This window comes from Cryptomeria japonica, chromosome 6 (genome assembly GCF_030272615.1).
Source record: "Cryptomeria japonica chromosome 6, Sugi_1.0, whole genome shotgun sequence".
NCBI classification, from domain to species: Eukaryota; Viridiplantae; Streptophyta; class Pinopsida; order Cupressales; family Cupressaceae; genus Cryptomeria; species Cryptomeria japonica.
Window position 1 is genome coordinate 554,456,971 of NC_081410.1, and position 72,089 is coordinate 554,529,059.

At 36.1% G+C, this 72,089-nt stretch overlaps 1 protein-coding gene and 1 non-coding gene across 3 annotated transcripts; one reads left to right on the forward strand and one right to left on the reverse strand.

The window, feature by feature from the left end:
* Nucleotides 1-3,225: 3,225 nt before the first annotated feature.
* Nucleotides 3,226-3,299, forward strand: TRNAE-UUC (transfer RNA glutamic acid (anticodon UUC)). Its single transcript has one exon. It is a non-coding gene; the product is annotated as a tRNA-Glu (tRNA).
* Nucleotides 3,300-14,998: 11,699 nt separating this feature from the next.
* LOC131067296 (probable inactive leucine-rich repeat receptor-like protein kinase At3g03770) lies at nucleotides 14,999-36,786 on the reverse strand. 2 transcript variants are annotated; one of them, XM_058002256.2, is made up of 7 exons: nucleotides 34,681-36,778; nucleotides 34,039-34,172; nucleotides 23,786-24,026; nucleotides 23,490-23,701; nucleotides 23,270-23,322; nucleotides 16,267-16,381; nucleotides 14,999-15,933 (listed from the first exon to the last, which is right to left on the reverse strand). In XM_058002256.2, the coding sequence occupies exons 1-7, from the start codon at nucleotides 36,086-36,088 to the stop codon at nucleotides 15,667-15,669; spliced, it is 2,430 nt and encodes an 809-aa protein (XP_057858239.2). In that variant the 5' UTR covers nucleotides 36,089-36,778; the 3' UTR covers nucleotides 14,999-15,666. The 2 variants fall into 2 exon arrangements, with proteins under 2 accessions (XP_057858239.2, XP_059063467.1); XM_059207484.1 differs by lacking the exons at nucleotides 14,999-15,933; nucleotides 16,267-16,381 and having other exon boundaries at nucleotides 23,287-23,382; nucleotides 34,681-36,786.
* Between the last annotated feature and the right edge of the window lie 35,303 nt (nucleotides 36,787-72,089).

The window sequence follows — 72,089 nt, forward strand, 5'->3', positions numbered from 1 at the left end:
AATTAGTAATTAAGTAGATTTAGAGAACCACATGAAACAACATTGCCACTTGAATTAAAAATATGTTAGGCACTTAACTGCATAAATTAAGAGAACCACATGAAATAACATTGCCATTGGAATTAAAAGTATGTTAGGTATTTAGGTACTCAACTCCTCAAAACTTGAAGAATTAATTGGTTAATGCTCAGTTGAGTGGATTTAATACAAGAAGATTAAGAGAACTACATGAACAACATTGCCGCTTGAAGAATTAATGCTAATTGGTTAATGTTCACTTTGAGTGGATTTAGTACTAGTACAAGTAGATTAAGAGAACCACAACTTGAATTAAAGTTATGTTAGGTATTTCTAGTTGATACATTAATAAATTGTAAATTTAAATTCAGATTTGAAAATAGTAAATTTTTTAATAAAAAAATAAAAAAGAGTAGAGTAAATATTTTGATTGCAAAAATTTGTTAAATTAATAAATTGTAAATCTAATTTCAATTTTGAAAATAGCAATTTTTTAAATGAAAAAATAAAATTTAGTGAATAAAAACTTGAACGAACTTAGCGATAAAATTTGATTGTAAGAACTTGTTAAATTAATAAATTGTAAATATAATTTCAATTTTGAGAATAGTAATTCTTCAAATGAAAAATAAAATTTAGTGAGTAAAAACTTGAACTTATTTTGCGATAAAATTTTGATGGCAAGAACTTGAAGGTGTGGCAATTTATGGCCATGAGATACCATCAATAGTGAGCATCCTTTTTATAGTTGTCATGCAGAGTGTGACAATTTATGGTCATGAGATACCACCAATAGTGAGCATCTGAAGAGTGGAAAGATTGCAAAATCGACAAACTCATTTGTAAGCATCTTCCATATCAAAATCATATAAGATTTATGTAAGTGTTTTCCTAAACCTTTTGTTGACTTTTCTATCACTCTACGGTGGCCCTCTTGATGATACAAAGATCTCTTTGTTGTATCTAGCTAGTAGGGTACGAGATGTATTAGTTGTCTTAGCAATGCCCCTCGGTAGTGTTGAACCTACCTTTCACTATCCACAACTTGAAAAAACATACCCCTTCAAGGCACTACAAATCCATAAAAAATGATAGAAATGTCTATATATTTCCTTGAGACCTTAATGAGAGCCAACAAAGTTTTTATATGTTTGACTTGCTTTGACAATAAGGTGGTATGCACCTTTTTATAATTTGGGACCATAAACCCATTTGGAGCTTCATTTATTTATTTTTATCATGTTTTTCAATAGAGTGATCAAACAACATTGAAGGACAAACCATTTGCATATAAGCATCTTGCAATGGTTTGAACAACAATCTCTTCAACATTATTGTTATATGTCATCTCCAATGGTACTTTTTCTCTTTTCACATTATTGGATGTATCTTCATTCCTATCCAAAAATGGTGGCTTCCTACTACAATATCAGGGATGATAAGTAATCTATGCAAGTGGGTGGATTCACAATACTAGTTCCCACTTTTTGACCAACTTTGACACTTATATGAATATTTTGACAAAAACCTTCACTTTCCGACACCTATAACTTTTAAACTGTTAAGAATTTGAAGATGATATAAACTAGTGATTTTTAACATCTTGTTTGTAGATTCTAAATATATTTTTTTCAAATTTGTTTGAATAAAATTTTATTGATTTTTCCATCTCCCTCAAAAAGTAGTTTTTTACAGCAAACAACATTTTTTAAGAGTGATGTGTATCCCGAAATGCATAATTTTTTTTATATAAATGATAAAAACTTAATTCTTTTGAATTTTGGTTTGTAATATCAATAGTCAGGGCATGCAGTTGGTTTGATAGTGATATGTTGAATATTTTTCATTTTATTAAGTTTTGAAGTTTGACTAATTATAATTTAGATATAGGCGTACGTTTGAACACATAAGTTGTTCTATATATATCAAAATTAAATTTTATTTTTTTTGTTAGAAAGAAAACATCAATACCTAGTGCATAGATATTTTTTAGATTTTTTTTTAATTAGTTTACTATTTTTCCCAATGCATTGAACAAATAAGTTCATAATCGGTGAAAAACCTACATTCATAAGAAATAAAATAAAAATATATTAATGAAATTAAATATATTAAAAGTTATACTATTTGGAAATCTTATAATAAGGACTAAATACTTGAAAAAAAAAAACTTTTAAATGAATTAATTTGACCCTCCAAAAGCTAATGTAAAATTGGTTTTTTATCAACATTTGATAGATGCAAAGGAGACTCTATTGCAAGTGTGATTTAGAAGTAGAGAGGTTCTATCCAAGAAATTTTAATCTAAGAGCCTTTGATTTAACTCTCTTAAATTAATTACTTAAAATGGGACCTCTTAAAGCTTAAATCATTATATTTTTTTAAAAATGTATGATTTCAGCAAAAATCAGGACGTATCAAAAAGTGGGAACAAGCTTTGTGAGTTCACCCAAGTCCCTTCCTCTACTCAATGGATTCCTCGCTCTCTTGACAAATTTTTCTTATGCTTCCTCTTGCTCTTTGATACATTTTGCTATTTTATAAACTAATACAGGTGTATCAAGCACTAGATTTTCTTGAACAAATTTTAAATATCACTTCAAGAGTGACACACAAATGGAATTTCACTCGATTGTAGGAACTTACATAACATTTGACCATATTGTTGCATATCTAAACATATGTCCTATCACTTGGAATATTTTGTACCATTTCTACATGTTTCCACAAAGGTGAATTCAATTCAATTTTGAAGGAGGGTGAGGTTTGTCAATAGAACTAAAAATGTAATGATAATGTCTAGACTTACAAAGAGAAATTTGACAAACAAATGAAACTCAAAACACTTTATAAAAATCTAGAATTTATGATTCATTCAAAATTACTAATACATTATATTATGCACTATTGAATAATTATTAATTTAAATTTTATATAAATATTAAAATATTTCACATTATTTATATTAACATATTAATTGATTAATAATATTTAATAATATAATATAGGAGACATATACTATTTAATCATACAAATAAAGACTATTAGAAAAGATATATGCTGTGAAGTAGTCTCCTAGACATAAATCGAATCGCTATTATTAGTATTGCATTGTGCCAAGGCAGCAAATACTCGCGTCTCTATTTGCCTTGTTCATTTCGTCGCTTTGCAGGTATCTAATTTGAAAATTATCTGACTAAATTTAAATCCGTTGTCGTCTAGTCCGGTTAGGATATCTGGCTTTCACCCAGACGACCCGGGTTCAAATCCCGGCAACGGAATGTCTTTAATTTTTGGTGTCTTTTTGGTACTTCGATCTGCAAAATTAATCTTGTTTTTGGCCCTGCTTCCAATGGGGTTTCGCTATATGAGGAAGCTTCACTCCTTGGTGTTTGGGTGGGTAACGCCTCAGTGAATTCGAGATAGTGTTGCTCTAGTAGAGAGTTCTACCAAACCACACTCTTATGTGTTGTCTGAGGTTCCTTCTATAGAACCTACAAGTGGTGGTTATTTTAATGTTGGTTGAGGCGCCTTTGTTGGGTGATGTTGTGTCTACTTTTGTTTTAATTGGTTCTTGCATGTTGATGAGGATTCTTGATGTTTTTTTGGTGTTATTTGTTGGGTCGTTAAAAAGATGGTGTGTTGGTTAGTTTCAAAGAGCTACAATATCGAAGGGTTTCTTCTTATTTTCTTTAGAATCTTTTTTGGAGAGTAACTGTATTTACAAGGAGGGTCTTATTTCTTTGGCAAATCTATCTTCTATTTGAAAGGATGGGATCTTCTGGATTTGATGTTTCCAAGGAAAAATCTAACTCGGTTCCTATTTAGTTGAGGGTACTAACACCTACTTTGAAATATTAGGATGAAGACATCTTGAGAGGTATTGCCAATGCTCTTGGTTCTTTTCTAGCTATTGACAAGGTCACGAAACACATGAAGCACTTGATTTTTGCTAGATTTGTGTTTGTGTGGCTACTAGTAAGTTGCTATAAAAATACTATTAAGCTTCACTCCATGCTGGGTGTTTGGGAGAAGATAATCCATTGTGAGTCTTCCTCGTTGGTTTGCTATCATTGTCATAGTGTTGGGCATTTTTCCCACTCATGCTAGGATTTCAAAGATAAGCTCCATACTCAATCCAAAACTAAGAACTTCGAGAATAGTGATGAAGGAAATTATTTGGGCTTCTCTAGTCTAAGCCTCACATATTAATCTAAAGGGTCTTTCCTAATGGAAAAGCAAGTTGTTGTGAGTTTTTTGGGTCATGGTTCTTCTTTGATTTTAGGTAAAGGTTTGGACCTTGCTATTGTGGATTTTGTTGGGGACCTAAGGGGACCCTCCCTTAAGGATAAAATTAAGCTTGAAGCTTCACCTTTGACTGAGATTAGTTCTTCAAAGAAATTTAAGATGACCCTTTTGGGTCAAACTTCACTCGAGAGCTCTTTGGTTAAGTTTGGCTTCAAACCTCCTTGACTATTTGGTTGTTTTTGTGATGTTGTTCAGTTGTTTGATTTGTTGGGGTCTTTCTAATCTTAAGACTAGTTCTTTAGTGTTCTTAATTTCATATTGTTGTAACCTTTTTCAATTATTCAAGATTTTATTTTCCTTTCAAAACCATCTCCAATATAAAAAAAGGTTCCTTAATGCCAATGAGATAAAATATTAAAATTCCATGAGATATGGTCATAAACTACAGAACTGTCAAAATTGAATAGCATGCTAAAATCGTAACCAACCCACGTCTGTGTGTCTTTCTAAAACTAAACAATACCAAAGGAGCAATTCAATAACCATCATTTCAGTCGAAGTCTCCCAAAAGAAATATAATCACAACTATGTGTCAAAAAGCAACAAATAAGTATACAAACAATATGAGAGTCAAAACAGTCGATTCAAAAACATATTTACTATTTTTGACTTTTCCTTTTCTTCAAGTTTGTCAATAAAAACTTTTGCCTTCTTTAAGTGACTAAAACCTATAATCTGCACATTCCCAAAGTCATGAGTTTTGGATAGCATTTGAAAAGAACTTAGGATAAGTAGACTAAAATATCACACCAATCAATTTGGTGACTATGTACGCAAGATTACCAAGCAAGCAAGAAATAGTTCCAATTAAGCATTAGATAAGGACATTCGTAAAAGGATGCACATCAAATTCAATACCACCATAGACTAGACAAGATTTAGGCATAGAAATAAAACTAACTATGAGCCTATTAAACAACAACCATATTTAAAAAGTTCTTAACACTCCAATAGCAAATCCTCTTGAGGTTTACTTATTGGACCAATTAATGTTAGAAGGTTAGCAAGGCATACATATATTTAGGAGTAATTTGAAAGCTTGTGCCTCCGACCCATTTAATGTTATTTCATAAGTACATTCCATTGCATAACATCTGGATTGTCACTGAAACTTGCACTATTTGGTCTTTTTTTTTTGACTTTTTTTTTAAACTAGCCTTCTTGTGCATTAAAACATCATTATGAAACAAATACTTGATTGAATTGATATCCTAAATATTCCACCAAGTAATAAAACACCCTTGTAGTATTACCAAGAAGAGAAGATTTGCTATTTGGAAGCAACCAAATAGACATAAAACCACTTTGTTATTAATAAAAATCTCACGTCCTCTAATAAATATTTAAACCAATTATCAAGCTTTTCAAATGAAGTAAGATATATTAGAACCAAAAGATTTGAAATCAAAATAACAAAACAAAATTGGTCAATATAAACTAGACCAACCATGTCTCCCTTAAAGAAAGTCATTAGACAAATTTAGCCTAAAAAGTTATTTCTAAAGTTCACTGCTCTATAGCTTTGTATAATCCATTTGAAGTTAGAGCTACACCATGTAAGAACATGTCCCTCAACGCCATCCCCTAGCTTTTTTGCTTAATACACTCTCGCTAAGAAATAATATGCCTCAAGTTATTTCCTTTAGCATCCAACTACAAGAAACCCTTAATTAATTTGACTGAAATGACATTAATTAATATTAAAAGAAATATAAAAATAAAGAAGAATTTTTTTTTTGACAAGTCTAAGATCTTCTATTCTAAATAGAAAATTATTATTCATTTTAACAAATTTTTATTAACTTTATCCATCATCTAACTCCATGAATCTTTTAAATGAGATGTTGATCAGAATGATACTAACATGAAATATATATAAAACATAAGAATAAAAAACCATTTAATAAACCTAAAAAATTTCAACCAAGATAACAAATTATTATTGAGATATATATATTGTCAACTTCTCAAGTTTAGGATGGTTTCTGAATTGTTTTCAGGTTATATATACAAACAATATGTTTACAATTCAGTCAACATGAAAGAACCCCATAATTTGGTTTTACTTTATTTCATGAATGCATTGGTCGTTGGACATAAATTCTAAGGGAGAAATCTAAAGCCTTTGAAAAGTTCAAGATCTGTAAAGCTATGGTTGAGACAGAGACGAGATTGAAGATCAAATGCTTAAGATCCGATTAGGGTGGTGAATTCACTTATGGTGAATTTAACAATTATTGTGAGAAACATGGGATAAGGAGACAATTGTCTGCACCCCAGACACCTCCTAATTTTTTTACAATTTAGTTATTAACATTATCCATCATGGAACTCCATGATTCTTTCAAAAAGAGACATAGAAAAAATTGAACACCTAAAAGTACTTAATAACCTCATTACATCCTAAATATCCCACCACTATTTAACAACCAACTTTTAAAACATTTTTTTGAAAAGCTTACTATTTACAAGAACAAATTCTAGACCCATGTAATATGATCTAAATCGGTAGAATGCACATTGACATTTTGAGGGAACGATAAGAAATCCTTTATTGTGATTTTTCCAAGTTGTATGCTAAATTTGTTTGATGGATTGGTTCAATTTGTGAACAAGCATTCTTTTAAAGCACAATTCAATGGCAAGAGGTCTAATTGAATTGATGATAACTTATTTATTTATTTATTTTGATTGATATATAAGAAGTTTAAGTTTGGTTTGAGTCAAGTGGGGCCACAAATGGGGGACCTCTTCATTGACCTGAATGCACAACATTAATGTGAATACTCTAAATTTACTAGCTTGATAGCCCAATATGGACACGAAGCCTGCAAGTACATTAGTGTGATCAACATCAATGCAAAGGTTCAAACCCATGAGCATAATGAATTAGTGAGGGTACAATAATCACAATTACAATGGCCTACCAGGGTTTTGAACATTGGCGGCTACAACAATAATGCTACAAATTAACCATTACACCCATGAACAACTATTGATGGTAACATATTTGCTAATTTACTACATATATGAAAAAAATTATATGTGTGATTTGAACAATATTTTAAAGGTGTGTTAAATGTTGAAACAATGTGGCATGATCAATGGAGGAATTTGAACAAAATATTCTACATGGAATGTTTAACTTCGTTATAAATAAGTCTATTTGATTATGAAAGAGGTAAAAATTTTGACACAAATAAGAGAGGAATTTAAACAAAATATTGTATATTGAACCTCATTATCAAATTAACAAATCTATTTAATCATGAAAGAAACAATAATTTTGACAAAGTCAAAAGAAGAATTTGAACAAAATATTGTACATTGAAAGCTATCGGATTAAAAAATCTACCTAATAAAAAAAGAAACAACAATTTTGAGATAGGAAAAAGAGAAATTTGAACAAAATCTTATACATTAAAAGTTTAACCTCAATTTTAAATTCTATGAAAGAAACAACAATTTTGACACAATCAAAAGAAGAATTTGAACAAAAATATTATACATTGAAAACTTTATCTTATTATCGAATTAACAAATCTAAAAAAAACAATTTTGATAAAAAATAAAATAAAAATTGAACAAAATCCAAGAAAATTTTTAATACAAACAAAAAAAAAATTGAACTATATATAAACATTTTTGTTTAAGATCTCACCTCCTTAGCCTAAGATGTACTCCTTGAGGATGTAGCCTTCTAAGAGAACTATTGGTTTTAACTCTAATTTGACCCCAATTATCTTTTGTGATACAAGTGAAATTTTTTTAAAAATAGTTACAATCAATTCAACACCATGTTCATATTAAGATTATCAGCCCTTCATCCCACCAAGAAGCACAATGGTTGCTATCTAAGGATGTTAAGTCCACCAAAGGTCAAATTTTCAAAGAATGAAATGGAAAATAAACTTGAGTTACTCATGGGAAAGGTCTTAATAAACAAATTCACAAATCTTTTTTATAACTCAACTGGATAATTTTGGCCGTAAGGAAACTTAAAACTCTAGTGTTAGTAGATTCTTTCATAATGAAAGAATGATGCTTTCTGGCCATTTTCTCTATTTTATAAAAAAAAATAGTTTGTTATGATAAATTGCTATTTTGTCTTAAATCACATTGAAAGATCTTTACAACAATTCCTCATGAATTTTGGTAATAATCTATGCTCACAAGAATTGAGGGAGCAATATGTGAATTCAATATTGTTTGAAATTTGTTGTTTTAAATACGTTTAATATTTTTGTGTGCTAAAGTTATTATTTAATTATGTTGAAAAGTGTAATAGTTATATTGATAATAATAAATAGATTGTAATTATATGAGAGTATATAATTATATTTATTTCAAGTGTTATTTTATATTTTTTTAAGTATTGTTTTTTTTTTTGATAGGTAATAGATCGAAGCCGCAATATTTTGAATTATTATTATTATTATATTTGATTAGATTGACCCTAGACCTTCCCCATTTTTATGGAAGGCCAAGAGTCACAACTTAGAATTCATTTTAGATGTCCTTATTGGGAATTGAACTTGGGTCTCCACAGTGACAACCCAGTGTTTTAACCAATTAAGCTCAACCCCGTGGACTTTTTAAGTATTATTTTTAATATCTATTAAAATTATTAAATAAATGTATATGAATAAGTAAGACAAACTATAAGTTTAGTGTGACTTTTTAGTGTTTTTAGGACTCTAGTAAGGTTCTTTCTGTTTTGAATTCTCTACTTGTTTTGTCGGTTTTTTTTGTTCAAGTTCAAATTCTTCTCATGGGTGTTAACTGCCTTTCGCCTAGTCATCTTGCATCTACCTCTTCGATTATTGTTGGACCTCTAAAGGGGGGGGGGGGTGTCTCTTCTCCTCCTACCTTGTAGTGGGAGCTTGGATGATATTATTGATTGGACTATTGTCTAGAGAAGGAGGAAATGTCCTTCTACCTCTTCCCACACTCTTCCTTGTGAAGTGTATGAGAATTCATTGTTATATGGTCGAGACCCTTGTTTCCCGTTGGCTTTTGCTTCGGTCAAAAGCATAACTAGTCTTTGTTTAGTTTCCCAATCTCACTACTAGTGTGACTCATCCTTCTTACCTCTTTTGGTTGTTTTCTTTCTTGCCTATATGGTTGTTATTTTAATGAGATTGAGCCCTTCCCAAGTTTATCTAATCAAAACAATTTTAAATGATGAAGTAATATGTATATTATAAACTAGCTTATATATTTTAAATATGTCTATTTAAAAATATGTTGAGAGATATTATTGAGGTGTCTTATCATATGTAGCATATTTACTCAAGAAAAATATCTTCCCATAATTTGTGAGAGGATCACATCTAACAATAATTTGATATTCCGAACACTTACAAGATATAAAAACTATCAAAAAGGTTGAAAATCAAAATTTTAAGATAACCCCAACTTTAATGAGTTGAGTTTCATAAAGAACATTTTCTGTTAGATGCAAAATTTTGGAGATTGATAAAATTTCAAAGGGCAACATTAATGAACATTGGAAACGACTTAAAATTCATGAAAATATAAAAAAATGAAATATATATAAAAAATAAACCACCAAAAGACCCATCAAATTCAATAAAGATCTCATGTGGGGCGAAAGAAAGAAGTACTTTATTAAAAAATGAAAGCTAATACCTGAAGTAAAAAAAAAAAGATCCCTCTTAGAGAAGTAGTGAAATTTTAGGGAAGGTAAACCAACTAAAAATAACCATGGAAAAAGAGGAAGGCTTGAATAGATCCTTAGGAAGTGCTTTTCTTTTTTTTTTTTTGATAACTTTGAAATAGTCATTTTAAATGTTTTTGATTAAAAAAGTAGCGTTAACTAGGGCACTGACCCTTTACATAGCCAAAAGACTATCAAAAATTTAAAAACAGCCCAAAGGTGGCAACACACCAAGCAAGTCAAACCTGCAACAACCCACCCCAACTTAAGAGTGGGGAGAAACACCCAAAACTTGACAAAGAGGGGGTTGGGAAAGGGAGGCAGATTTTCCCTTCCGCCTACGACAAACAACCGTCCAGACAACGATGTCAAATACTACCAGATTGTTGCTACAGAACAACAACAGACTGTTGTTGCGGAACAACAACAAGAGCAGCATCACCAAGAGAAGAATGAGGCATAGGAGCAAGAGCAACATAAGATGGAGCCAAAGGAGCATAAGAGTCCACAACATCAGCAAAGGCTTCATCAGCAGTAAGGGGAACCTCATCTCGGGAGGAGACAACATCCTCGAGGGAGGAGTCAACAGAAGTAGACTCAGAAGCATAAACCGTCAAATGATCTTCAGTGGAATCCTTCCACCAAGTTGCAACACCTCTACGACGTGAAAGGGAACAATCTGAAGCTAAGTGACCCATTGAGAAGCATCTTCGGCAGCAAAAGGGGAGGCCCTCATAATCCACTGATTGAGTCCAAGGTCTATCTCCAACCATCAGAACCACATCCCCAGGGAGGGGCAGAGATATGTCAATATCTATTAACAGATGAACAAAGGTTGAATGACCCATGAAGGATGCGACATCATCAACTTTCAAGAAGCTACCAACAGAGTTATCAATGGCCTCAAAACAAGAATGCTCCTAGAAATGGAGGGGAAGATTAGGGAGGCAAACCCAAACCAAACGTACAGTAAGAGGTTCGGTAAGGGGGTTGAAGGAAGTTGTCCAAGGCTTAATAGAAAGATAGTGATCTCCCCAAGCCCACAACTTCCCCAAAACCAAATCTCAGTCAAGAGTAGAATTAAAAGAAGCAATGAAAAAACCTTTAGCATAAGGAAAAAGCTCAAAGTCATGAGCAGCTAAAGGTTTCATGAGTCACTCACCCAATAATGAAGGTCCGGAAGAGAAGGCCAGAACCTAGAGAATCTGAAAACCAAAGCACTGTGTTGATAAAACTCAACATTTTTCGCAACCTCTTGGTCACAGACCACAACAAGGGAAGTCTTGGCACAGGGAAGAGGACGAAATGGCTTGTGGGGATGAACAACAGCTCTGGCAACACGGCCAAAGCTATGACCAGGAGAAAATGGAGGAGGTTTGGGATGAACAAGATCACCAACAATAGGGATCTTGGCACCAGCAGCACCAGCCCTGACAACAGAAGGGTCATCCACAGCGGTAGAGGATTTTCGAGCCAAACCCTCGGCAGCAACAGTTCCCCCCAAAACCAGTCACAGGGGCAACAATAGCCTCAACAACAATAGGGATCTTGGACAACATAAGGGTTATCCACAGTAGGAGAGGATTTTCCAGCCAAACCCATGGCAGCAACAGTTCCCCCAAAACCAGTCGCAGGGGCAGCGATAGCCTCAACAGAGGCACCACCAGCCAAACCGCAAGTCATTTTAAATGTTATGGAAGGATAATATTAACAAATGCAATGTTAAGGAGAATACATTTCATGGGCCAATAGTTAAATATATTATAAATTTCAGACAAATTTAGATTGTTGTCTGAGTTTAATGAACGAAATTGCACTCTTTTTAGATTTCAGCCTCAAAAATGAAAAAGATATTAATACTATTAAAAACACAAAAAAAACTTGTCTTATTTTATTATGAATCAATGTTGAATTAAAGAAATAACATATACCAACTCAACCAAATACTTCACATCAATAATTAATGCTTCAAAAATAATAATTATATATTTCAATTTTAAAAGAAAGCAAAAAGATTGACCTGAAATTTGAAGTCCTAATTTTTTTCGACCAAACACCTTGTTACAAAATAAAATTTAACACATTCCTTTAGGAAAAGACTAGAACCAAACACCTTGTTACAAAATAAAATTTAACACAAAGTCCTTTAGGAAAGGACTAGAAAATTCAGAAAGGCTAAACCACATACAAATATGGATGTAGAAAAATAAATTTTGGTTAATAAGTGCCTCTATCAATTATTTTAAAATGATCACTTTTAATATTAAACTAAATAATATACTTAATGAACTGATATTTAAAATTTAATAATTTATAAATTAAATAATTTCTCCCATTTTAATGACTTTTATTTTTAACACCTTAAATTTTGATTTTTTTTTAAACATTCACTAGATTAATTTCTAGATCTTATAAAAACTATACACAAATGAACTACTAGCTGAAATAATTTGATCCAAACAGGTGTTACAAAAAGCCTAATACATGCATATACATTAAGTTCAAAATTTTTTTAAAAATAAACTTAAAACTACTGCCTCTCTGTATCGTTCGAATATAGTATCATTGTCTTATTGGACTATGGCTCTAAATAATTTCCTCGTTTTTACTTAATGGATCATTCTCGAATAGAGTGTGAATCATTAACACCCAACGTAGACAAAAGCTTCCATTAGCTTTGTAAGGAATAATGGGCGTCAATCCCATCAACATCACATTAGAACGGATGTTTTCATCTTTTTATAATTTTATTGAGAATTTAAACCGCTACATTTTGCATATTACTTACTAGTCAACCCTTCACAACCACACTATTAACATTAATCAACTACCAATTTCACCCGTTCAACTTTTGAAGGTCAAGCAATGCTAGTCCTTGAACGGTTGATAAATGACTTCAAATATCGGTGAGGCTGAGCAGCAATACCCTGCACCTACATATAAGAATTCTAGTCTACAATGGTCACCACATCGATCAGGAAATTCTTCCTTACACAGTTTTTCACTAAATGGGTGTAAAAGAAAGCATAATTATAATTTGAATCGTCATTATATTTTTTGTTTTCTTTTCTTTAATCTGATAATGGATCAATGAATTTGATTCAAAATGTCAAGAAAATAATTTCGTACAGTTGATTTCATATACAATAATATTATAAACGGATCAATGAACTTGATTCAAAATGTCAAGAAAATAATTTCATACAGTTGATTCCATATACAATAATATTATAAACTGTGAAAATCATATATCTACAATTCTAATCCAGTTCCTCAAGGAGCAGAGTCATTTGCACATCCCTCTTATGATTATAATTTATATTAGAAATGATGATCTCCATTGTTAGTATGGAAATTTTACAATCGAAGCTTCTATCACTAACCACATATTTTAGTTAGCATCGAAGTGCATGGCATGCCATATTAGCAATTATTTTTTCTACTATAAATCTCTTCCTCTGCAACTCCAGTTACACACACATCTATAGTTGCATGAGACATAATTATGCAATGCAAAGCAAATTAACAGAGGTATCAGTTTTCTAATTCTGGCAGTGGTCGTTAAAAAGCGTAGCTTGCAGGCATGTTTAGGGATTATATATACCTTAGGTAACATGACTGTTTTTAAACCTTTGCCCTATGTTATATTACATGAATTTTATTACATCCATGCATGCTAATTTATCTTCCAACATCCTTGTCTTAATAATTTTCTCTGAATACACATTACATACAACACATAGTTCATATTTCTTGTGTTTTTGTTGTCATAGTGCACTCTATTTTGGTTGTTTCCTAATTTGGTAGCTGCGTCTTCAATTTCTGCTTAAATTAAGCTGTTGTTTATGTACAATTTCTACTTAAATTTAAGCATATAGAGTGTTCCCATCTAAATTTTTAATTAAAAGAAAAGGATAAATTGAAATCTTTCTTATTTTAGAGGAGCAGCCACTAAAAATAAACAGCAACTGTTTAAAGAGAAAAATGACACATGGCTTGACAATTTTTGTTCTAGTCTTTATATTTGCCTTCAATTTTTCTTCCAAATTTTATTTGCAAGAAACATTATTAAGAATTTCATCTTAAAATACCATTTAAGAGAACTGCTTGAAAATAAGCACCAAATTTTATTATCCATGGGACCAACAGCTCTACAAATTACTACTAAAAATTTGAACAGCAGCTGCTAACCAAAACAAGCTAAACAGCCGAGACGTACTTGTTACATTTCAATTACAATCAGTTGTTAGTTTCAACCAACCATAATATATGAATTATGCAAGTAATTTCTTATGGGGACATTTCTCCCGGAAAACACAAATTGACTGTATTAAAGCGATTTAGGTGTTCGTTGGCATTAGCCATTGCCAATAACAAGAGTTTATGGTCTTTGAAGCAAGAATAAACATTTTGCTTAAGCGAGGCTTAACCTGATTGACAAAATCAGGTGTAAACTAAGCCCCACGCAAAAGAAGAGACACTTACCCACGGGGAAGTTAGTAATCTTTAAGAATACATGTTTTGGTGTGATTGAGTTTGAGCATTACAGATAAACTCATTCAGAGAGAAATGAAGAAACTTCAGCAAGAACTGTGCCAAGGGAAAATGTTGGTCAGACTGCAAGAAGAATGTCCAACCATGATGAAAAGATGTTATAAGAATGCTTAAGTTACATTTTTTTATCCCTGGTATCTACACTAGCTATCTGATTTTGCACCAATATCAGATAACATATCCATACAATATAGAAAGACACAGAATATATTTGACATCATAACCAGAATTTTCTTTTAATTCAAATCTTTAACATACCCATTCCATTATTTTCTACAATAAATTAGAGTTAAACATAAAGTGATAGTGGGAAAATCTCTTCTATACTGGAACTATTAGTGCCAAGTAAATTTAGAACAAACTGATTCATGAAAACAAGTCATTTGAAACTGAACAGAAAATGTCTTCTCTTTCAAAAAAAAGGCAAGTAGAAGTAAATTGCAGCCAATCATCTTCTATATATGAACAGTATTTACAGAACTTAGAGTTCATCGTTGGGAAAAAATAAACAAATATAACATTAGGGGCATCAGGGGTTAATTTTTTTTTAAATCATCTTATCTTGACAATTTGGTCAAGCTTGAAAATAGTGCACTCCAAGCTGAAGCATTTTCTCTGTATCTTCGCAGCAAATACATATGAACGCTCTTGAAAACTGCTCTAAACAAAATATCGCTTAGTTTTGATTTTGTAGGAAAGAATGCTATAATTTTTACAAAAACAATGAATGAAGAAATATATAGCCCTTTAATAAATAGAATCATTTCCGTCTGTTGCTGGCACTTGGGCTACACTGCTCTTATCAAAAAAAATCATCTACAGTGAATTCCTTTCTGTTGCATCTGTTTTCCTTACATATTTAGAGCATGCACCATATTTCCTTCTCTAATACACTCAGTATTTCCACCACAGCATCTCCAGCCTGATTATTTTGACATGCAATACATTTGCCTCTCATTCCTGACAGTGTCAATATCTTCTTAGTTGTTGAAAACATTTTCCCATGCCAAACCTTCTGAAACAAACAAGTACTAAGCTATTAAGCAGCTTGTCGGTCTCTGCTCTCTCAAAAAGTTTTTGCCCCATGGTCCCAGATGTGCCAGTTACTATGTATAACCAGATTTTAAACCAATAGGAAAATTGACCGGTGAATCATCACCACTTTCTAAGTCGCCAACTGACGTATCTTGCACTTGGGCTGCATACTGCAAGTTCCAGAGCACATCCTCCATTGAAGGACGAGATACTGGATCCTTTGAAAGACATTTACCAGTGATTTCTATGACTGTTGCAAGTGACTCATCAATGCTTGTTCTTAAAATAATAGGATCAACTATCTGGCTTCTAGTCTCGCAGTCGCTCATTATATTCATCTGCAAATAAAACATGGTGCAATCTGAAAGAAGAATCCTCGACTTTGTACACAGAATTTGCAATGTTGGTTGCAAACATCCAAAATAGGAAAAAAATCATTTAAACCATAGGGAGAAAGAACTAAGAAAAATGTACAAAAAAAGAAAATATCTTCAGCATCAATACATACAGCTAAGATAGATAAAATGTTGGTTGTTTTTTATTCAACAGATGAAATCTGAATACATGTTCCATCAAGTCTTGTGGAACATTTTTTAATGGATATTAACAAATCATTTCATGCTTTAAGTACAAATTCAGAATGTAAAAATTCTAAGGATGAAAGCGCCTACCAGCTCTTGAATTTTATCTGTTTCTTGATTTGGCAGAATAGGTGGCCTCCCAATAATGGTCTCTAGTAGAATGAGACCAAAGTTGTATATATCACCCTTGTCAAGAAATTTTTTCCTGTGAGACAAACAAAAATAGGTATTTCATCACAAAAATGTTTAATTGATAAAAATGTGTGAATTTAATTTGTTGATCAATCACTAAGCCATCCATTGTAGCATATTTTCAAATAAACGAGGATTGTGGATACGATAATTTTGAATTTTTTGAACAGACATTTTTTTTTACATGTCAAAGTTTTGATTTATTAAAAGACTTCTTGAAAACAACGTGTGTCATTCACGAACTATATAAATTTCTCCCTCTTTTTCCCAATTACATGAAATTATCAACAATTTTTTTCTTTAAATATAAAGTGTGTAGTCGTCTTTGTGCACGAGCTAGACTTGTGAATGTATTTAAACAAATGATACATCAATATTGTAATGAAAATTTAAATGGATACCTCCCCAGTTAATGGGGATGGGGGAGTTGAGTCTCAGCTGAAAAGGACCCCCACTGAATGGAAGCCTCCACAATACGGTTGGTATAAATTAAATTTTGGCAGGCTTCCAAGGGAAACCTAGGAGATTCCGGAGTGGGATGTATGATTAGAGATTGGCTAGGCCAGGTGGTCTGCAGAGATTCAAAACCTTTGCTATAGGGGATGAACAACACCGTGGAGTTCCTTGGCAAAATAATGGACTGAAGCTGTGTTTTGAAACAAAAGATAGAGAAGCTCGAAATTGACGGAGATTCTACCATTGTCATTAATGAGCTAAGAAGTAAGTCTGACAAATTGCAACCCTTTGAGGTAGGACGAAAATCCAAGTTACTGGTTTATTCCATTTCCTGGTTTCCATTCTATGCTTTTATACTAATTTTGTAGTTTGCTCAAAAATAAATAAATATGTGGTTTATTTTTTCTGCAATTGTTTTTTGGTTAAAAAAAAAGGAAAAAAAAAAAATTTATAAGCCCATCGTTTGGGTACATGCCACAGCCTATTTAAAAAGTTTGTGGTTCTTAAAAAGGTCATGGCCTTTTCTTATGTGGGGTGTGGTCTTGATGCAGGGCATCCACGTGGAGGGAGCCCCAAATTTGAATTTCAAATTTCTGACCAGCTCTTAATTTTGTTAGTAGTGGGGAGTTTTTAAGATTACCCTGACATCCCCAGAGTAATGGAATCCCCCGTAAGACTCTAAAATTAGTAAATGTGATTCTACGGGAGGAGTGTGAGGTTAATTTCTTTTTTTTTTTGGAGTTTTTGAGTGGTTTTGAGGCGTGTGCGTAGCATTTCCGAGAGGGCAACAGTATTTGGAGTTGATTTTCGGTTTTGGGGAGTGCAGGGTTCTGAAAAAAAATAAAAGGAAAGAATTTCCAGATTTTGGGAAAAAGGGGAAGAGAAGCTGGAAGTTGTTTTGTTTTGGGGATTTTAAGGGTTGGAATATGGCATTGCTGTTGCAGGTCTAAGGACAGCCATAGATTGGATTTGAATGTTGATATGAGAAGCCTATTGACGAATCTCTTTGTCATGTAAACTTATTTCATATTGCAACAACAAATTCACTGGTTTTGCTGCATCAGTTTGGTGTTCATTCAAGCTTATTTTTCAAAATTAGGAATCAGATTTGCATAAGTGTGAAGTGTGCTGCAGGTGTTTGTTAAGGGGTGTTGTGTTGCAGCTTATTACATCAGGCCTTTAAGCCCGTCACCACCATCCTGCCCTCATGGCACTTTTGTAAGGTCTATGCACCCTCTAAAAGTGCCACCCTCCATTTGCACTCTGCTTGTGTCTCATTGCACGACAACTTTACCTAGCCTTTTTGGCTTATATGGCACCAACAATTTAGTAGTTTTACAAGCTGTGGCTACTTGAAGTTAGCAGATTTTTCTATATTTGGTGGTGGTGTTATTTTGGCAGAGCTTTTGGCTGTGTTTCTAAGTTAATTGGGGTTCTAGGTGGCTCTTCAAGCATTGTGCAAGGAAACGAGTGTAACATTTGCTCAAATATCCAATTTCCAACTTCTTATGGGCATTGAAATGCTCTTTCCAAGCTCTGCAGTTGGATAATATTTGTTTCTGCCTAATTCTAATAAGGGTAATTTTAATTTCAGTTTGAAACTCTCTTGTATATGCATTGTAACTGATGCATTGCATATTTTGTACTCCATGAACTGACTTAAAGCTCCAAATTTGGGGGTGTACTCTTGTTTTGCATTGCTGGTTTGGTCTCTGCTTGATTGATTTGAGGAGTTAATCATGGTTATCAAAAACCATCTCATTGTTATCAAAATGGATAGACGGAATTGTAAGTCTTGGTGAGATAGTATCCTGAAGAATTTTAAGTGGCTTCCCATCTCTATAGACTGGTTCTTAAACCCACTTCTTTTTGGCGAAAAATTGTATGGAGAGATTAGATTGAACATGTCTCAAGATTGACTTCCATTATGTCTTATCCCTCAAGGCAAAGGAAATGATAGAAAGGAAGGGTGATACCTATCTTGGAAACACCTGCCAACTGTCAACAGGGAAAAAGATAATTTTAAAATCTTCTAACACCTAGCATCTTGGGAAGGAGATTTCCTAGCAAAGGAGGAAGGCCTGCGGGGCTTAGTTACCAGAAACGAGAAACGAGAAACGCAACCGCAACGGCAACGTGACGAGAAACGGAATATTTAAAGGTTGCATATAAGAAACGTGTATATATATATATATATATATAAAATTATAAAAAATTATTTTACATAAATGAAAAAACATGGAGTTTTATATATATTTTCATTAAAAAAATTTATTTCACATAAATAAAAAATATGAAGTTAAAGTTTCTAAAATAAAAAACAATAGATATATACGCATGCAAGTTTAAAACATGACATAGAAAACTATAATCTGCATCTACTAGTTAGTCCAAAGTTAAGCCATGAAACATGCAATTTCACATGCCAAAAAAAATCAGTATGTCAATGTTAAATCAATAAAAAACAATTACTTTACTGTCAAATCTGTTTAAAACATTTACTTTACTATCAAACCTGTTAAAAACAATTACTTTACCATTTAAAACATTTACTTTACTGTTAAAAACAATTACTTTACCCCACTTATAATGGAAAACAATTATTTGACTGACAAATCAAAACAATGGAAAACATATTACAAACAAATTTCGCTGCAGAAACGGCCGTTAGAAACGAGAAACGCATTTCTCCTGTTGAAACGCGAAACGACGGGAGACCGTCGCGTTTCTGGCAACTAAGCTGCGGGGTAATAAAAAAAGGAAAGGTAGAGATTATGGTATTACTTTTTGGAGAAAAGAACAGCAACGGGAGGAAGGAGGCAGGCTGCATGTGTTTGGGAAGTAGCTGATCTCTGCATTTTCTTATAGAGGTCTGCAATATGGTTTGTTGTAATGTCCCCAAATTGGGATGTACCTGTTTTTGACCAAAATTAACAATTCCAACAATATAATTTACTTACCATTGGCTTTCTAAAGCTAACTCATTAAAGTTATTGAGTTCGAGAGTTATTGAACAATTAACATCATAAGGGATGAAGAATAAATTTGCTATTAAGCCCTAAACCCTAGCTTATTACCATAATCAACCATTGTAGAATCGGTAAGGAAAACCTCGAAAGGGCACCTGGAGACTGTTCAGCCCAAGAGCACGGTGCATCCAACTATAACAGCCCGCCCCTTGGCCCACAAGTAGCAGGAGCATCCCACTAATACAGTTCCATCACTTGGAGTGGCCTACTTAATTCAAGGGAGCCGGTCTACTGCCTCTCCCTTACTTATTTCCTTCCATTCTACATATGATTGCTCGTGTGAATAAGTAAAGGGTAAATTTCATTAAATTGAAGAACACAATAAATTGACAAGACTTATTAATATCATAGACAAAATATAATAAAGAACATAGATGTCTAACCATATTGCATACAACTATGCATACACATCAAACATACCAGCCTAAGTCAAAATTCTGCTTTTGATTGCTATATATATTATATTTCCAATCTGATCTGATTTCCTTTTTTATCTTCTTCGATTGTCTTGTATGATGTCTCTTTTATTTTTCACACACAAATTCTGATCTAGACTTCTGTAGATCTGCTTTTAATATTCTGATTTCTCAATGCCCAGCTTGCTTTCAAATTTTCCACTTTTGTCTCTTAAATACCTTACTCATGCCTCTTCACCAGAGAGGTGCTCTTTCACTTAGGTTCTTTATAGGTATCTTTGTCCGTATATTTTTCCAATTCATTTACCAAATTGGATCATCCTGCAACCTCCAGTACAAGTCATCCTACAATATTCATTTCAGGATGAGGCCATGGGACTTATCAATATGCTAGGCTCACATGTTTAGTTCAAACACAGATATGGCATATCGTTGGAACTTAGAGCCCTTATATTGTAGTTGCATCTATGCAGTTTAAACTTTGAAATACATCAGGTACAGGTATATAAGTGGCAGTTGCATGCTTGTCACATATAGCATCTTTTGTATATCAAGCTCCACAGAGCTAACTCCATATGCAAATGACTTGTAAGAATGCCAATCCATAGAATTATTAACAAGTTGCCATGGCATATATGCAATTTAAACTTTCAGATATGACAGGAATATAGATTACATTTGAAGTGATGTCACACATTGCATCTTACATATACAAGTTGCTTTCAAGAATGCCAGTCCATAGAATCATTACCAACTTGCCATCTCCAATATTGGGGGCTTCACACTTGCTACGATCTTTCTATCACTCATTGTTTACCTTTAATAGAAGAGAGAAGCAAAGTTTGCTTTGTTCTATATCAAAATGTATTGGAGAATAGAGATAACATCTTCACCTGTTCTCCTTTACAAATTTGAAGTCCACCAGAAATATTGTCTTTCACACTGAAATGCAATTTTCATTCTGATCTTCTGGTTCAATTTTGTTAGTAGAGATGAAGTCTTCCTAACATACTGAAGTTATCAAATCTGGAATTCTAGGTGATAAATTGAAATTTGATCTTTAGGATTTCTTTGAGCTGAACCACCTGAATATTCAATTACATGCAGCAATGTCATTTCTTTCTCCATAAATATCTCTCTACTGCGAGACTCCCTTGTAAAAGTTCAAAAATGTTTAAAGGGCAGATTCCTTGGTAGAGGATGATTTCCTTTATTCTTCTTTCATTATGAAGGAAGTTGGGTGTTCACTTTAACATGGCTTAACGATAACTGCACGTCTATACCAATCTGGACCATCTCCTTTGATTGCATTTCCACAAGTTAGAACCAATATACAGACAATGGAAACCAATGAACATCAGAATAGCCCACTATAAGCTTGGATGATAACATTTATAAGTCAACTTTTTAATTGAAAGAAAAAGTAGAGCAATGGGATATTAGCTTTTTTTCAATTGAAAAAGAGAGTAGCATTCAATAAATACAGGATGAAGGCAAGTTTTGAAGTGACACCATAGCAGTCCATAATTTTAGAGTTAAACAGAACAAAAGCAACAGTTCTCTGAATTTTCTTATGCTGCACTTGTATTATCCAAACATTGATGTACGAAAATATATTCCAATAGTGTTCAGTGGGTTGGACTTTGTTTTTATTCATTGAAATTACAACCCTTCTCCTTTGTAACCATATCACATATGACAAAAATAAAGTTTATACTATAAGCTTTAAGAGGAAACAACTACACCAATACTGGGACTTACTTGCCTAAAGAACAGAGCACATCCATATTAATGACTGGGTTGATTCTTTGGATTTTCTTTATTTATCCCAAAATATAGGGGGTTCTTGAAAAATATTGACATTCCTTTATGAAATCAAATATTATAATTGCATGTCAGAGGGTATAGGTGGATTGGCAAGGTTTGGTTTACGTCTGAGCTTCATCACTCAGTCAAAACTGACAGCTACAAAGCTCGAACAATGCATTAGGTGAATGGAAAAAAACCCTCTTATGGGCTTTCACAAGAGGCTCACAAATGCTATAAATCTGGTTCATTTTGCTCAAGTCTGGAGTCCTTAGTTTGCTCTTTTGAAGGAAAATAAGCAAAATCTGCAAAAAACAGGCCTTCCTAACTTCCACGCTTAAAATTAACTCAAACATGGGGTGACACTGGTAGTACAACAATCAATCCTTCTCAGAATCATTGCTCCAGTTAAGGGTTATTCTACTTATAAAATCTTGGCTCCAGTTGTACTGATTATGCAAAATTGCAAACCATAAGGAGCCATGCTACGAAGAGTCTTATGGGGATCTTGGACATAATTTTATGTGATACAAAATTACAAATACAATTAACTGCATGAATATGCAGTGTGACTTATTAGATGAAAGCAGCACAAGGAATTGTAGTACATACATACTAATAATAATAGTTCACAAACTTATACTTGACTTGCATTTGGTAGACAAAAAAATTTCGACCCAATCAGAACTTGGCAAAACTCACCAACTTAAAAAGATAATTTCCATGCAAAATACATCTACAAAACGTATCAAATGAGATTGGTGGGAGTCAAGAGGCAGCGTCCCTGTCTTGTTCCCTGCTGCTAATACAAGGCCAGGTCAAGGGGCAGAGCCCCTGCCACCAACCCTAAATGGTGGCTGTCAAAACCACACAAAGCTTCATGGCACACGACATTATAATAATTTTTATATAGGCAAAAAACCATGTTTTTTCAGTGTTTATGCCACATTTTGGTGCTTTTTGTCACATATGGTGCATATGAAATGAGTCAACCTGTCAGCCTCACCACAAAATTTGCAAAAAAGTCCAAGAAAACTCACCAGGAAACTTGATGAGTAAATTTCACCTAAACTCAGATTCAGAAAAAAACAGCTTGTACTCGGCAACTCACCAAGTTGTCGAACTATGCTATTAATAACAATCAATTTAGAGCCAACACTTAACATTCTAAAACATTTGACTGTTAAATTGTACCTGCTTTTAATTTCTGCTTCTTTGTGCACCAAATTATAGCTTTCTGTTTTGACCTGAAAATGGTCAGTCTTTCTAATCAGCTGCAGTTATCCACTTGTCTCATAAATATGAAGCTGTAATATATACCAGAAAATTAAAACAGGAAAAAGCTTTCATAGCTAGCCATGAGATAGCATTCAGCCATTGTTTTAACATAAAAGCTTTACATCGTCAAACTCACCTCAAGATCATCTGTACCTTCTGCAAGTATTGGCAAGTTATAGCCCTTCAACTTTGAAACCCGATTTTGGTCTAACAGAACATTTGTGATTTTCAAGTTGTTATGGAAAATTCCAGGCACCACCCCTGTATGCAAAAAATGGACACCCCTTGCCACTCCAATTGCAGCAGCTAGCCTTTGCGGCCAGCTTAGCACTTCCTCAGTCAACTGACCTGAAAAATCAAGTCATAAACTCACAGATAAGATATGCTGAAAGGAATTCAGAAAGCATGCACTAAATGTTTAGCCGTGCTTACCTGAAAGATTGCTCCGCAATGTCCCATTAGGTACATATTCAAAGATGAGAAATATTCTCTTCACAGTCAATCCATCATGTTCATAGTCAATACAATGTCCAAGGAGACTGACCAAATGACGGTGTCTTAACTTTGAAAGCAGCTCCAAGTGAATCTTCAAATTTCGAATAGTGTATCTCCACTCAAATTTCAAACATCTAATGACAGCAAAAGTTCCATCTTCCAACCTACCCCTGTATAGCTGGAATTGCCATGAACAATATTTCATATTCAGTCAGAAAAACAGATGCGGCTACAAAGCATCAGTATAGAAATGAATAATGAAAAATGTTAGTTGTTTTTTATACTACTAGAACAATGTAGACATTGTCAGCATTTATCACAATTTTCATTACAGTTATTTGATGGTTTGAGCATATGTGTGATGCCTCTCTTGTTGACACTTAACTCTCTCATACTCAAAATCCAATATGTTTTTTACTGTTACTGCTTCATGCATTGAGTATGCTCTTTATGATGTTTGAGTTCCCCTCAATTAGGTGCAGATACTCAAGAAAAGAATCGCATGATGATGGCAAACTAAGCATTACTAAAGCAACTAAATGCTACTAGTTGATCACCAAGATCCTTCAAACGCAAATGATAGTCAAAAAACAGATCCTTCTCGCAACTTGGTGGAAAACAAGAGATTTTTTAAATACAATGCCCTCCCAGCTTCTGATGCTTGACACTTTGATTTCAGATTCCCATGAAGTGAGCTATTGTAGCATTTCTAACCTCTGGCACTAACGCATTGGAAACAGGCAATTTCAGAAGCATTACTAAAGCAACTAATTGCTACTAGTTGATCACAGAGATCCCTCAACCACAAATGATAGTCAAAAAAGAGATCCTTCTTGCAACTTGGTGGAAAACAAGAGATTTTTTTAAAAACAATGCCATCCCAGCTTCTGATGCTTGACACTTTGATTTCAGATTCCCATAATGCGAAGCCATTGTAGCATTTCTAACCTCTGGCACTAATGCATTGGCAACAGGCAATTTTAGAAGCATTAAGGCTTCCTTATTCCTTTTGTCATGGTCCTCTGGATTTTCTTCAGGTTGCACCTCCTCGTGCAATGCAATTTGATCAAGATCAAGATATCCACAAATGATGAGTATTTTGTAAATATTGACACTTTGATTTCAGAGTCCCATAATGTGAAGCTATTGCAGCATTTATAACCTCTGGCACTAATGCATTGGTAACAGGCAACTTTAGAAGCATTAAGGCTTCCTTATTCCTTTTGTCATAGTCCTCTGGATTATCTTCAGGTTGCACCTCCTTGTGTAATACAATTTGATCAAGATCACGATATCCACAAATGGTGAGTATTTTGTGAATATAGACTATAATTCTTTTCATTCAACTTTCGAGAGTCAGGCAAAAGACAGGTTTGGATAATTGCCATATCAGGACATTATCACTCCAGATTTACAAAAACAATTAAATCAGGAGATCTGTTAAAGCTGGAACAAAACCACTTTACACTGATGTTTTAGAATCCACTAAAGACAACGTGGCAAGTTTTCTAGAGAAAATCCCTCACAATTTGAAAGATATTAAATGGACAATATTTTTCAGATAAATTACCATAGCAATTAAAACTGGAGATTCATTAGAGCTGGAACAAAATCACATTATAGGATATTTTAGACTCCCCAAACACAATGTGGCATGTTTCTAGGAGGAAATTCCTCACAATTAGATTAACAATATCTTTGCAAGAAAATTACGGAAACAATTAAAACAGGACTCTTGGAAATGCTGGAAAAAACTAATTTACAGGAACATGTAATATATTAATACTCATAATGTGGCGAAGTTATAGGTAAAAATACCCTCCCAATCAAAAGATATGAAATTAACCTCTCCCCAAATAGATTTAAGGCAAATAACATTAATACGTTTTATAAAACAATACACTTTAATTAACATATATAACCTTTTGCCTAAATTTTTATAGAAAGAACCTTTGAGCACACAAGCTACTTATGCAGTGCTTCCACACCACAGAGTTCTACATAGCACTGGTTTTGTGCTCTACTCCTTATACCTACAGGCTTCACTCTCTCAGCACTTTGAGCTAACAATTACGTATAGGAGTAGAAGGAGATCCAAATTATTTGCTTCTTCTTGCTATTAGCAATGTGTGTGCTTCACTAATTGTATATGGTTAGAAATGCGATATGGTTGTACCTCCTCCTCTTGCTTTGATACAATGTTAATTTTCTGAAAGATCCTCGCACAAGTGTGCCTCGCTGAAGGAATATTTTCTCCCTTACATAGTGGGATTTCACACTTAAAAACCACAACAAGACTCTTTCCTTCACAAGCTCTTCAATAGAAAGGCTTTAATAGTGTATTTTCATTATATTCTTGAGCTGATGAATATTACATTGTAGAAAGGCTTATTATATAAGCCGAAGAATGAGACAAATGATCCTATAATTTAGGAGCAAACTCCCCACAGCCTACAACCAAAGTGAAACAACTTACAACAATTTGCTAATGATAGCACAAAAATAACAAATACATAAAACTACACACACACATATATATATCCCATACTGCTGAGATATATCCTATAATGCTAACATTAATCTTATAGGCTTGGCCATGCACTAGCCTTTGTCTTGTGAATTTTGTTTTACTTTTGAAGGTTTTAAACTAGATATTGGGGTTTAACATGATGTTAGACACGTCAAGAAACATTTGCCTTCATCAATGTCAAGTTTGGAGTCAAATGGGATCCACTTGGATTCATTTAGGCTCTTCCCCTACTTAATTCGCTTATTTTTAATAAAGGGGTGAACACATCACTGGAAAAAGGGATGAACTACAACCATGAGTGGTATACAACTTTTTTGAAAAAAGTTTCCTAAAGCAAGGTTGATCTATGGGGTTCACCTTGACTTTTTATCTGTTTGGTTTAAAGTGCTTGTGTGTTCTTGACATCCTTTTTTTGAGATCAAGGTGTTCTTGTGCTACTAACTGTGCTTAGTGAGTTTCTAGAAAACCTAAGTGAGATATCACGTCTCCCTTGCAACCAACCACTAGTGGCTTGCTTGAGAGGATTTTTGGATGTTTTGAATCCATTCTTTGGGCGTTTGTTTGTGGGTTTGGATGTGGGAAAGGTGTACTATAGCTTGTGCTTTAGTCTTTTTCCAGCCTCTTCTTTTGTTCGTGTTTATGACGAGAGTTGAGCATTCTATCATCAATCATGAGGAGACTCCATCTCCTCTATCCATCATGTGGTGTTATTCCATGATAATCATGTACGTCTTCTGCTAATGTGATTTTGTTTGATGTTTTTTGACTTTGTGTTGTCTTGGACTTGGATCTCTTAATGGTGTTCTACAATTTGAATTAACACACCTAATTGATGCTTTTTTCTTATGAACAAGAATACTTAATTTTCAGATTTGCATACAAATTTCAGATTTCCATATTGTGATAGCATACCTTTGTTGTCCCAACAATGTGAGTATGAGATTGTGACATATACAGGTAACAACTATAAAGTGAAAAACTTGTGAACTCGTGTTTTGTCCATTAATGTCCCAATGTAAAAGTTGGAGCATTACATCAAGTGTATTGTAACTGTTGATTATCGAATAATACATTGAGTTCCTTTGGAGTGTAAGTTTTTCTCAAGAAAAGATTTCCCCAAATAATCATTGTATTATAGCTCAGTTATCAATTCGCTCAGAAAAAGTGCAATGTCCCTTTAAGGAAATGCCTAAAAATATCCTAGCTATGGATCTCGGTTCTTAGTGTAGAGGTTAAGAGAGAGTACCTTAGCCTCTGCTGTGGTCAAAACTTGCTGTGAGTTCAATCTGCTTTCTTTGATGCTCTTCTTCTTAGTGTAGAGGTTAAGAGAGAGTACCTTATATGAAAGAATTCATTCTACACATAATAAATTAGCAAACTGTGGTAATCAGATGAACTGCTGAATATTTAATATCTTATAAAATCCAATCTGAATCCTTCGATTCGTATTTCATGTCTTTTTGTGCCTGTAAATTGATAACACTTCTGATCTGATCTGATCGATGGTGATTTCCCTAGATGCTTTTGATTCCTTTTCTTTCTATCTTTCAATGAGAGGGAGAGATCACACCTCTTCATCATGTATGCCCCTTGGCAAGAGACCCACCCTTTCACCATTAGCACCCTTTGAAAGAGTGCAACTCTTAATTATTTATGTCCTTTGAAAGGGACACAACCTTTTCACAATCGGATGTGCACTTATTTAAATCAGATCTGCACTTTTATTTTCAAATTCTCCCCCCTTCGAATGAGTTCTCTTCTCCCTTTTATACCTCATATTTGGGAAAGTCACAACTTATCATTTCATGCCTTTTGACCATTAATTTAATTATATTTAGTTATATTCTTTTATATTTTAATTTTAATTTTATTTTAATTTTATTATTCTTATTTATTATTAAATTCTATTATCAGAGTTGGGACATTACAAAAAGCTTCAGGTCCGGTTCAGTTCAAACCTAGTGCAGGCATGGGTCCGGTCCCCTGTCGATCCAAATAGGGTTCCACCCACGGGCAATGGATCCGGCCTAGATGGACCCAAGCGAACCAGGGATGCATTTTGCTCACTCTCTCACCTTTCCACTGATTTTGATCATGATTTGTTGTCAATGAAGAGAATGGAATTTGATTTATTTGTCCGTTGTAGACAATGGAAACACTTTCTTCCTTCACAATCTGGCTTCTTCACAATGGAAAAGGATCTTGTTCTTCATTACTGAATCTGCAGCATATACATCTGAGAGCCACACATTTGTCCATGGTATCGATTTCCCAAGAATGTTGTCCAAGCCTCCAAAAAATCCAAATCAAAGATGAAGAATATTTAATGGAAATTGAAACACTGAGCAGCACTCAAATAAATTTCTTTCAAAGGCTGCAAGATCCTGAAAAATATAAGGGGCATTCAGGCTGCTGTGAATGTCCAACAGCTAAGCTTAATATATATTTTATTTATCTATTAATAATAAATATTAATAAATTAATTATATATATATGGACGAACTCAATCCCAAAAAAAAATTGACAGAACCGGAACTGTTCACAAATCGAACCTGAACCCAAACCGGATATCTTAGTGTTACAGTGTATTGCTTTTATGTTTATTTCATTGTAACTATTTGATCATTTTTTTTTAATTTTTTTTTGCACATACCTCCTGTCATAGATTAATGTAGGAAGTATATTCCACTCAGCTATTTCCTTTCAGGTTAAACCATGAGGAACAAGATGTTTCATGCTGCAAAGAAAAGGTTGTAAGGATTACATTCAGGTCGCAAATAAGAATGGTAGAACAATTAACGATAGGCAGTGGTGCAAATGGAATCCTAAAAATCAGCAGTCTGACTGCCAATCAGCTCCACAATCTGCTATTACCTGTAGACTTCGTAGGAATAAATTTAGGAGTTGACTGTTCTGCTTTGAACTGTTGCAAAGTAGTCAATTTAGGAGTTGAATTAGGTGATGAATTTAAATTTTTACTACTGATTGCTCTCCATAGTCCATGTAGGAGGTAATTTAGGAGTTAATTCTTCAGTTTATCAGTTCTAACTGGTTGCTTGGTAGTATACGTAGGAAGGTCTTTAAAATTTAGTTACTGAATAAAAAAGGATGGCTGTTAATTTAGCAGCCAGTTTTTGGAAGAGATGTAATTTCTGATTTTAAAATAATGAATAAAGATTTTCAGAAAAGTGTTTTCAAGGTGTTTGCAGTCCTGTTATGTTTGTTCTTTTCTTTCCTCTGTATAGTTATATAGGGTAGGTGATTACTAATCTTGTAGGTTCTGAGAAATTTTTTTGCATCAGGCAGTTCTAACTGGTAAAGAGGAAATCGTATTAGAGTGGTTAGGCATTCAATAAGTAACCATAGCTGCAGTGTGCTATAATGGCATTCATTAAGTGGATATTGCACAAGACTTCAAGGCTGCTAGGGATTATCTTGAGTCAAGGGTAGGAGTGTCACTGGACAGTGTGTGTCAAGTGTTGAAAGTTTACAACGTCAACATAAGCATAGATTTTGAGGGTATAAAATGACACAAGATTGTCATTTCTTCTCGAGTCACAACGAATTAACCATATTGAACTTAGCTAACTGAAACATATCATGACGCAAAATTATGACAATATAGTTTGTGTTTATTCTAAAAACAAAGAGATCAAGAATGAAAAACCCAAGACAGATCAACACAAATTGCACATGGAATCATAGCATAGTGAGCTTAGCAACATCTTTCTAGATCTCACCGCTTGGCATTTTGTTACCCATGCACCCAGGTTTGCATGTTGATTAAGTTCACATCAAGACTCAATCAGGCTATTTGAGCCTATTTCTAGTTCTATAATTGATCAAACTGCCAACCCAATTACTAAATAATTTGGATTGCATCTGATATACACATTAAAGGGGACTGTTAGACAATATTAGATATCTTTAGAAATTTGTTAGGAGGTTGCACTAGTATTGCAACAAAAAGGTTATTTGAGAAGGTTGTTCATAGTGTGTTTGTGCTATTCTCGTGGTTATCAATACAGGTAAGGGGACTGTTAGACAATATTAGATATCTTTAGAAATTTGTTAGGAGGTTGCACTCGTATTGCAACAAATAGGTTATTTGAGAAGGTTGTTCATATTGTGTTTGTGCTATTCTTGTGGTTATCAATACAGGTAGTCTTATAATGTGAGACATGGCCCGTCAAATAAATTCTATATTTAATAGCAATAATCAGCACTAGCAACAAGATCATTAGAAACTGTTAAACAAAGATATTGGGTTGGGAATGCAAAGCTTTTAAATTTGCATTTCTTTATGTTTACATTTTTTGCTTAACTGCCATCCAAAATATCTTTAGGAATGACTTTACGTTTTAAAATTGTGAATCATGATGCTTTGAAATTGAGTAGTAAACATCCAGTCTTCCTAAATCAACAAGCACAAAAGAAATTACTAACTTCTTAAGGTTCGGGAGATTTTGGAATTTATTTGACGTCTAGGGTAGTCACCTGCTCCTATCATACCAAATTATATTCCCAATTCTGAAGAAGCAAACTTCTATTTGTATACTTGACTAGGACATTAACAAAAAGTTCAATGATAAAAAATTTCGTAAAGAGACGACTATATATAGAATATTTGCTTTGTCTTTTAAAGATACTTTATATTTTTCTTTCTATGTTTTCTCATTGCCACCATATGCAAATTTATATAGCAGGATATCTTTACGAAAATCGAGTACCATAACTTGTTAACTCCAGATGAAAGCTTCAAAATCTTCTAGTTTTACTGCCAAACACAGCCTAGCTGCATGAAAGTGTAGTTTTGGCTTACTGACAAACTAACATGTTCCAATATCTAGGCTTCTTTTTATGGGATTTTCCCCATGTTGGAGCATTTTAATACTCATTTCTTCAATGACCTTATTCCATGGGTAGGCATTTCTTAATGAATTATTAACTCATATACATCAGTGACTAGGGAAAAAGTCCCCCATCAAGGGATGATTAATAAAAGGTGTGTCAAGTTAGCAGCATCATGGAAATCACCTCCTATGGGTTTTTCAAACTCAATTGTAATGGCACATCTAGGGTTCCAGGGTTGGCTGGAGCTGGAGCCCTGGTTTGCTCTCCTTCAGAGAAGTTCGTTAGAGGCAGATCAATCTTTCTGGATCACAGATTCAGTAATGAGACGGAGGTTGGGAATCTTCTTTAAGGTGTCAAGATTGCTGCCTCATTGGGTTGCAGGAAGTTGATTGTTGAGGGTATTTACCAGGTGATTATCACAGGTTTAAGAAAAGGGGCTATTAAGGATTGCAAGCTAAATAATATTCTTTTAGAGGCATGTCTTCTTTGTATACATTTCAAGTAATTCTTCTTCCTTCATTACTTCGGGGAGCACCACAGAGTGCCAGACCTATTGGCCATTGCAGACATTATACTCCTAACTTTGATCCCCTCCTATGGAGCATGGTTAAGTCTTATTGGACTGGCAAAGGGGAATGCTTTAAGCTTGGGATTGAGGTCATAATCCCTGCATGAAAATGTAATCATATTATATTAAGGTGCAACGATCCCTGCATGTCTTATTTTATTTTGGCTGGCAATAGCTTGCATTTGAGGTGCCCGTTCCAGTTAGGCAAATGTGATGGGTGTTTTATTGTCACGGAACAGGGTATTTCCTTTGTTTTTTAAATTTGCAGGTGATGCAATTCAGACTTCTGGAACCTGCAAGTTAGTCTCAATATATACTTTGTTCTGCCTTACCATTAAGAATAAAGGCAATTTCAACAGCAGAGAATTGTTAAGGCACAAGTACATCCTCTCAATAACCAAAAGAAGTAAATATTTAGTAGTTCATATATTATTTAATTAACTGGAAAGTTGCAGAATGCCTAAACATTGAAAAACTATTGCATTGGACTTGATGGTGCTGCCTTGGCTCTGGTTCTCCTCAAAAAATACCACAGGACTCTTCTTCCTGCATTTCTCCCTATGAAGGTGATGCCTCTGATTGGCAACTGCACAATAACTTTGTGACCCCAGATGTCCACACCCTGAAATTCTCAATTTTATCAAGTTGATTCTAGGGCAAGATGTGCTGAGGAATTTGGGTGTCCTCAAAACCAGGGCCTCCATTTTGGCCAACTTCAAGGGTAAATTGGATGCTTATGCTCTTTATATAATGGTCAAGAAGTGGATATTGAATGGGGTTCTGCCTTCCGCAGAGAATATTATTCTGGGCAACAGCTTGGAGGAAGGTTTTGTCGATACTGATGAAGCTCCAGCAGAATAAAGAGGAAATTACTGTTCTGCGCAGGGAGATCCAAATAGTATTTTCTCAAAAAGAGGAACTGACCTTGTTATGTTATCTGGCTTTGTATGTGATGGGTTGCATGTTATTCTTCATGATGGTTGTTAGAAGTTTCCTGTTTGTTTACTCTTCCAGCTATCTCCAAAGATGGCTTAATTTTTGCTGAGAAACACACCTTTTAGAGCCAAAGGTTCAAGTTGTAGCAAGTTCTGATGCCAAGGGAAGTGCAGACAACGATGTTGGGGATTATGAGAATCCTTTTATCATACACCTGCTGGTGGTGCTTTAGAGCCATTTGCTTATCACGGATGAATAGGCCCTTGGTTTTCATTTGTTGCTTGATTTTATGGATGGTTATCCCAAGGTGGTGTAGATTTTGGTGAAAAGCTTTGTTTTGTCCTTTCATGGGGTCTTTTAGTGCGCAATCTGGCTCTACTCCTGCCAATAAAAAAGTTTTTCTATGTTCAGTTGGTGGCTGTTAGTGGCTATTTATGATGTTCCAATTTACTTGGGGTTTTAATCTGTATAGATTTTTATCTACTTTAGTAGGTGAGGGCCCCTATAGAACCATCAACTTACCAATCAAAAAACAATTGTAAGGCAAAGGGACCCACAAAGCACACAAACACTGATTTGCATTAGCAATTTATGAAATAATAAAAATTGAAACATATTTCCAAAGCAGTTTGTATGGCAGTACTTGCAATACTCTAGCTAGACTATATCAAATGTACTAGCCATGACTGGCTGGATGACGTTACTTACAATAAGAAACCTCAATGTTCTACCTAGCAAAGTTTGAAACTGCTGCATGCTTTTTCTACTAAAGAGACATTTTTGGCTTGCATCTAACCCTTATGGCACATTCTCAATAGCATATCAAAATTTAGGTAGGAAGATATAAACCATCTTAGTTCTTTACTAATTTACAGTGTACACAAACTAGATAGCATAGAAAGATAAAAATATAAGTCTTCGACTCCACTGAGGCACTTTTCGTGAGAATAACATGTGGTTAGCCTCATGCTGAACCATCTAGACTTATCTGACTTTGTTGGTAAACCAATGTTACCTCCATTCATCCCACATTTCAGCAAGAATCTATTTTGCCAGATAATTGCAGGCATAGAAATTAAACATGTCATACTCTCGAAGGAAATCTTGGTGAAAGTTTAAGAATGGCAAAGGGTATTATCATATTGCTATATAACTTAGTTACAAACATTCAAAAAGAAATATCCAAACAGAGAGGACAATGAGTCACATTGCCGGAAGCTCATATCTCTAGATAATATGAATTATAACCATTAAGATTGTGTATATCTGGAAACAAAGGCATGCCACTGAGAGAGACCATACCTTTCCATGAGAACCTTCACCAATCAGAAAGGAGGGACTGAAGTTATGGGTTGCTTCTTCAAGCTCTTCCATAGCAAAGGGTCGGTACTGTGGGAGACCCAGTGCACCCAGTCTCATTGTTTGAGATATATATCCTTTCATAAAAGATAAAATTAGTTAAAGGAAATCCACATAAGTTTCTCTATTCTACAAAATTCTTTATTGTTATTCCAAATATAACTAGAATTTGGTAATGTGAAAATATTGTAATATTCTTATTTCTTGCCACTCAAAAGAGATACATATTGAGAGGTGGTGTTAAGCTAAAAAAATTCCAAGTATTGACTGAAAACTAATGTGCCAACTTTCATTATATTCCGATTAATTAATGATGATGGGAAGAGAAATTGAAGTGTTTCAAGAAAGTAATCCTACTCCTAGACTCGAAGGCAATATAATACACAACTGATGACAGGATCTATGCCTGCCCTCTTTTGTGACTCTAGCATTTCTCATTAAACCCTAACCATTCCAAGCAACCAAACAACAAATCATACATACTCAGTCGATGAACTAAGTTCAATTGGACATTTGTATTCCTTACATAAATTTCCTTGAGAAGATGTAAAGGATAAAAAGAAAAGCAAAGGAGATAGAGCTTACTTGCATTAGCTAGCAGATCCGAGGAGAAGCCTGTAGAAACATTTTTTGCTACTAATCTTCTTGGTGGCTTCATTGTTAGTTTTTTGCGCTCTGCCTTTCTAAGTAGCACTAACAAAAGAAGTCCCAATACCGCAAAAATTCCCACAATACCACCAATAATGCCCAATACAATAGCTACAGTTACAGTTCTTGATTCTTTCTTCGACTTTTGTGGATGAACACCAGTTGCAGTTGCAGCATTTTTGCAAAATGACTCTGGGTGCTGATACTGCAACTTAGTCGATAAGCAATTCTGGGAAAAATTAACAGTTCTCTTTTGGCTTACCAGTGAAGCAAGACACGAGGGCAAGTTTCCAGTTAAAAAATTAGAAGATAGATCCACAAAACTGAGCCCGCTGTTGCAAGTGAGATTCTGAGGAAGTGTTCCAGTGAATGTATTTGAGGCAAAATTCAATACCTGAATGCTTGGCAAAGAAAACAGATAAGATGGAGGTAACCCTATCAGGTCATTAAAAGACAGGTCAAGCTGCTGCAATTGATTAAACGATTCAAGATCTGTAGGAATATGAAACCTAAAACTATTTTTCCTCAATATAATGATCACAAGTTTCTTTCCAAGAGTGGGGAACAACGGTCCAAGACTATTGTCTTGCAAATCAAGTTCTTGCAGGTTTATCAAGCTGCTCAAGTCCGGCAAGTCTCCAGATAACTGATTTCCAGAAAAGTGCAACACTCTGAGGGTTTGCAGTGTACTCAGGGAAGAGGGCAGAGCACCACTGAAAAAGTTGTTCTTAAAGCTCAAGGAGGTTAAACTAGGAAAGGCACTCAACCAGTCAGGCACAGTGCCGTTGAACATGTTATCGTCCAAAATTAAGGTGTGGAGGTTCCTCAGAAGAGAAAGCTCCTGCGGGATGTTTCCATAGAAATAGTTTGAACTTACGTTCAGTATGTCAAGGGAGGACAGACGACCTATTTTGCCTGGCAGAGGACCCCACAATCCCAGAGACACCAGAGACAGAACTTTGAGACTTGAAAGCTTGTAGAGGGTAGTCATAAATGAATCTAATGAAAAAGCTGAAGATAAAGTCTTGTTTGAAACAAAGAACTTACCATTTTCGCCTTTTAAATGAGAGCCTTTGTCACCAACAATTCTCAGTTGGGTTATGGTGTCCTCATAACAGACAATGGTTATAGAAGGAGAAGGGGTCAGGTTACAGAAATCTGTACTGTTACTCCAGGCTTTCAATGCACTGGGGTACTCCAGGAGCATTTGAATCCTCAGTAAGGTCTGGACTTGAGAGGACTGGAACTGATGGGAAGCGGGAAGGAGAAACAAAAAGACGAACAGAACCGTCACTATCCATTTGAAACATACGAACAAAGGTTTATTTCTTTTGTCCTTTGCCATTAATGTGACCTGGGAAATGCATAGGCATGAGTTTCTTTTATCTCATATTGATATTACAAACAGGCCTGTTTGGTCAGACCTACACCCAGAACTCCCTAAATCCTTCAGTGCCAAACCAGACCTTCAGCCGCTGTACGGCTTCTTTGAAAACACTGTTAAACTAATCCAACTCTGGGGCAACAAGCCCAAGTTCCGTCTGCTCTTACTGATTGTCCGTATCATAAAGCCACTTGGATTAAGCAGCTCAACATTTAACCCAGGCCCAATGCCCAACTAGTACTACCGAACACATGAATGAATCAAGTAGATGGCGATAATACAATGAAAGCCATACATATAGATCTCAGAATACGAATCTGAAGCCTTTGCTGCTCAAAAACATCAAGAGCCTTCAGGTAAACAAAAGCTAGTCTATCTTCGTGTGAACCAAAGGCTGATAAGTCGTAATGGGCCTGGTTTAGGGAATCCATGTCACAAGAAGTGACTTGGAAAAGGACCGTTCTCCAAAGCTAACTCGAATTAAATTAGTTCTTTTAACTGTAAAAATTGCCATGTTGGCCTTCCCTAATTACAAACTGGTCCCCGTGAAAAGTCTAGTTTTCTATTCTCTCTATTTGCTTTTTTCCAAGCATTTCCATCTTGAACTACCGACAGCCAGCAATGAAAATTCTTATGGTGCAAGCTAACTGCTTTTTTAATTTGAAAAAGTTGCAGCCCAACTAATCCAAGTTCAAATATACCATTTACAATACATTACTGCAAAATTAAAGTGTGATGTAGACATTAATAATAATGTGCACAAGATAGGAATGTGCAAGCGGCAAAGCTTATGTTCGATGTATTCTTCGCATCAATCATTTGGAGGGAGGGAAAAACATGTGAATATTATCATGATCAGTCCTGTTTTTCTCATCAATCAACCAATAATAATTGACTTGAATGCGAAGACTTTGATACATGTATAGTGAACGGCGTTGCACAGGTAACCAAACGTGTAAGGTGCAGATTCATTCCATAGAGCTCGGAGTGTTGTCCCGTACAATATTCCTGACAGGAATTTTGAGCCACTCTATGGGCAATGCTGTAGTAAAGTACTTGATGCTATTGCTTTTTTCGTTTTTTAAATTTGGCATGCAATGAAGTAACGTTCACTCTGGTTTATAATTCCCCTTCCTTTTTAGTAGTTATCATTTGTTTGCAATTTAAACCTTTTCTTCCCATTTTAAGTCCGGGTATGGAAGCAAATTGTTATAGAGCACTGTTCATTATACCAAAAATCACACCAAACTATGATATCGTCTAAAAGGGTTGAGCATGGGCGAGAGAAATATGGAATATAATTATATTTGAAAATTATTTTTTTAATGGAGGATTGTTCATCCTCTTCGTTAAATGAGATGAGGATAGTCATACCATCACATTTGTCAAGGGTACAATCCCAACCTCATCCTTATGATGTTGGAGTCTTACACTTCACAAGACTTGATCTCCATGGGCTCATTAACAACCTTTCAACTTCACCAAAGACCGAGGGTTCATTGACAAAAAAAATGTTTATGTTATTGTTTTCTAGATTCGATTGTGTAACTATTTTTGCATCAACATTTCAGATAACAATCTATGAACCATCATTGCGATGAGAGAGTCCATAAGCAAAACATTTTAGTTGTCTTATATTTATAAGAAAGCATTTAATAATTGGACTTGTTTAAATAGTTGTGAGTGTATTTGTCATATTTAAGAAAGGGGATGTGATGTCGATAGTTATATTTTTGGGTATTAGATGTGATGGAGAGACATGTTCTTGGATATTTGAGTATAGGAGTTTCTCATTATGACAATTCTCTATTGTTGGTGGTTTCTTACTTATTCAATCTTGAGCTCTAATTCTCTCATCATTACATAGATAGACTGCTTTTTAAATTAAATGTGTTACTATTAAAATGTAAACATATCAATAAACACATAATAAAGTGTCATTCGTCATCATCTAATTAGTTGTTTTAGTTCAACTTGACACATGTGAGTAATATATAAAAATATGTACAACAACTCATCTTTTCATAGTAAAAAGACAAATAATGGTTAGCAAAATCTTATTCTACATGGAATGTGAGTCAATCTAATTCATTGCACATAAACTTACATATTAAAATACTATGTTATTAGAATTAAATATTATATTGAATAGTTTGATTTTGTACTTATTATGTGATTGTTTTGTCTAAACACATAAAACAAGATTGTCAACATCATATTAAGCCTTTGAAATTAAATGCATGCTTAATTAAAAAATTAAAATATATTAATGCACAAATTCTAATCTTAAACCAAGTCCAGTTTAATTCTTCAATTAACAATATTAATTTTTAACTTGTCATTTCTAATAAAAAAAAAATTAATTCCAAGCAATTAATGTCTTTTGTTGATGCCTCATCTACCAATAATTGAAGTCTCTACAAGAACATGAATATCAACATCGTATTGAGTCTTTGAAATTAAAGACATGCTTGATAATTTAAAACACGAGATTAGTGCACAACTTTTGATCTTAAAGGATGTCCAAATTAGTTTTTCAATTAACAATATACTTTTTAGCTTGTCGTGTTTAAAAAACTTAATTTTTAACAAGTGATACCTTTAATTTCAAGTTTTGTGCAATTACTGCCTTATTTTGATACCTCAACTACGAATACTTGAAGTATGAAAAGATAGAAACAAGATGTGAAGCTCATTAGTTGGTAGATAGATCATATTTAATAACATACCTATATTTTAAAAAAATGTAAAATGCAGTCATTTGCTCTTTTGCTTAAAAACTCAAGTTAAAGATCAAGTGCACAACAAATCCCATAAAAATAAAATAAAAAATCCACCTTTCAAACAATTAGTGAAATAATTAAAATGAAAAAAATATAAAACTATTTTTTAAACAATCCTTCAGCACTTTTTGTTTTAAACACTTTTGAATCTTCAAAAAAGTGGAATGTGTTTGGATCGGACTTGGTGTTTGTTTTTCTTTTGCGGATAAGAAAGATCATTGTCATTGTAGAGTTACACCTATAGGCATAAATAAATGTAGATGTGAAATTTGAAACTTATATATTAACCCTCAAATTTCAAAATAGACTCTCTCTCAATCCACACCATTCTCTCTTAGACAAAGAAAGTTCATGTCCATGGATCAAACAAGCACAAAATTTAAGAAATAATTTATAAATTAAATAAAATATTCTATAAATCATTTCCATTTAACATGATATACATGTCCAATTTTTTAATTATAGATATTATTAAAATTACACAACTTATAAAATTAGATTAATACACAACTTATTAGATTTTGTCGCATATGTAATTAAATGATGGTTTCTCTTTCTTATACTATGAGGACCATCATAATATCAAATTAATATAATTCATAAAATACACATAATCAAACATAAATTAATGTTGTATGTTTAATATACAACATGAGAAACATAAGTTGTATTTCGACATAAAGTTGGAGTACATAAGCCAATAACAAGGTTGAACATAAGGAAAACATATTCTTTTACAATAGACCACAAGGTCAAATACAATGAATACATTATGTATAAAATATGAAGGCCACCATGATAGGAACTCTCAACATCTTTCTCCCTTGACAACACCATAGGCAAGAACATTGTTGGAGCACGTTTCCACCTTACCACAAACTATTTACACTTCCCCATAATCTTTCATGACACAAAAGTGTAAAGGGGAAAATTTGATCTTAGCAATTTGCAACATAGAAAGGAGAAATCACTAAGTCAATTTTCACTTGAAACCTTTACATTCAGAAGAGGGAATAAATCCATTAGATCTAAATCCTAAATGAGATAAGGACTGAATACTAAATGGATTGAATTGATTTGATTCTCCTCTTTTGTATATTGAATTATAAAAAATAGTGTAAAATGTTGAGATTTGAAGGAAAATATGCGGAAATGGTGAGCTACAGATTCGGGATTCAGTTGTGCACCTAGACCTGAGAAGTATGAGATGATTCGAAGCTGCTCTATGAAATCGGGCAAAAGTTGTAGGGACCGTGTGTCTGGACCAGGTCACCCCCAACTTGGTCCTTCGAACTTTTCGCACATCGAAAACGGTTTTTCTGTCTCTGCAAATAAATCTTATTCCAGGAGTACATCTGTACACCTGCTTCCTACACACAAAAAGAAGAAGAGAGGGGTTGGGAATATGGGCTTGCCTTTGGTCAAGCCTCGGTTTGGAATCAACCTTGACTGAAATATTGCAAATATTGAAGTAAATAATGGAAAGGTATACCTTATATCTGCAATAACTGATAATGATGTTTTGCTTCTTGAACGTAATCACATGTGTTGTATGAAATGGAATGAACATGGCAAAAACCCTAACACACACATGCTTGCAAGTGAATGATGTAATGTTGATCCAATGGATACATGAAGAATATGCAGCCTTGAAGAATGCTTGATGAAGAATGCTTGAATGTAGTTTTCTTGCCTTATGATCATGTCCACCTTATTGCCTTATGCTTGTATATCCAAATTAGAGGGGAAAACCTCCTTATATACTTGCCTATCGTCAAACATATTAATTTTCTGACATTAGCCGACATGGGGAAGTAATTTCTTGCTCAAATTTGAGATAGGGCCAAGGGTCCAAATTAGGGCCCAATTGAGGAGAACCATGGTGTGGTGCCATGGTCTTGGTGAGGACCAGGGCGCCATGCCCTGGTCCTACCCCAATTTAGGGCAAGGGTAATGGGTCCCAGTAAGGTAAAGTGTGAAAGAATGATGTTTGGTGCATGGGGGAGGCATAAATAGGTCTTGATCAAGCATGAAGATGAAAACACGAAGGTAGGGGCCCCAAATACGGTCAAAATTGCAAAGGGTAAAATTTTAGGACGCTACAAAAAGATATCCGACCTGGCATGAGGAAGACTAGCAATGCATATTTGGTAGGAGTAATGAAATTTGTGTAGCATGATATCTCTACATTCTAGCACTAATGTAAGGATATCATGGGAACACAAGATGCATATAGCATACATATGAAGACAAAAACAACAATCATTGCTTAACTATCTAAATTCATTTCAATATCTCAATCCCATCTCAATTACATTTATTCTAAAATGTGAACATAACATGAATTTATCTCAAACACTGAGAAAAACACTAGAATGCATATAAAAGCACTTCAAAAGCATTCAAGAGTATACACAGGAATACAAGAGCACATAAGTGCATATGAGTGTTATATTCTAGGTGTATCCACAAACAAAAACACTTATTGGCTTACAAAAGCTTATAGCTATGCATTGTCTTATTGATAATAAGGTTTTGTTCTTGATAATAAATTGTTCTTAAACATAATTGTCTTAAAATAGATAAATACACAGTAATCATGTTTGTTGCTAAATCATTTATTATCGGTGTTTGTTATCATTTGAATACTTAATTTATATCATATTTGTGTTTTCCTATAGCTATGTAATAATTCTCACTTAAGAACAAGAAATTGTTGGAGTTGATTTCTCAACCCCACACCTCTCAAAGGATCACCTGCAATTAAACACCTACCACAAAGCAAGAGAGAAGCAAATAGCTATGGAGGCCAAAAGATTGTTGATCGAGAAAGATAAATCATATTGATTATCTATGTTGGAAATATGTGTTGTTGTGGTTGTCATTGATGTCAAACTTGTTGTTCCAAATAGTTGTTGATCTGAAACATTTGTGGAATAGAGATATCTTGATGTGTTGGTGTTGTATTTGTTCTATTGGTTGTTCCGGAAGTGTTCGGGTCCAGAAAGTGTTGTTGATATTGTTTGATGTTGTTATCTTCTTTGGTTATATTTTTGGTATTATGGATGAGTTGGTTTTGTGTTCTAAAAATATCTTTGTGTTCTCCGGATGTTGTGGCATTATTCATATCTAGTTGTGATATTTTATGTTAAACCTATCTTTGGGTCTAGATATAATTTGTGGAAGGTTATTGGATGTGTTATGGGTCTCATCGTAGCGCGTGGAGTTCCAGAGTAGAGTTGTTTGCACTGGAGGATATGTTTTGATCATTGATTGATTATATGAATGTGTAATGTCCCGCCAGGAACCCTAAAGGAAAAACCACACAACTAAACAACTAAGGGTGAAATATATATATTTTTTAAAAGTATAAACCACTTTAAGTGCTTTAATTACTACATTGCACGTTTATTACATAAGCAGAAGTCTAACACATAGAATTCCTAAAGGGTTACCAACGAAGAATTATTCGAAAGGTTAAATTCCATTATTAAGGTTAATCCAATTATCCATCAATTACTTATTGAAAACAATAAACCATATTCACATATCAGATTTCATCATTTAAAGATTAAAAGTATTACAATATATATTACTCTTCAAGAAAGCATTTTCACAATGAATAAAGTTAACTGATATAATAAACATCCACAACTTAAGATTACATTATTCATCAAATGCATGGCTTTCAATAATACATATAAAATTTACATCATTACCAAATACAAGGTTACATAATCCATTGATACAAATGACCACGTAGGTCTCAAATACAGAAATCTCCAAAATGAGATGATACAAAAAACGCGAACCACAGAAATATCTGTGAAGCCAATCCTCGCATGAAGGCACAAACATAAACATCTAATGGGAAGTGGCACTACCACCAAACCACGTGATCCCAAAACAGAATCACCCCACTGTGCTAGGAGATAGCAGAGGACCCTCAAGCAAGCACAAGCAAAACATGGTCGACAATACAAGTGTAACTCCACAATACTCCAAGTGAACTCAACATCACAATACACTAGTGACCCTAAAGAGAGAGTGTCATTGCATAGTGTAGTCACATAAATCTGTCCACTTAATTAAATGAATACTTAGTATTTATTTGATTATTTAACCATCAATTAATAATTAATTAAATTAATATTTAATTAATTCATCTTAACCCTCTTCTCCTATTAATTAAATAAATTATTCAATTTATTTGATTTAATTCACTTAACCAAATTCATACCATTAATTAAATAAATAAATCATATTTGTTTAATTAAATCTTCTCTCACATTTAAATAAATTAATATTTATTTAAATCCCCCAAAATCCCACCTCTCACATTTAAATAAATTAATATTTATTTAAATCCCCCAAAATCCCACCTCTCACATTTAAATAAATAAATCATTTATTTAAATCACCTTTATCCTCCACCCACTTGTATTTTCCTACAAAAGCAAGTTGCACAATTATTTTAAATAAATAATTTATTTAAATCACCTTTATCCTCCACCCACTTGTATTTTCCTACAAAAGCAAGTTGCACAACTATTTTAAATAAATTATTTATTTAAAATCCTATTTATCCTCACCCACTTGAAACCTTTAATGGTTTCCCTTAAAGTATTCAAACTTGATGGCTTTAAAGTCTTCAAACTTGATGGCTTCCTTCTATAGTCTTCTTAAGACTTTAATGGTTTTCCTTAAAGTCTTCAAGCCTTTAATGGTTCCCCTCAAAGTCTTCAAGCATTTTAATGCTTTATCTTCCTTTTTCTCATTTAAATAAATTAATATTTATTTGAATATTTATCCAAATACAACTTGCACACATTTATTGAAATAAATGAATTTTTATTTTAATAAAATCCTATTTTCCCTCACCCACCAAATCCAGTTGCAAAATCTAATCCCCTTCTAGATTCTTCTAACCCCTTCCTAATTAACTTAATCCATCCCCTAATTATTGTCACATTCCTAAGCAAAATGGAGTCACTTCTCAAAGCCTAAAAGTCTTTGATAACCATCAAAGGCTTTCAACCTTCAACCACTAAATGTCTCAAAGTCTTGGATAACCTTTGAAAGCTTCCAACCTTCAACCACTAAATGGCTCAAAGTCTTTGATAACCATTGAAGGCTTTCAACCTTCAACCACTTAATCCCCAAAGTCTCCAATAACCATTAATGGTTACCTCAAACCCTCCCACGTGGTTAAAACATTTGTTTTGACTCAACCTCTACCCAACCCAAGGGTCTCATCAAGCCTTTAATGCTTTGACCATGATTATCTCTTAATCATTTGCACAAAAGTTTATCCTTGCATTAACTCCTAATCCAGTGGGTAATCTTAATTTAGGCTTGACCCTTACCTTCTAGATAACCATGAGGTCTCCTCAGGCATTTAATGTCTCCAACCTCTTCTCTCAACCCAATCTTATGTTGACACTTGTCACCATTTCATTGGTGCAAATTGTGCACATGGATCCCCAACTTTCAAGCTTGACCCTTGATTAAACCTTTCAATCCTGGCCATCCATTGCTCCATTTTTCCTATAAATAGAGCCCATTCCTTCATAATCCAGATCCTGAAAACTTGTATGCATTTAGGCTATAGACATTTTTAGAGAACATTTAGCATAGCATAACTAAAATCTTGTCTTTTTGGTAAAATCAATCATTTTAGCATCAATAGCATAGTATTTAGCTTTTCATTTCATATTTGAAGCTTAATATTAAATCTCAATCCTCCATAAGCATCCATAGTGCAAAAAGCTGCTGAGAGCTACACTCATTTGGGACTTGGAGAGGAGAGGAACAAGGGAGGAGCAACTATGAGCATCTTGATTAGCTATTTTATTCTATGTTTATATGCTTTCTATTTCATGCTTAATATCTCTCTTGATATGTCTGTTTAGGATAATCTTTTGTTGCTAACACTAATGTTTGTTTCTTGTGCTCTTGTGTGTGTTGCCATCAAACAGATTTTCTAATCCTTTTTGCAGAGCATCACATAGCTTATGATGTTTACCTTAGGTAGGCCTCCATAGGTCCTGACCCCCAACCTGGGTTATCCTGGTAACCTTTCTCGAACCCTGGTTCCATCCAAGTCTCATGCAAACCCTACCAACCATTTGTGAAGACAAGGTGGTCGGTTTGCCATTTTAGGCCTCCCCACTACATTTTGAGTCTATACGAGCACTCAACCATGCACGAGGTACAATATCCTATTTAATGTTAAGAACTACCCACCCCCTAATCAATTATTAGGTTATCACTTAGTATCTCACTTTCGAGGGGTTATCCAGCCAACCACTTCGGGCGTGACCCCCACTCGAAAGCCACTCTCCCATATGACACTATACAAACACGGTCTCTCTACGAGAACCCTATGGTGATACTGACAACCATAAAACCACTACAAGATACAGGTGGCGAAAACATAGTCTTACTAACCCTTGGTTAACCATAAGGAACAAACACAATATTGTTTAAAATGACAAGGTTATAAGGACAACACCTAATCAAGAGGTACAATGAACACTACAATAGGATGACTAAACATTTATAAGAATTACAATGAAATAAGCCCCTTTGCTAAGAAATACCAAATTCACTAAGACCATACTCAAACAATATTTTGAAATTAATAACATAATCTATACTTGCAATTCAACATTTAAAATTTAATAAAACACAACCACACTAATGAAAAGAAATTAAAGTCGTCATTAATCTAATTAGGCTGGAAATTAACGAATCACAAGTAACCAATTTGCCCCCTTTCAATTTTGAACTAGCAAAGATCATAATAACTTAATGTATAAAACATACCCTATTAAATAATACATTTTCCACAAAAGCATCATTTAATTTATTTTTCCCAAATAATGTGATTTCTAATAATATTAAAAAAAAGCACATTTTTTATATATAATAATATAAATATATGTATATAATTATATATTTGACGAATATATAGCTATATACACATATCATAAAAGTAGCTTGAATAACAGATAAACCTAATTTACAAACAATAATTATAAAAGAAAATTTACATTTAAAATAATACTCTCTCTCTCTCTCTCTCTCTCTCTCTCTCTCTCTCTCTCTCTCACACACACACACACACACACACACACATATAATTAAAATATAAAATTTCGAATATCAAAAATTTGGGAGAAACGTTTTATTTATTACAAACATTGTCGAACAAAACACAGCGAAACACGTTTATCTGCAGGCGGTTTTATTTTATAAAACTCGGCTGTTGTTTTATTTATGCAAGGGGTAGAGCTGCTACCATGTGGTAGCAAAAGCTACCAATGGTAGTAGTGTCTACCATCCCACGTGGTGGGGGAAGGTGGCTCTCCTGCCACGTGGCTCTCTCTCTCTCTCTCTCTCTCTCTCTCTCTCTCTCTCTATATATATATATATTTATTTATTTATTTATTTTTAAATTTAATAAAAAATTACTATATATATATACATTTTTATTTTTTTTTATAAATTTAATAAAAATTTACTGGTAAAATTTCCTGCACCAAAACGCACTTTGTGAAAACAGAGGAAACAATTTTTATTTTTATTTTTTGAAAGAATTCTTAATAAAAAAATTTGTTTACAAATAGATACCAATAAGACCCAAATCAAATGATATTGGGCAAAATCTATAACAAATTTAACCAAAATAGAAAGGATTTAATCCAAGTTTCCATTGTTCTTGCACAAATGAAAAAAAATCAAGAACACACACAGGGAGTCCAATTTGTAAAAAAATTGCTAGTATAACCTTTTGTTTTTGAACAATTTGAAAATCTTCAAACAACATAAACAAATCTATTATTTCCAAACTAGAAATGAAGAGATTTAATCACAAATTATACAACTTGAAAGCACACACAAAAAACTAATTTTTTTTCCTGGTTCTACAAACCAATTTCTTCAAAATTAACAAACTAAGTTGGGAAGAGATAAACTCAAACATAAAACACTCTATTCCCACAACTCAAACTGAATTTAAAATTTCCAAAAGAATTCCACGAATTCCCAAACACACACATAGGAAGATTTTAAAATATTTCAAATTTTTACAATGAAAAGGAAAGAAAAAAATCTACCCAACCTTAAATGCACTCTTGGAAGAAAGTTGGAGACGAGCTTCAACCTGCACCAAATCTTCAACCCAAAAATCCAATTTCCAATTTTGTTCTCAAAACTTAGCTTCCAAAAATTTTCAGTCCTTTCTTCCTGTGAACTCTCAAGCAATATATGAAAATATTTTAACCTAAATTTCTAGGTTAAAAGTTTTGTTCAACCAATAGAAATTTTTGCCTCATAAAGGTAAAATCTAATTTCCTTCAAAAAGGTCAATGGAGATATTTTCCTTTTCCTCATTTCTTTTTTCATAAATTGAAAATAACTTCAACATATAAATTAAAAATTAAAAAAACATACTTTTTTTTCCCCATAAAGGTAAAATCTAATCTCCTTCAAAAAGGTCAATGGAGAAATTTTCATTTTCCTCATTTCTTTTTTCATAAATTGAAAATAACTTCAACATATAAATTAAAAATTAAAAAAACATACTTTCTAACTCTATTCCTTTCTCAAATAAATACAATTACATTTCTTAAAATATAACAGGCCCTTAAGTCATTTAAATTTAATAACTTAATTTATTTAACTAAATCATTAATAACAAAGGCACATTAATTTAATTAAATACACCAACATGAAATAACAAAGGCATATTAATTTAATTTAAATACATCAATATGAAATAATACAATTCATTCAGATAACTTTTCTAACTAGCAAGAGGCACGCAAAACGAGAAATAACCACTAGATGACTCACAAAACGAAAATATCAAAGGGCCAAGACTCGCATACCGGTCAAACGGGAAATGACGACCAACTAACAACACTCACATGAGTGTAACTGTGGGTCAATTTAGGGTCTAACAACTACCTCTTCCACTCCCATCGAACAAATAAGGTACGCTCAAACCTGTGAAACCAGGTGGAGTCGATACGCCATACCTACCCGGTACTCGTACCTGCAATGTCATGCATCAAAGAACCACATGTGCATATAGACATATATATAAAAGACACGACACACACATCGATGAAGGAGAATCATGACATTCCATATCTCATCGGAGTGAGTGAAGGAAAATCATCCCCTCGCACCCCATACACTTACAAACACGAAACATGAATATAACACATTGCATGTATAAAGTAAATGGGTCAGTCCATGACAGTAATCCAATAAAAAAAATCACATTTAACATCCATAAGGAAATACTGCATGAAATATATACTACAAATCAAATTAAAGCATATCACCATACTGCATAAAATCTAAACAAAATATCACAATAATGTATCCACTATAAAAGTCAACATAAGTCAAACATGAGTCTAAAAGTCTGATCAAGAAAGGGGTACTACATTCTCCCCCCCAAAACTAGGCTTACTCCTGGAAGCCTAAAATAGATAAGAATAAACCTCTCTCATCTTCGTTGCATCCTCCCATGTCGTTGAGGTCTCATCACTTGGGTCCCATAGGACCCTTACCTAGTCGATGGTACGACCCTTGAGGGTCAAATCCTGATGCTAAACAATGCGCACAGGCTCCATGGAAAGTTGTCCGTCCTTGACCTGCAAAGCGTTCCAATCAAGAACATGGGTCACATCAGGATGATAAGGTCTAAGAACAAAAACATGAAAAACATCGTGGATGCGGGATAGGCTCGGCGATAAGGCAAGATGGTAGGAAATAGATCCTATCCTCTCAAGGATCTCAAAAGGGCCAACAAAACGAGGTGCCAACTTAGAACGATGCTAACTTAGAACCCTTTCCATAATGGATCAGACTCATCCGCAAACACACTCTCAAGAACACACGATCTCCAACAGAAAATCGATGATCCACTCTATGAGCATTGACATACTTCTTCTGCCTATCTCGAGAAGCTACCAAATGTCCATAGATCTGCTCAACCTATTGCTCCATCTCTCGAATCATATTCGGTCCTAAACGCACCCTATCCTCTAACTGATCCCAACTCAAAGAAGTACAACAAGGACGGACATACAATGCCTAGAAGGGAGACATGCCTATGGAACTATGATATCCATTGTTATAAGCAAACTCCACAAGGCATAGATATTCCTCCTCGTGCGACTGTTGGTCCATAACATACATGCGAAGCATGTCCTCCAAGACCCGATTCACATGCTCAGTCTGACCGTCGGTCTCTGGGTGATAAGATGAACTGAAGTTCAACTGGGTCCCCAAAGCATGCTGAAGTGAGGTCCACAATGTTGAAGTAAAGCTAGGATAATGATCTGCCTAAGAATCCCATGCAACCTCACCACATCTTCCAAGAAAACTTGTGCCACCACTATTACTATATAGGAAGATCGAATAGGAACAAAATGAGAAACTTTGGTCAATCTATCAACAATGACCATGATGGCATCATGACGATGCGAAGAAACAGGCAACCCCACTATGAAATCCATGGAAATGATATCCCATTTCCAATCCGGTACCAAATTAGGTTGTAAAAGCCCTACAGGGTGTTGATGCTCCACCTTCACCCGTTGACATTCTAAACACTTTGACACAAAATCAACAATGTCACGTTTCATACTAGCTCAATGATATATCTGTCTAATATCTGCGTGCATCTTCTTGACACCAAGGTGTGCCGAATAAGGTGCACGATGGGCCTCAGTCTTGATCAAAATATGAAGACCATCCAAAGGAGGTACATAGATCTGTCCAAGATGTCAAAGAAGACCATCTTCCTCAAGATTACATCCAGCATATATACCCTCTAATGGTCTTTTGAACTTTGTCACGACTTTAACATCTTGATACCAGGTGTCCTGAGGAAGAATCCCATGAATTCTCTCTCTCAAGTCCACCCCAAGGGACACTACTGCAACCTCATGTCGCCTACGACTCAATGCATCGCCACTACATTCTCTTTCCCCTGAATATATTGAACCTCAAAATCATACTCATAGAGTAATTCCATGCATCTTCGTTGTCGAGCATTCAAGTTCGGCTGCATGAAAATATACTGCAAAGTATGGTGATACCTATGCAGCTCAAACCGACGCCCCAACAGAAAATGTTGCCACCTAACCAACGCATGCACTACAACTACCAACTCCAAGTCATGAACTGGATAGTTCAACTCGTGGTCCTTGAGTTTGCAAGATTCATAGGCTACCACACGACCATCCTGCATAAGCACTGCTCCTATACCTTCTAAAGAGGCATCCATGCAAACCATAAAATCTCTGGATGGATCAGGTTCTGCCAAAATCAGAGCACTAACAAGGAGTTCCTTCAAGGTATGAAAAGTTGACTCGCATTGCTTTGACCAAACAAACTTCTTCCATTTCCTCTGAAGATAAGTGATCGAGTGACCTATCTGGGAAAAACTCTGAACAAAGCGACGGTAATATCCAGCCAAACCCATAAAACTCCAAACCTCAGAAACATTGTTGGCGCTAGCCAATCTACAATGGCTTGGATCTTAGAAGGATCCACAGATACACCTCCTCCCAAAACCACATGACCAAGATAGTTCACCTTTGACTGGAAGAAATTTTACTTCGCCAAGTTGGCATAAAGTTGATTCTCCCTCAAGCACTGCAATACCTGTCACAAGTGGCTCTCATGCTCTTCCATAGATCTAGAATAAATCAAAATATCATCCAAGAACACAAGGACAAAATGATCAAGGTTGGTGTGGAAATCCCACTCATGAAGCTCATGAAAACTGAGGGTGTGTTCGTCAACCCAAATGACACCACTATGAACTCATAATGACCATAACAGGTACGAAAAGTCATTCTATGAATGTTTGCATCATGAATGCGCAACTGATGATACCCAGACTTCAGATCAATCTTAGAGAACACCTTGGTTCCCTTTACCTGGTCAAAAAGATCATCTATTTGAGGCAATGGATATTGATTCCTGATGGTTACCTTATTCAACTATCGGTAATCAATGCATAACTGAAGAGAACCATCCTTCTTCTTAACGAAGATTACTGGCGCACCTCAAGGAGAAACATTAGGACGAATGAACCCCTTGGCCATCTATTCCTCCATCTGCAACTTCAACTCACTCAACTCCTGAGTAGTCATCCGATATGGAGCTCTCGAAATAGGTTTCGCACCGAGAACCAAGTCAATGCGAAAGTCTATGTCCCGCTTCGGTGGCATACTGGGAATATCCATAGGAAACACATCAACATACTCTCAAAGAATAGGGTGACCATCAAGAGCAATTTCTCGACTCTCTTCTTCATCCACATCCTCAAGAGCAACTGCAAAAGGCTGACACCCTCGACACATACACCACTTAAGTTGCGTAGCGGAAATCATACATAAGGATATCGATCTCTGAACTCCAACGTCCCCTACTTTCCTGCCATGATCATCTAAACACTCCATTGTCTTCTGACGACAGTCCACATGAGCACTGTGAGATGCCAACCAATCCATTCCCAACACAACTCGATAAAACCCCAAATGAATGACTCGAAGGTCAACTGAAGTAACAAAGGGTCCTAGGTCCAACTCACAACTGGGAATGAAGGAATCTACTATCACATGCAAACCGATAGCCAACCCTACTTGCCACCTATCTGCCTACTTAGCAGATGTGATCCCGCACTGCTCCACAATGGAGGAATAAATGAAAGAATCAGAAGCACCGGAGTGAAAAAGTACAAAGATAGGAATACCACCAAACACACCCGTAGTCTCGATCACTGTACCCTGGTGCTCGGCCTGGCGGTCGTCAATCGCCGCAAAAAATCTATGGGATCTACCTACATCCCCCACTGTCGGCTCTGATGTTGCTGGCCTCTAACTACTTGCCTAATGAGAACGCTGAGGGCACTGAGCGACTATGTGGCCAAAATGACCACACAAGAAGCAAGCTCCCCTACCAGGTCCTCTACCTCCAGATGGCCCACCAGACTGCTGGAAGCTTCCCCTACTAAGGGCTTGAGATGCACCCTAAGAGGACTGCCCTGGAAAGCCCTGCCTACTCCTATGCCAGTTCCTATTCTTCTTAGGCTGAGAGTTGCCACCCTGTTGGCCCTGAAACTGCTTCGACCTCAGCTGAAAACTTTGTTGCTGCTGCCCACCCTTAGCGGGTGCCTGAGGACTCCTAAAAGGTGCAGCTGTCTAGGATTGATTCCCTCTAACTTTGGAACCACTGTAAGGCACACTCCCAATCTACATTCCAGACTGATCGCCATGAGCACGGCCAAGATTTTGCTCTACCAGCCTGGCTTTCACCACGACTACCTCTACTAAAATAGGCTCAAACACTCTCACTCCACTGATGCGGTCATTTAGACCCCTCAAGAAATGTTGGACTAGCATCTCCTCGTCATTCCCAATACCAACATAATGTTTGAGATCATAAAACCTATGCTCAAACTGATCCATAGACATGTCGGACTAGCATAATGCATAAAACTCATCTGCCCAAGACTGTCTCCACTGAGTTGAGAGAAAGTGTGCCCTAAATCATCTCTCCTGGAAAATCTCCCAAGACACGGTGTTAATGTTCAAACCGATTCTCTCTTCCTCCAACCTCCACCAGATAGAAGCAAAACTCTCGAGCTGCATGATGGTGCATCTGGCCTTGGTGTTACTGCCATACAAATGCATGGAAAAACACCGGTCTAAACTAATCAACCAGGTCTCTGCCTCAAGACCGATACCCAAACCGCCAAAGGAAGGAGGATGGGATCTCATCAAATCTCTCATGTGTCCCAAAGTAACTGAGTCCTGATCCACTGGGACCTCTCTCCTCTTGGGAGACCTCTCTCTCTCTCCCTCTCCTCAAGATTCTATTGATGCGACTCTCCCACCTGAGCATGGATAGGCTGTTCAGCCTCAGGTCTAGGACCTAGTCTGGCTAACACCTCCTAAAACATTTGCCTCAACTCTTCCCTTTCGGGAACCTACTCTACTACATGTTGCTCATTTTGATGAACAAACTGATCCTGCTCCTCACTCACATGAGTGGGTTGTGGTGAAGGACTATGATGGCTTGAACCTCGTCCACGTCCCCCACCTCTAATTCTATTACGGTTGTAGACACCTAAAATTGTCATGTCTAATTAAATAAATATTTTTATTTATTCAATTATTTAAGCCTAATTCTTCTATTAATTAAATAAATTTTTATTTATTTAATTAATTCATTTATCCTCTTCTAGCCTTATTTCCTCATTTAAATAAATACTTTTTGATGCCTTCCTAAATGGACAAGGTTAGCAAATGACAAACAACACACAAAAACGAAAAGATCGTTAGTGTTAGTCAATCAAAAACTAATCTAAAAAGACATACCAAGAGAGACACTAAAAACATGCTAATATATCTCACTAAAAAAACAAAGATAATGAGACATCTCCAAATGCCTCTTAGCATGGTCTTGGCTCCTTTCTCCCTTGTTCCTCTCCTCTCCAAGTTCCAAAATAGTGTAGCTCTCAGCAGCTTTTTGCACTATGGATGCTTATGGAGGATTGAGATTGTAGTATTGTGCTTCAAATGTGAAATGAAAAGCTAATACTATGCTATTGATGCTAAAATGATTTATTTTATCAAAAAGACAAGATATTAGTTAATTATGTTAAAAATGCTCTCTTAAAATGCCTATAGCTTAAATGCATACAAGTTTTCAGGATCTGGATTATGAAGAAATGGGCTCTATTTATAGGAAAAATGGAGCAATGGATGGTTGAGATTGAGCTATCTCAACAAGGGTCAGGATTGAATGATTTCAAATCCATGTGATGGCTTTCAACCCAATCCCAAGATGACAAGTGTCAATGTGAGATAAGTTGAGAGGAGAGGGAATAAGCATTAAATGCCTGATATGACTTTGGGAGTTAGAGTCAAGGTTAGTTGAATGAATAAACTCTTTATTCAAAGAATAAAGCTTTTATCCAATGGATAAACTCTTTATTCAAAGAATAAAGCTTTTATCCAATGGATAAACTCTTGTGCAAATGTGAAATGGAGGAATATGGTCAAAACAATAAATATTTGGGGAGACAAGTTTGAAATAACTATAAATGGTTATGTAAGAGCCATAAATGGTCATGTAAGAGCCATTAGTGGTCTTGGAAGACTTTGGGGGTTAATTTGTTGAACACACAAAGCATTAAATGCTTTTCAAAGACTTTGGAGTCTTTGAGAAGTGACTCCATTTTGCTTAGGAATGTGACAATAATTAGGGGATGGATTAGGCTAATTAGGAAGGGGTTAGAAGAATCTAGAAGGGGATTAGATTTTGCAAGTGGATTTGGTGGGTGAGGGAAAATAGGATTTTATTAAAAATAAATTCATTTATTTCAATAAATGTGTGCAAGTTGCATTTGTAGGAAAATGCAAGTGGGGTGGGGATAATGATTTAAATAAATGTTTTATTTAATTTATTTAAAAGAGGAAAAGGGGATTTTATTAAATAAATAGATTTTATTTATTTGATTGATTTGAATTTGATTTAATGAATGAATTAAAATAAATTGAATAATTTATTTAATTAATAAAAGAATGTTTGGGGATGAATTAATTAAATATTAATTTAATTAACTGGTGGCTAGTGGATTTTTAATCAAATAAATAGCGAATATTTATTTAATTAAGCTGGACAGTGCCCCTCTTTGAAACAGTGCGGTTTATCGCGTCGTTTCAAAGAAAGAAAAACTGGTGTGAAGAAAATGCCCCATAAAATGTTAATTTAATGGGTGGTATGCCCCCTCGAGAGAAAATCGGGCGATCTCTCGAAAAAGAATGAAAATTGGCAGGGTGGTAGAAAAGAAGGAGTTAGCAACGGGGGTGAAAAATAGAAGAAAACGGGGGAAGAATGGAGAAATGGGGGGCTCGGGAAGTTCACGGGGACCATGGCGGTGAGCGGGGAGAAGTTATGGTGTCGGCGAAGGGTGTAAATGGGGTGAAAGGGGTGAAAACAGGATCATTTGTGACCACGACCAGTTGAAAATTAGAGCTCTGATAGTGACGTTTGGAGGAGTGAGCAGCAGCTAGGATGCCGATTCCGATCACTGAGCATAGATTCGAGCGAGTCCGACGGTTCCAGCGCCCAAATGACTACGGACTAGCGGTACGCAAATTCAAAAACTTAATTTTTGTGCATTTTTGATAGGTTTTTAGCTGAGTTCAAGTCAAGTCGGAGCAAGAGCACTGAAACTTTGGTTTTTGCGCTTTTGCTCCATGAATTAGCGCTATTGCACTGCAATGGCGCTATTGCCCCATTGTTTGAGCACTTTTGGCTTGTTGTAGCGCTATTGTATGCAAGTTTTAGCGCTATTGATTAAGTAGAGCTATTATGGGCTTAATTGAGCACTATTGATGTCAAGTAGCGCTATTGCGTAGTTGATTTAGCGCGGTTGTAGTATTAGTGCTATGGGATAGCTGATTGAGCGCTTTGGTCAGAGTTGTAGCGCTATTGTTTGGAAATTAGCGCTATTGTCTTAGGATAAAAAGATGCCCCAATTTGGATGAAGGCCAATTCTCTGATGCCAATGATTGATGGATGGCGAGGTGAAGTGGGAGTTGTTTTGAACCATAGCAGCCTGATGAGACTTAGGTCATTTGTTAGGATAAATGCCCGTTGAAGTCTAGGTGGCCATGATTGCTTACTTGTTGAGACCTGAAGATACTTGATCAAAGTATCTGATGATAGTCTAGGTTTAAACTTAAGAAAGTTTGAAAACAAAACAACTGATGGTAATTGATGAATGTCCATGTGCAGGAGGATCTGCGCATGTTGCAGTTACGCGAGCGCCATCCTGTGACACAGGGGTTGTGGGACCGATTGACTCAGGCGGAGATAGACTGCATTGTCGCGACTGGTTTATACGAGGTGATGCACATGCCCGTGATTCGTATGAATCACAGATTGATTACAGCATTAGCAGAGCGGTGGCATAGCGAGACGTGCAACTTTCATTTGGCACAGGGGGAGATGACCGTGACGCTAGAGGATGTGTGGCGCATCCTACAGATTCCGATTCGAGGGGAGCTGTCACATACAATAGATCCTAGGGGACTGTGGTAGTGCAGAGGATTTTTGACGAGGATGTATATATTGATGATGGCTCGATCGCGTGGGAGGATATAGCGGCACTATATGAGCCTCTTCCAGCAGTTTTGTCAAGGATTGTGGGAGGTCTGCTGTGTCCAGACAGGCGGTCACATGGGTTGGCGGTGGGATGGGGGCAGGTTATCGAGATGATGATGACCGAGGGGACCCAATTTGCATAGGGGCCATGCGTGCTGGCGCACATGTATCAGGAGCTTCATGAGGTAGTGTACCGGGGGAGGGGTTCCTTAGCAATGGGCATGGCGCTGCTACATATTTGGGCTTGGGAGCACCTACCAGTGACTCAACCAGTGAATCTTAGATTCCGTGCAGTAGATAAGCCGTACATGTTTATGTACAGTGGCATGATGAGTCAGCCCCACTTTGGGAAGTTAGAGTGGTGGCGACGGACATTGGATGACCTAGATGCAGTGATATGGCGGCCATACTTGGAGTGTGAGCCATGGGATGATGATGCAGAGGCACTACCCTATGTGTTCATGACCCGATTCCTCATTGGGAGGACCTCATACCATGTAGAGAGACAGGTTCCCGGGAGAGTGATGAGGCAGTTCGGACGGCAACAGGGACTACCCAGTAGATCTGGAGAGTATGCTCGAGTTATTCGGGAGTGGTATGCATGGGGTCCAGTGCTGTCGTATGATCAGGCACTGGCAGAGTTTCGGACACTGCAGGCGAGGCCATGGGACATACGACCAAGGGTCGTGGATGCAGGGGTGACAGATGAGTACACGCAGTACCGGGCAGCGCACCTGATCCCACGAATATCGGATCCAGCAGAGCCGATCCCAACTTTTGAGGATGAGAGGGGATGGAGACGGAGGAGGGCAGGAGGTCGAGGAGATGGAGGAGTAGGAGGAGGAGGAGGTGGTGGTGGAGGAGGAGGTGGAGGAGGATTGGGGATGTGGAGTCAGCGAAGAGGGAGAGGTGGACTGCCTCTACAGATATCACAGGGGCCATTGATACCAGGAGGAGTTCAGCTGAGTGGGAGGGGGATGGAGAGGGAGATCCCAATGGACAGAGGGGAGGGGACTACTGGAGAGGGTGGTGTAGGGGAGGCAGCTATGGACACCGGGGAGGGAGCTATGGACACTGGGGAGGGAGCCACTGGAGATTTGCGAGATCACATTATAGTACGCTTGCAGATGCGAATAGAGGGTTTGGAGGCGGAGGTGGCAGCTAGGGATGTGCAGTTATTTGCACGGGAGTCAGAGCTGACGGTGGTGCTGTGAGAGAGAGATACTGCAGTGGAGAGATTGGCGGAGCTGCAGGAGAGAGTCCGGGTTGGAGTAGGAGCACAGGGGCCTATAGGGGAGGTGATGAGGTAGTTTGGCCGAGCACAGGCTGAGATAGAGTACTAGCGGGGTTTATATGAGCAGGTGGTGCCAGTGAGTCAGCGAGCTCTCAGTTATACTCAGATGCGGAAAACTAGATCAGAGCGATCATAGAGGATGCAGAGCAGTGGGGGAGTGATGGGTCCTTTGAGGCGGGAGAGATCAGGAGATGCAGGAGGGAGTGGTGGTTCGATGAGGCCTCCACGGAGAGATGGAGCAGGGGGTGCAGGGACTAGTGGTGGGGCAGGTGGAGGTGTTGGGACAGCATCGGGCCAGAGCAGCATTTGAGAGAGCATTCATGCATATATGTATTTGTATCATTATTTATTTTTTGGACTGTATCTTGGATGGCTCTTGGTAGCCGATTTTGTAGACTTCATTGTACTCTGATATATATGAGATGAGATATCTGAGGAGATCCCATATTTTGATGATGTGCATTTGATTATGTATGGATGTTTATGCAGGATGATGAGTTTATTGCTTAGATGGACATGTGTATATGTATGCATTGATGAGATGTTTCTTTTGTGCATGTGTTTATGATGATGTATGATGTTGGATACTGACATATGAATGCAGGTTTATGTATGTATGATTTGATTTGATTTTTGATGTAATGCTTTTATGTATGTAATGCCATGATGATGATGTATGCTTATGATAATATATGAACAGGATGGTGTTGTTTCCTATTTGCAATATAATGATGAGATGATGTTAATGTAATGATAAATGATTTTTATGTATGGATATGCATCTAGATGCGTTTTAGATGAATGTAATATGGATAAACAAAATGTAAAGTACAAATGTTTATATGATAATGCCTAAATGAATGCGTATGTAAAATGGATATGAAATGTTAAGAACCAATGTTTTGTAAACAAAGGGATTTATGATTCTAAATGCTTAAATATGTTTTAAGTATAAATGATAATGTGATGATACGATAACTAATGTTTGAATAACTGCACCTTAATGCAATTAAAAAGAGGATAAATGAATGCAATGTGAAATGAATCCTAAAATTTTAATAAATGAATGCACTTTTTCACTATAAATAAATGTATGCAATATTTAAATGATAAAGGATAATTAAATGATGATGGATAATCGACACTATATGAATGCCTAGTAAAGGACTTAATATAATCAAAGACAATTTAATTCCACGAATAAGTCTACTTATTTATGATTGATGCAATGATGCAAATGATTAATGAAAACTAAATGTCAAGAAAATGAACTATATGCAAAGTTAAAAATGACATGAATGTTTCTTAATGCAAGATGCAACTAAATGTGAGGATGATATGATCATGAGGAATGCAAGGTTTTGTAAGACTTTGCATGATGCATTGATGATGTATCAGAGTACTTGATCGTGATTGTATCCAAGACCAGCTTAATTTTCACATTTCGCATATAAAGCCTATATATGAATGTGTGAATGGATGGGTGATATGCAATGGAATGCAATATATAAACAGATGAGATGAAATGACGATCCATAGTGCTCTATTTTCATCATTGAGCTTTAAAATGTTGGAAGAGAATACAAGCATCTTGACATAATGATTCAAGATGACCTGAGTATTCCTTTCATGGATTTTATATAGCAAGTTAATACAAACGACTTGATATAAGGGTCAAGTCGACCAGAGTATTGCTTGCGGAACAGACAAGGATTATCTTCGTTCATGCATGACTTGGATCGTCCTCCTTGATCTTAGGCTGATCATATCCTGAGACAAGTGCATACTGTACTAAGAGATAAAACCTTTATCCAATTTGGATGAGGAACCAAAGAATGAGCATTGTACCTGCAAACAAATAGTATATACATAAAGAATAAAGAATAAGGATCCTTAGTAATGATTCATGCCCATATGGTCGAGGTATACGCTGTAGTCAGCAAGCAGTAGTGATCTATGACTGTTTTTTGCATATGATCACGTAGCTTGGTGAACTTCCCACGTAGACACCATTAGTACATGGCCCAGAACTTCATCGGAAATAATGCGCAAACAATACAAAACAATGCTGAAAGATCCCGATACAGATAAATGAATGATTGTACTCACAAATTAACCAAGTATTTGATAGCTTAACATAATTTTCTTGTCAAAGAAAACATCACTTTTTGTCTTTGTTTTGGTAAGGAAGGATGCATCCTTGTTGAAGACAGTTTTGAGTGTTGATGTTGATTGTGTGATTTGACTGGTAAATGGTCATTGTGTGAGTATTTTGTCAATGCTTGTTTTTGGTATCTGCATGGATGAGTATGTACAAGGTGTTGCCATGTTTTTGTGTGATTTTCGATGTTTTTGGATTTTTGAATTGTTTTGAATGTTTTTGGATTTTTGCGAAACATTTTTGAATATTTTTGGATTTTGTGAATTGCTTGAATGAAGAACTTAATGAATCATAAAAGAATGTAGAATCCACTTCCATCAATAGGTTAAGGGCATTGCCCCCAGTTTTAGACATGACTATGAAAAAGCGGGATGCTTAGATGCATGAAGTATTATCATAATTGCAGACAAATAACAAGCCAGGGTTTTTGGACGGATGGATGTATGTATGAAGTAGATGTGATCGCAACAAGTCTGAAAGACAATGGAGCCGTAGCCTTTATGAGTGGCACCTGTTTGCCAGGTTTTCACCATCGTACTTACCCAAGGTGCCACCAGAGTGGTTGTTCACCGTTTGGATGCATGATTTTTCTTTACTTTTTTTGAATGTTTTTTTATTTTCTGGTATGTAGGGGAGCTTGATGCTCTGTACACCTTAGGTATAAAACCGTTTGAGGTGCATGTTGTTGATTGGATCTACAAGCGGTTCTCCTTCTGATGTAGCCAACTGATATGCCCCAGACCCGAAGACAGCAGTGACAACATATGGGCCCAGCCAGTTTGATTCAAACTTGCCTTGATGTTCTCTGTTTGGTTGATTGCGAGGATTCTCTCGTAGAACAAGATCACCTACCTCAAATGTACGAGGTTTAACTCGATGATTGTAGCTTCTGCTCATGCGCTGCTGATAGGCTTTGAGGTGGTTGTATGTAGCTTGTCGCTTCTCATCAAGTAACTCTAAGTCCTGAAGATGGGATACTCTATATGCTTCGTCATCTATCAAATTATGCAAGGAAACCCGTAGTGATGGTATCTCGACCTCAATAGGTAGGATAGCTTCGGCACCATAGACCAATGAGTAGGGAGTTGCGCCTGTAGGGGTTCGAATGCTAGTTCGATATGCCCATAGTGTTGGATTCAATTGAACATGCCAATCACGGCCAGCATCATTGACTGTCTTCTTTAGGATTCTTAATATGTTTTTATTTGATGCTTCGGCCTGACCATTGCCTTGTGGGTAATAGAGAGCGGAAAAGCGGTGTTGGATATGAAATTTCTCACAAAGTTCGCGGACATCCTGATTTTTGAAAGGAAGACTGTTATCTGTGATGATGGATATGGGTACACCATACCGGCAGATGATGTAGTTGAGGATGAATGAGGCGATCTGCTTGCCGGTGACTTGGGTAAGTGGAACAGCTTCGATCCACTTTGTGAAATATTCGGTGGTGGTAATAATGAATTTATGGCCATTGGATGAAGATGGATGAATCTTACCCACAAGGTCAAGGCCCCATTGACAGAAAGTCCATGGTGTCGTGATTGGTTGCAGTTCCTGGGCCGGTGCATGTATCAGGTCGCCATGAACTTGACATTTCTTGCATTTTTTGACAAAGTAGTAGGAATCTTTTTCCATAGATGGCCAATAGTATCCATTGCGCAGGAGTTTCTTGGCTAGTGATGGGCCACTTGCATGGGTTCCACAAATTCCTTCATGGACTTCTTCCAAAGCCTTTGTTATCTCATCTTGTTCTAGACATCGAAGGAGAGTACCATCAAGACTGCGTCGGTATAAGGTTTCGACAATAATGGTATATCGAGCAGTTTGGCGAATAAAGGTTTTAGATTGGTTATTTGATTGGTTGGGAGGAAGGGTGTGATTGCGGAGATAGGTGTAAAATTCACCATACCATGGGGATTCAGAACCGACAAGGCGACATATCATTTCGGATTCGGGGATATCATAAGCGGGAATCCAAAGTTTTTCTACCAAGAACTCGTAGCATGTTGAATTCTGTGGAAGATCTAGTAGAGATGCGATGGTAGCCATAGCGTCAGCAGCTCGATTATGATCTCTTGGTATCTGCTCAAAAAGTGATAGTAGTAAATGATGTCTTTAGAGTGTCCACCATTTGTTTATATGGCATGAGTTTATCATCCTTGGTCTGATATTCATCAGTTGCTTGTCGAATGACCAGTTGGGAGTCGCCATATACTTGTAGTTCTTGTAATTTCCATTGTACGGCTAGCCTGAGTCCTGTGATCAAGGCCTCATACTCTGCGATGTTGTTGGTACATGGAAATGTGATCCTGTAAGACTTCGGGATGCTATCACCTTGAGGTGTGATAAATAGAATGCCTGCCCCTGAGATGTGCCTAGTGTATGAACCATCAAAATATAGTTTCCATGGTTGTGTTGTTGTGATCATGAATATCTCTTCATCTGGAAAATTGGAAATAAGAGGATGATCGCCTGTGAGGGGTGCATCGGCCAACTAATCTGCAATGACTTGACCTTTGATAGCCTTTCGGTTCACATACTCAATGTCAAATTCACTTAGAATCATCACCCATTTGGCCAAGCGACCTGTCAATGCTGCTTTGTTAAGTAAATACTTGAGTGGATCAATCTTTGCAATGAGTTGTACCTTGTGTGTCAACAGATAGTGCCTCAATTTTGTGGCTACTAAGATTACTGCTAAGCAAGCTCGCTCAATAGGTGTGTAATTGAGTTCATAGCCCACCAATGTGCGAGAGATGTAGTAAATAGCACACTCTTTTCCTTCTGCATTATGTTGTGCCAGTAGTACACCCAATGCTGTACTTGTCGCTGAGATATAGAGTAACAATGGTCTACTTGGATTTGGTGGCATCAACAATGGTGGATTCATGAGATAGTCTTTAAGCATCTGAAATGCTTGCTGGCATCGAGCATCCCACTGAAAGCGGACGTTCTTGTGTAGCAGATGTGTAAATGGGTGACACTTATCAGCCAGTTGTGCGATGAATCTGTGGATAGATTGGAGCCATCCTTGTAGTGTCCTTAGTTGACTGATATTGTTTGGTGGTGGCATATCCATGATTTCTTTAACCTTTGCTGGATCGACCTCAATGCCTTTGCTCGAGACAATGTATCCTAGAAGCTTCCCGGAGGTCACTCCAAAGACACATTTCTTTGGGTTGAGTCGAACGTGGTATTGTTCCAGTCTATCAAAGATTTTATCTAAGATGTGGAGGTGACCTTCTCTGGTGAGTGATTTTGCTAGTAAGTCATCAACATAATCTTCCATCATAGTATGCATCATGTCATGGAAGATGGTGGTCATTGCTCTTTGATAGGTTGCTCCTGTATTCTTTAGACCGAAAGGCATTACATTCCAGCAATATGTGCCCCATGGACAGGTGAAGGCTGTCTTATGTTGATCTTCTGGTGCGATCTTTATTTAATTGTATCCTGAAAAGCCATCCATGAGTAAAAGCATGGCATGTCTTGCTGTCAGATCCACTATGATGTCGATATTTGGTAGGGGGAAGTCATCCTTAGGACATGCCCTATTTAGATCTCTAAAGTCGGTACAAATGCGGATGCCCCCTTTTGGCTTGCCGACAGGCACAATGTTGGAGATCCATTCTGCATAATCAATTGGTCTAATGAAACCAACGTCTAGGAGTTTCTTGAGTTCTGTTTTCACTAGCACTGCAATTTGGGGATGCATTTTAAGAAGCTTCTGCTTGACAGGTTTGGCCCCTTCTGCTACGGTAAGGTGATGCATGACTAAATCAGGATCAAGCCCAGGCATGTCTGCATACGACCATGCAAAGTTGATCTGACGCTTCTGGAAGAACTCTATAAACTTAGGCTGTTCCTTTGGAGTGAGAAGAGATGCTAGATGTATGAGGTGAGGCTTTTCAAGAGTTCCCACATTGTATTCTTTGGTTTCCTTGATGAGAATCGTTGATCGTTCATGTTGTGTACTAGCAGGGAGAATGTCAAACCCTTCATCCTCAGGCGCCTCAGAGAGGTTTTCACCGTTGGATACACTCTTTCTTTTTACTTTTGTCGGATCAAACAGTGCCACAGTGTGGTTTTCACTGGAAGATCCATGTTTTATTGTTATATTTTTGCAGCTGAAAGGTTTGGCATCCGCCCCGAAGTATGTTGCGCTATTAAGTTCAATGGCGAATCCAGCTTTGTGATCCCCGTTAGGTAGGTTATCCCTTAATTCCAAAAAGTCAATGATGGCCTCATCGTTTTAGAAGAAGTCAAGACATGGGGGATTTGGTTGGTTCCATTCGATGAGTTCAGGGTGGATAATGGGCATTACTTCGTCGATTAGGTTAAGTGCGTTAGAGGTATCAGTGAGGGTTAAGATGTTATGGTGAAGGTCGTTAATGGTACTCTCCCTGTCAAAATCAGGCGTAGGATGAGACGTAGGGTCTGTGGAAGATGTTTCCAGTTCAGGAACCCAAGTGGTCTTTATCTGTGCTTCTCCGTAAATAGGGATATCTTTGTGTGGTGGAGGTGGTGATGTGTCTTCCTCATCTGAAGTGTTAAGCTGTACCGAATCAAATTCCCATTCATGTGAGTCGGTCTCTAAATCACTTTCCAGCATTCGATTACTATACCATATTGGGATATCTTTTGAGTTAAATACTGCAGGTGTGATTGGTTGATGTACCTTTGTAGTGATCGGCACTGCAGGGCGGTTGATGGGGATCAAGGAATTTGGTATAAGGAGTATCGGTAATATTGACTCAGTGGTTTCTGCTGGAACTGTTGGTGCCATAGATGCTGTTGTGGGTTCTGATACAGTTGTTGCTGCTAATGGTGCTGCTGGTGGGTTTACAGGTTCATTTGGTGGAATAAATAGCTTTGGTGATGGTTGCGTTGGGGTTGTGAGCCGCAATGGGGTAGTTGGGATGGTGCTTGAGGCTGCTTTAATGATAAAAGGCATATTTTTTGCCGTAGGTGGACAAAATGGTTTGCTGGGTTTTCCTTTGAACTTGAGTTTAGGAAAGATCTTATTTTCAAAGCCTAGGCCTGTATTACCTTTGGGCTTTAATTCTGGTAGTAGAGGTTCATGTCGTCCTTGTTTGCAATATCCCAAAACACTCTAACCATCATACCCCATTCATTGCATAATGAGGAGACCTTTGCCATACTGATCCGTAGGAAGTGTAACTCGCGGTATATCAGTGGTGATGGGATCTTTATAGATCCATTCCACTAGGTCCTCATCTTGTGTTTCTTCCTCTTGACTCTTTCCAAGAACGAAAGGCATCAAAGCACATGCTGGTATGTTTAGTGGTTGCTGGAGTATCTGTTGTGGTTTACCATGTGTTCTAGGAGAAGTGGGCATTTGTCCCACACAAAAGAGTTGACTCAAGTTGTATTCCCCAGGACCTTCCTCTGCTATGTTCATCTTAAGCTTTTCTTGCTTGGGCATAGTGGTGTTTGAATTGGCAAGAGAGGCGGGACTTATATATGATGTGGAGGAAATGGCTTCTCTATTATTAGGAATGGTAATCTCTGGTTGATGATTGATATTATGGCAAAATGCAAAGGGATTTGCATCGCCCAGGATTGTGATCTCTACACCGTTATGTGGGAACTTGATACATTGATGGTAGGTAGATGGAATAGCTTGCATGGCATGTATCCAAGGTCTTCCTAACAATAGATTGTAGGGCAGAGGGAGGTCCAGAACCTGACAAATGATGTGCTTTACCACGGGGCCCACTCGGATTGGTAGTACCACAGCTCCTTTGGATGAACGCTCCGCATCGTCATAGGCTTTGATTGTGATCTTCTGACGAGGATCCACTGATTCTACCACATATCCCAATGCTGTGACCAACTGTAGTGTACAAATGTTCAGGCCTGCTCCATTATCGATCCAGACTCGCTTGATCCTGTGTTGGTTGATAAAGCCTTCAATGTGTAGCGAAGCGTTATGAGGTTGCTGGAAGGAAGAGTTGTCACTTTCGGAAAAAGTGAGACAAGGTGATGACTTTAGACTTCCAACCATTGCTTGAAATTGGTCTGTATTCAGGTTTGTAGGGACTGACGCCTCTTGGAGTGCTTGATCCAAGATAGTTTTATGAGATGGCGATAGACGCAAAAGCTCTAAAATGGATATAAGCGCAGGGGTTTTGTCTAATTGTTCCACAAGATTGTACTGCTTTGGGATGGAGGTGGTGCCTTGTGGAGCTGCCTTTATGGTAACTTTGCCGCGACGCGTAACAACATTGCAATTTGAGTTCGGATTTTTGAAGGTTATAGTTGCAACTTGTTCATTGGCATCATACAGATGATTTACAGTGTAATTATACGCAGCCTGTGTATAATCAGTGGTATCAGTGCCTCGCCTAGAAGTGGAAGGACCCCTTTGATCTTGTGATAGAAGTGGATTTTTGAACATTAGATGATCATTATTTGTTGTTTTTGGGTCATGTCCTTCAATTTCAATTTCTTCGCGATCAATAAGATCCTGAATGAGATCTTTCAATCGGTGACAATTACTTGTCTTGTGCCCTCTTCCTTGATGGAATTCACAGTGTTTAGTATCTCTCCACCATGCCGGTTTGACCTGAGGCTCATAGTTTGATAGTTTAGGTAGAGTGACCAAATTTTGAGAAATGAGTTGTCGCAATACTGTTTCAATGGGTTCCCCTAAGGGAGTGTATGTGCGTTTCTGTTTTTGCTAACGAGGTCTAGGTTCATCGTGAGATGTGATGCGACCTTGATTAGAAGGAACATTTGTGTTGTTTTGAGGTGGAGGATTTTGTCCTGCAAACCGAACCACATGTTGTGCGTTTTGGATAGTCTGGGCATCAACAACCCCATCGTTGACGATTTTCTTGTTTTTATTCCAGAAGTTTGGTTTATCGCTATTGAAGCGTGGGCGAGGACCATCTTTTGGTTCATTAAAGATTTTGATGAGTCCTTTCTTGATGAGTGCTCGTTCACATTTTAAACCCTTGGTGATCATATCATTAAAAGAGTCTGTGTCTTTGACATCCAGGTGAAATTCCATTTCTTCGTTTAAGTTGGAAATGAATATTTCCACTAGTTCTCGTTCAAGTAACTAAAGAGAACGTCTACTAGACATTTGACGCCATCATTGCAGGAATACTGAGAATTGTTCACTTGGTTTTTATTTGGTGTTGCACAGATCAGCCATGGTGATGTCACATTCAATGTTATGAGAGTAATGAGCTAGAAACTTCTGGATGAGTTCCTCAAATGTTCTAATGCCACATGGTAGTCGGGAAAACCATGATGTGGTTGTTCCTCCCAAGCTTTGGGAAAAAAGGCGCATTAGGTAGGTGTCTTCATATGCCACTTCGAGACAAGCAGAATGAAATTCTCTGACATGATCACGAGGATCTCCCTTTCCCCTATATTTTTTGAATTTGGGTGTTTCGAATCCTCTTGGAAAGGGTGGCATATAAATATTCCTATCAAAAGGATAGGGACAGATGTCATTGAGTGAGAATTGGTTAGTCTTGACACCACTATGAAGCTGTTGGGCGAGATTCTCGACTTGTTGCCGCAACATCTCCATTTCATTTGGAGGAGGAGGTGGTGGGTTACCTCGAGGAATGTTATATCTGATGGGATCTCTACCTCTTTCTTCTTCATGGCGACTTTGTCTTTTTGATGCTTGTCTTAATTGTGCAAGATCAAAGTCTGAGGGGAGTTTGGCTCCTTCTTGAGCGAGTTTTAAGAAGCGAGCATCCGCATTGCTCCTGAGTATTTCATCAAACAATCTATTAAAGAGAGGGTTATGCTGAGCCCTTTCTATTGTTGCAGGAGTAGGAGTACTTGGGTTTTCGTCATTTGCATTTCCTCCAAGTGCTTCTTGGAATTCATTGAGATTTTCCTCTTCTTCTTCTTCTATTTCTATTTCTCATTGCCGTGACTGTGATCGGGTTTGAGCCATTTTGTTTATGAGTCTTTGTTGAAATTGCATGAAAATGATGATGAGTTTTTGATGAAATGAGAATTTGATGATTGGTGGATTGTGTGGTATGTGGATTTTTAACACTTTTAAGGTAGATGTAACCAAAATTCCTTCTTTGAATTGCTTGCTTGTTTTGATAAGGTTGGATGTGATAAGGTGTAGAGAAATCTGAGATGTGTTACAGATTTAACTACCTAGTAATGAAGGATTCACTCATGAACTAGTTTTAACCTACGTAGATGTGTCTCTTAGGATGAGCTTATCCTAGATGTAGAAACAATCTAAAAGGTGATGTGATGTGTTTGATTTCAAGTAATATCTAAAAGAGAACTTGGAGCAAGAACCTCTTAATGTTTTGAGAGTTGGAACGGATTGATGATGAAGTGATGATGTATGAGTGAGATGATGGATGAAAATGTTTTCAACTTCAATAAAAACTTTGTGTTACAAATGGGACAAACTCTACTTCTCCCCTTTCAGGTGTTGATGGTATTTCTCGAGCTGTGTTGTAGGTGATACAAACGTTTGGGAAGAAGTTTGGATTAATCTTTCCTCCTTGATTTTTGTGATAACTCAGAGCTCTATATTGCATAAAAGCTCTGCGGTTCAATGACTCTGAATCAAATTCGTTTGTTTGCCTTGAAGGTAGAGATGCATACGATGTAAAAAGACTCTATGTGAGACAAAGATTTGTCTATTAATATAGAAGAATTTCCTCCTTTTGATCAAAGCCTTTGTGCTCAATGGTCTTCTTTTCAAGTTGATATTCTGATGACGCTTCTTCTTTCACAAGATGTGAAGAATGGTCATAAAATTTTGACTTTTTGTTGTTTGGACTTTGTTTTTGTTGTTTTGAGAAATGTTTGGTTGGATGAATACTTTGTTTTTGGGATTGATTTTCTGATTTTTCTTTGACAAGAAAACAAAGCAAGCACACAAACACAAGATTGTTGCCCCAAAGGCACAAATGAGTATAGGTCTAAATCAACCCAATCCTTGGACTTTTATATAACCCTTCCTTTAGATGTATTTTAAGGTGTATTTCCAAAGCCTGAAGTTGGCTCAATTTGCACTTGGTCTTGACTAAAACGAACACACTTCAAACATTTTTTATCCCTAAGGTCAAATGGTCAGTTGTGATAAATTTAGCCCACATCTTGATATTTCTTTGACTTTGGTACTACATACCTTATGAATCCTGCCGTGGCAGGTAAGGATGTGATATACTAAGTCTTGCACGAGTATAACAAATAGATGATCCCTATGATGAGGGAGTCACCACTTTTATCAAGCCACAAGTGACTTTTCAAAAAGCTATGTTTCTACTCAAGGAAATATGTATGGTGAGTATCTTGGGAGCAAAACCATCTATGCTTTTGCACTAAATTATATCGCAAATATTCTCAATCAATAGAACGGCTGGGCTACTACTTAAAGGTGTTTAGTCATGTTCGATGTTTTTGGACATGAGTTCATTCTACAGTGACTCACTTAAGAGCCTTGTAACTGGTGGTGGGGCCCATTTGTCCTTTCGGCCAGTTACACCATAGGAACAACTATACCCAAGGCTACAACTTTCGCTCTCACCTGATTTCTATAGCGGCTCAAAGGATTTACCGCTCGAGGTCGTTCCCAAGAGTATTGATCCCTTGGCAGGCCTCTCTTACAAAGATAAAATTTGAGTGTTACTAACACTTTTCTCTTGCACCTAGGACCACGAAAGCCAAGGGAGAGGATAGTGTGTGTTAGAGGTAGGACTACTCGATCGACTTTTTGCACAAGCGTGCTAAACACGTAAAACACTTGTTCTTTTTAATCCATCATTTCAAAATGTGGTCTAACTATTTGGAGATGTTGCTCCAACAACCATGGTGTTCTTTTTAACTTCAAAGGCAATGTGTTTTGTAATCTAGAATTCGAAAATCCTGGTCAAATTAAAAAAAAACACGTTTGCTTGAAGTAAAATTTGTTTTGCAAAAATCTAAAACAAATGGATTGTTCTTTTTATTTGCCCAAAAATTGAAGTGCGGCTTGTGATTTTTTAAGTTTGATACAAGGAAAGCAAATTTGTTTGTTGATTTTAAGCACCAAAATGAAGATGAATCCTAACTTGCAATGGAAATAAATGTTTGTTTTTAAGTGTTTTAAAAGCACCAAAGGAAAATTTGTGTTTTTAGTGATGAGTTTTAAAACCTGCAAAAACAATGAATAGTTAGTAAAATCTATGTCAAAGGGGGGGGCTTCCACAAGCCTAAGATTTTTAATTTTTTCGGTTACAAGGTGAGTTTTACAACATTCTGTTGCAATAGCGCTAGTCTGCGTTTAAACAGAAGTGCTATTTCACACAGAAGCGTTGAAAGAAGGATAAAGCCCGAGAGGCAAAAGCGCTGAAAGAGTTTCAATAGCGCCAAAAGAACATCTAAAGCGCCAAAACAAATACAACAGCGCTGAAAGTTTAACAATAGCGCTATTGTAGTGACAATAGCACTATTGTAGTGACAATAGCACTAAAATGGAAACTGTCGGTAGCGCTAGAACGTGTTCAATAGTGCCGAAGCGCAACCTATGTGACAAATTCAACAATCAGACATGTTAGTTTGCAAAAAAAAATGGTATTTTTGGGTGTTCGATTCACATCGGGTTCACCAAATGATGCCTTCCTAAATGGACAAGGTTAGCAAATGACAAACAACACACAAAAACCAAAAGATCGTTAGTGTTAGTCAATCAAAAACTAATCTAAAAAGGCATACCAAGAGAGACACTAAAAACATGCTAATATATCTAACTAAAGAAACAAAGATAATGAGACATCTCCAAATGCCTCTTAGCATGGTCTTGGCTCCTTTCTCCCTTGTTCCTCTCATCTCCAAGTTCCAAAATAGTGTAGCTCTTAGCAGCTTTTTGCACTATGGATGCTTATGGAGGATTGAGATTGTAGTATTGTGCTTCAAATGTGAAATGAAAAGCTAATACTATGCTATTGATGCTAAAATGATTTATTTTATCAAAAAGACAAGATATTAGTTAATTATGCTAAAAATGCTCTCTTAAACTGCCTATAGCTTAAATGCATACAAGTTTTTAGGATCTGGATTATGAAGAAATGGGCTCTATTTATAGGAAAAATGGAGCAATGGATGGTTGAGATTGAGCAATCTCAACAAGGGTCAGGATTGAATGATTTCAAATCCATGTGATGGCTTTCAACCCAATCCCAGGATGACAAGTGTCAATGTGAGATAGGTTGAGAGGAGAGGGAATAAGCATTAAATGCCTGATATGACTTTGGGAGTTAGAGTCAAGGTTAGTTGAATGAATAAACTTTTTATTCAAAGAATAAAGCTTTTATCCAATGGATAAACTCTTGTGCAAATGTGAAATGGAGGAATATGGTCAAAACAATAAATGTTTGGGGAGACAAGTTTGAAATAACCATAAATGGTTATGTAAGAGCTATAAATGGTCATGTAAGAGCCATTAGTGGTCTTGGAAGACTTTGGGGGTTAATTTGTTGAACACACAAAGCATTAAATGCTTTTCAAAGACTTTGGAGTCTTTGAGAAGTGACTCCATTTTGCTTAGGAATGTGACAATAATTAGGGGATGGATTAGGCTAATTAGGAAGGGGTTAGAAGAATCTAGAAGGGGATTAGATTTTGCAAGTGGATTTGGTGGGTGAGGGAAAATAGGATTTTATTAAAAATAAATTCATTTATTTCAATAAATGTGTGCAAGTTGCATTTGTAGGAAAATGCAAGTGGGGTGGGGATAATGATTTAAATAAATGTTTTATTTAATTTATTTAAAAGAGGAAAAGGGGATTTTATTAAATAAATAGATTTTATTTATTTAATTGATTTGAATTTGATTTAATGAATTAATTAAAATAAATTGAATAATTTATTTAATTAATAGAAGAATGTTTGGGGATGAATTAATTAAATATTAATATAATTAACTGGTGGCTAGTATATTTTTTAATCAAATAAATAGCGAATATTTATTTAATTAAGCTGGACAGATTTGTGTGACTACACTTTTATTTATTTAAATTATCATTTTTCCTAAATTAATTAAATACTTTTATTTATTTAATTGATCCCACTTCTTCTATTAATTAAATAAATATTTATTTATTTAATTAATTCATTAGCCTTTTCTTCCTATGACACATTTCATTCATATCTTAATTCCTTCACTACCTACCCTCTCATTATTTTCTTATTTCTTCAACTTACCCTCTAATCCTAGCCGACCATTTATCTTTTACACCTCTCAATCTTATCCCTCCATTTCTTATAGTGTCTTCTATATAAGAGGATGCTTCCTTCATCATCAACCCCCTCCCAATCATTCTAGCATTCAAACTTTCATATGCGATCAAGCCTACTTGCAACCATATTTTCGTTCTTTGTTGAGCTCTTGTGCACACATACAATCTGAGAGCAAATATATCAAGCAAGATCAATGGAGATAAGAATAATGGAGATTCAAACCCTAGTGGACATGCGATGGCATAATCTTTGTGATTATGTTGATTTTCA

What these genes read in the sequence shown, in the direction of transcription:
- LOC131067296 (XM_058002256.2), bottom strand. Translation starts at nt 36,088, where the DNA reads ATGGCAAAGGACAAAAGAAATAAACCTTTGTTCGTATGTTTCAAATGG. An exon ending in AAGGTACAGATGATCTTGAG is followed by an intron (nt 23,323 to 23,489) that starts GTGAGTTTGACG and finishes GACCATTTTCAG; the next exon opens with GTCAAAACAGAAAGCTATAA. An exon ending in CAGATAAAATTCAAGAGCTG is followed by an intron (nt 15,934 to 16,266) that starts GTAGGCGCTTTC and finishes TTTTATTTGCAG; the next exon opens with ATGAATATAATGAGCGACTG.